Below are 72,089 nucleotides of genomic sequence, written 5' to 3' on the forward strand. Positions count from 1 at the left end.
TCTGTATTTTGGAGGAACCCCTGCCAAATTGCATGGATTTTTGGTGAAATGCTGTCAGATTACATGTATTTTGGGGGGAAACACTATGGCAGAGTTCAAAATTCCCCGGCAGACCTTTTACACCACTGCTAAGGTCATGTATATTTTGCCCCACCCATGACCACGCCCACATTCTGTTGTGTGGCCACACCCATTTTTTGGCGCGGGTTTTTGTCAGTGTACGATATCACAATATACCATATTTACTGTTGTCAATAAATTATTATATCTTAGTCTGTAAAAATATAACGTGAAAGGTGGGAAACACTGGTATGGGGGCCCCATAATCTCCTATTGCCCGGGGGCCCCATGAGTTGTCAGTCCGCCCCTGCTACAGCCTGTGCAATGCCCAAATGGCATGAATTTGCTAGTGCTACAGTATTTCTCTCCGTGCACTATCCATGTATCACTTGCCTAGGGACATTGATAGTATTGGATTTCTCAATATGCTATCGGAAGTAAAATTTTTAGAGATGAGTGAAGCTTTTAAAAAAAAAAAAAAAAAAAAAGATCTCAGATTGTAGAACTGAAACATTTAATTAGGAGTATAGTGTATATAAATAGCTGCAACAGCACTGTTTTACAAGCCAAGTGGAAGGCTGCCAAATGTGTACGTTCAACATAAATACTGAGCCTTAATATTTGTACAAGTCTGCAGGCAAAACATTAAAAATATACCGTATATAATAATCAGCAACAGTTAAGATCATAGTTTTACAAGCGTTTAAATCTGCAATACAATATTGTGACGTTAACTGGCTTAGTTTGGGTATACTCCAACAGGGCTGAATTTCTGGAAAGGCTGAAAAGGCCATGGCCTTGGGTGCTGAAAAAGCAGAAGGGCAGGATTTGGGGAGAGATAAAAGGCCACGTGTAAAAATAAGTCATCTCTCCTGCTCTGAAGAAGCCACCCTGCTTTGCTGAACACACAGCCTGAATGTCAGAGCTCTGTGCATCTTCCTTACTTCCTGGTGTGCAATGATAATTTCTGATCCGGTAAGGTTTACATTTACGAGAATATTAGATCCACTTTACAACTGAAGCTGAACAGTATAGCTAGTCAGACTATCTATACTAGTTTATGACTAGAGCCATCCATAACAGCTATTTTCTTCAAGGGTATCTAGTCATGCCACTGAAAATTCAAGGTTGCAGCTAATCAGATTCTCTGGGGGAAAAAAAAAATAAAAAAAAAGAACTGGTCCTTCTACTTCTCGGAAGGTTTGTTGTGCTCTATTGAAGGTGGCACATTTCAGTTCATCACAATCCCCTTTCTTTCTGGGCCTGGCCCAACTACCTAGAACTTGGTTCTGTCCGTTGCTGGTGCACATACCTATTCTGATGCTTTAGCCCCACACAGAATATAAATAGAAACATATAAATAATAATACTAGTTATTCAATAAATCATAATATTACTGTAAAAAAAAAGAATAAAGTGAGAGGCCACACATTAATTTTTTCCCAGGGTCTCGTTTTACCTAAAACAGTCTGTGCTGTGCTTCTGCCTACAAAGCTATGGAGGAGGAAGTGTCGAGAAGATGGAAAGCAGCATGAAGTGTATCGTAGAGAGAGACTGCAATATAGGCAACTTAGCCACGTACATGTAAAAAAGACACCTGGAAGAAAGGGCATGGGGGATTGTTGCTAGTAAAATATCAGTAAAATTACCGATATTCTACTATTTAACTCTTATAGTAAAATATTGGTAAAATTTACCGATATTTTATTATGTCTTAATCTAACCGTACTCTCACACATGCAACACTCCCTCTACTGATGCCTACCTCTAATACTTCCCTCTACCAATGCTTACCCTAAAATCTCCCTCTACCAATGCCTGACTATTTAATGTGAACCCGAGGTGAGAGTTATATAGAGGCTGCCATATTTATTTCCTTTTAAACAATACTAGTTGCCTGGCAGTCCTGCTGATCTATTTGGCTGCAGTAGTGAACTGATTTACACCAGAAACAAGCATGCAGACAATCTTGTCAGTTCTGACAATATTTGTCAGAAACCCCCGACCTGCTGCATGCTTGTTCAGGGTCTATGGTTAAAAGTATTAAAGGCAGAGGACCAGCAGGGCAGTCAGGCAACTGGTATTGCTTAAAAGGAAATAAATATGGCAGGCTCCATATTATTCTCACCTCGTTCCCTTTAAGCTCCCTCTACCGATGCCTAACTCTAAGACCTCTTTCTACCAATGCTTAACCCCAAGCGGAACAGGGAAAAAGGTAGCCGCTGGTGCTTTGGAAAAAAGGGTGTGCCATAGGCTCCCACTATAAAAGCTGCGTTTTGTGACAATAAGAGGAAATATAGGCACAGGGAGCTGCCGATAAAATAGTGAACATCGAGTCTTGCTGCAATTTGCATAGCAACAAGATTCTACTACCGCTATTTTATCGGACACCTCCCTGCGCCCAAATTCATTTTAGCAACATTCTACTAGCCGCAAGGCTTTTATAATGGGCACCTAAGGCGGCGCCCTTTTTTTCTCCAAAGGGTTCATTTGCCCTTTTTACCTGTTTCGCAGTTAGGACTCTGTCGCCCATGCACACTATTACGCAGGTTCAGGTTTCAGGGCAGGCAAAACTGAATCTCACTTTCACCTGCTTATCATTAGTAGACGTTAGCAGCACATTTTTTAATATACACCCCGTACACTAATATATTCAGACCTTTCTTTAGAGGCAGAGCAACATATCATGCAGAAGGTGAAATCTTGCTGAATGTGTATCCCATATGAGTCTTTCGTTAAGAAGAAGCGGCTGAGTATCCATTGTTCTTCAGAGAAAAGACATTCCATGAGATTGAAGCAAGGAAGAATTCTTGCTTAAGTCTGCAAACTGAAGATAGTACTGACTATTATAGTGAGGCTAAACAGCTCTGCTGTCTTTGAAAACAAAACACTGCTTCTCTTTTCACAATGCAGAACTAAAGCAAATATTGGTATCTGAGGCAAATAATGAAAGCTATGCAATGATTTAGCTTACCGTATTGCTAAAATTATTATTTCTCGTATTTAATTTAACTGTAGGTTAAATGCAATGGGGGTATATGTCATACAACTAGTTTATTGAGATGGTGATTTAATACACAGGCTTATCACAGATATAACTGCACTGTCAGACTTGCACAGAGCAGTCAGCATTAATGTTTTGCCTGCAAAGGTTTTCATTTTTTTCAGGTCAGGATAAGTCAAAAGAAAAAGAAGCGAGTTTCAGTTGGATATTTTCTGCATTTGTTTCTAGGACACATTCCGTCATTAATCCAAGCAACCGTATCCTTTCAAATGAGGTAAAGGGATAGCCAGACATTTAAAGCTATAGATTTGTAATTCACTTACTCAGGGATCAGGATCTAGCCTGAGACTCTCTATGGTGAAGTTAGTTTCTCAAATTAAATGACTGAAGATGCGAATGGTTATTAAAATGTTACTACTAGGTTGAAGGCACCGTATTTTTCGCCTTATAAGACGCACCAAAAGTGCCCCTTTTCTATGCATTTTCATGTTGCGATTGTGTAAACGTGTATGTGTATGCAATTTTTTTTGTAATAGATCCAAAGATCGCAGGGACATTTTTTTCGCCCACATTTGGGGGCAAAAAAGTGCGTCTTATTAGGCCAAAATAAGGTAAGTGATGTTGAAGGCCCCCTACCTTTGATTATGGATAATCATTGCAATTTGATGTAGATGGTCTCTTTCATGGTTCTTGACTATATGCAGATATTTGAACAGAGGCACCAAATAAGGATAAGAAAAAGTCTAAAAACTGTTCAAAAGGGGGAAGCTATGGTGGACTTAACTCCCTCATAGATCAACAGATATAAGACTGTTATTTCAATTCAAAAATAATACTTATTTGAAGCTCCACAATGCAACATGTTTTGCAGTTAAACATCCTGCTTCATCAGGCAAATAATGGAGAAAACGACTGTGAGTCTGTACTGCAGTCAAGCTTCTCAGTGATTTTCTTTTTTTTTTGCAATCGATCCAAAAATTGCAGGGACTTTTTCCCCTCACTTTTGGGGGTGAAAAAGTGCATTTTATAAGGGCGAAAAATACGGTAAGTGATGTTGAAGGCCCCCCACCTTAATCATTGCAATTTGATGTAGATGGTCTCTTTCATGGTTCTAGCGTGCTATTACATCTGTGATAACTGTGCACCTCATCTACTTGCATGGATTATCCACTAGAATTAGTAGAGCACGGTTTAAGCAGGGCAGAAATGGTTTCTGGTTGCATTCCAGGTTCTACATCATGCAGGTAGTCCAACCTTACTTATTATTTTACATAATGATCCTTTTATTGTTTTTTGGTTTGTGTCTTGTTTTTTTCATGATAAAAGGTCCACTCTAACTCAAGCTATAATATACTGGCAAGTAAACTATTTGTTTAAAGGGTATCTAAAGTAAATAAAAGATGTCAGTTTAGCTTACCTGGGACTTCTTCCAGCTCCCCGAAGTCCTCCTGGTCCCTTGCCATCATTCTGCATGGCTCTGTTCAGCAGAAGTGCCCTTCTGAAAGATGGCCAACTGACTATTCATGAGTAGTAGCTCATGGGCAGGTCAGGGCACATAACTCCTCAATCACACGTCCAATGGCTGGGATCAATCTGTGCATAAACTGACAAGCACAGGAGGGGCACCGAGCATGGTCAGGAGGTGCACAGTTTGGGGCCACACATGCAGCTGTCAAAAGGCCACTAATGCAGAGGTGTGTGGAATAATGGCAAGGACACAGAAGGACTGCAGGGTCTGGATGAAGCCACAGGTAAGTTAACTGGACACTTTTATTTCGCCTTAGGTTCCCTTTAAGTCACATGTAATTGTTAGCTGAACGAATTCTAGAAATGGTTAGTTAATGGTTAAGGGCTCTGCCTCTGACACAGGAGACCAGGGTTTGAATCTTGGCGCTGCCTGGTCAGTAAGCCAGCACCTATTCAGTAGGAGACCTCATGCTGGGTACACAGTGAGATTTTATGATCGATTTACTGTCAGATCGATTATTTACAACACATCCGACTTGCTTTTCGATCGATTTCCGAGCATTTTCTATACTAGGAAATCGATCGGAAAATGCTCGGAAATCGATCGGAAAGCAAATCGGACATGTTGAAAGTAATCGATCTGACAGTAAATCGACCATAAAATCTCATAGTGTGTACCCAGCAATTAGGCAAGACTTCCTAACACTGCTACTGCCTATAGAGCGCATCCTATGATGCTAGTGGCTGCAGCTCTTGCGCTTTGAGTAAGCCAGGAGAAAAGCGCCATATAAATGTTCTTTGCCTGTGTGTATGACTAATCACAAGTTATTTGCAACCCAGACAATAGCACAGTACATTTGAGTTCCTTGTTCAGCCAATGGCTGGCTGTATACATTAAGTTTCAAAGCGTATGACACTTTCTGAAAAATTTGCTATGTAATTTTTAGTCCTTTGAGGTAACTAATTTTCTCAAGTACATTAAGTCCCTCCTAATTAAATTATTTTTGTGTGTGAAATCAATAAGGTATTTCAGACATGAAGGTCTCATTGGTGCCTGGTGTTGACCCTTTTTTGTGAGAATATCAGTTTAATCTCAGCTTTGGTATATTAGATCAGAAGAATATTCACTTTAATTATGATTTCTGCTGGGAAAGATGTTACTGCAGAGCATGCAACTTTTAATGATTGCACTGTCAGCTAATTCCCTTTATGGACAATTTAGTTTTCCACCCACATTTAAATTATTTCCTTATTTTTGAATCTGGATTTATTCTTGAAGTCAGAATATATATATATATATATATATATATATATATATATATATATATATATATATATATATATATATATATATATATACACATATATATATATATATATATATATATACGGGGGAAGTTGAACAAAAATCATACATGATTCCAAACATTTTTTACAAATAAATAATTGCAAAGTGGGGTGTGTGTAATTATTTAGCCCCCTTTGGTTGGAGTGTTGCCCATAGACATTGCCTGATGAGTGCTAATGGCTAAATTGAGTGCACATGTGTGTAATCTAATGTCAGTATAAATACGGCTTCTCTGTGACAGCCTCAGAGGTTGTCTAAGAGAATATTGGGAGCAACAACACCATGAAGTCCAAAGAATACAATACAATAATACAATACAATAACATTTGTAAAGCACTTTTCTCCCATAGGACTCAAAGAACACACCAGACAGGTCAGGGATACAGTGATTGAGAAATTGAAAGCAGGCTTAGGCTACAAAAAGATTTCCAAAGCCTTGAACATCCCACGGAGTACTGTTCAAGCGATCATTCAGAAATGGAAGGAGTATGGCACAACTGTAAAACTACCAAGACAAGACCGTCCACCTAAACTCACAGGCCGAACAAGGAGAGCGCTGATCAGAAATGCAGTCAAGAGGCCCATGCTGACTCTGAACAAGCTGCAGAGATCTACAAGAGATAAGATAACTATTATCACTGACAACATAAAAAAAAAGGTAGTGTGGTTCCACCCCTACAATTGATACCACAATTCAATGTAAACGAACAAGCGGGTTTTTTAATGAACCACAGTTCTGTTTTATTCTTCAATATTTTCCTTCAGAAAGCAGGTGATAAGCGTAGATATGACATCAGACCTTCATTGCGCATAAAAAATGCCTGACACATGTTTCACGGCCATAAGCCGCTTCCTCAGAGGCACATCACAAAAAACATCTGTCAGTAACATATAGATAAACAAATACATACCATTAGAGACCCATGTGCAGATCAGGATAAGTAGCCAAAATGTAAATATATATTCATCTTACCCAAATCTAGGATATAAAGACACCAGCGCGATCTATAACCATAAAGACAGGCACTGGTAAGGGTAAGGCGATTACATACTAAGAAAGCCAGGCTTTCTTAGTATGTAATCGCCTTACCCTTACCAGTATATGTTTATCTACAGTATATGTTTCTGAGATTTTCTTCCAAGATTGCCCTGTATTTGGCTCCATCCATCTTCCCATCAAATCTGACCAGCTTCCCTGTCCCTGCTGAAGAGAAGCACCCCCAGAGCATGATGCTGCCACCACCATATTTGACAAAAAACATCTGTCAGAAACATATAGATAAACATATACTGGTAAGGGTAAGGCGATTACATACAAAGAAAGCCTGGCTTTCTTAGTATGTAATCGCCTTACCCTTACCAGTGCCTGTCTTTATGGTTATAGATCGCGCTGGTGTCTTTATATCCTAGATTTGGGTAAGATTAATATATATTTACATTTTGGCTACTTATCCTGATCTGCGCATGGGTCTCTAATGGTATGTATATGTTTATCTATATGTTTCTGACAGATGTTTTTTGTGATGTGCCTCTGAGGAAGCGGCTTATGGTCGTGAAACACGTGTCAGGCATGTTTTATGTGAAATGAAGGTCTGATGTCATATCTACGCTTATCACCTGCTTTCTGAAGGAAAATATTGAAGAATAAAAGAGAACTTTGGCAAGGCTTGGTGTACAGAGGCGCCAGAGTAGAATAAAAACGTTTAAAAACTGTCTAAAAAAGGGGGATGTTCAGGTGGACTTACCTCCCTCAAAAATATAAAACTCAATTGAGTCACAATATATCAATACAAAAATATTTTATTGAACTCCACTTAGTGCAACGCGTTTCGCAGGTGTGGTCCTGCTTCATCAGGCAAACAGGAGTATAACTATAAAACAAACAGAAATATATACAAACATAATGATCCATAGAAATAGCTTAAAATAAGACATGATAAAATTGTAACATTTTTGGTCGCAGTGTAGTAAAAACTCGCTTTGTCTAAAAATTGCATCTAATTGATCATAAAATATGCAAAAGAATCCAAAGTGTACACTAAAGTTAATAAATATCCATAGTTGTCAATTGATATGCTAAAGTTCATCAGCTTCTAGATTAAAGGATAGTCAGTTTAGTAAGTATAACATATAGTACTATTTTATGGCCCTAGAGCTTACTTGCAAGAATAATTACTAACAGTCTAAACTGATATAATAAAATTCAGCACCTCAGCAAGAGTGACTTACTTCAATGGGTCTAGATGCAGAAGTAAGCGCCTCTGTGTAGATGTGCGAGGGGGCTCTGCTTATATAGGGAGTGTGGTTGCACTAATTGATCCTAATGCACCAATCAAAATCTGCCATGTCAGCAAGGCGTGCCAATTTGGGTGCACCTGGAAGTGGTCATGAGGCAAGAACGCATACATGGACATCAAGGCAGCATGGTGGTATAGTGGTTAGCATTCTCGCCTTGCAAGTGCTGGGTCCCTGGTTTGAATCTCAGCCAAGTAAACATCTGCAAGGTGTTTTTATATATATTATATTAAGTCTCATTAATTATAGTAGTAGATGAAATCTGTGAATGGGCAGTATCTATGTAAGGACTAGTCACTGGTATTCGTTGTTAAAAAAATAATCATAAAAAATAAATAAATAAATAAATACAAATAAAATAAATGAATGAAAAAAGATGTCATATTGCATTATTTGTGAAACTGCTAGTAAACCAATAGATCAGAAGAGTCTATATATTGTTAACACCATTTTTTGTGGTGATCAGATAACAGTGTCACCATCTAGTGGTGAAAGTATATATGATAGCCCAGGTTATGTACAATGTTGGATAAAAATGATACTAAAAGCTCTGGATTTGATACAAGCAACATAAGAATCAAACAAAAGTTAAAATGGCAATTATAAAAATATATAAAATATTATTAAACAGATTAAATGGGAGGAGAAAAGATCATAAATTGTTTAGGTAAAAGAGAGGACCATTAAAATAGTATAAAATTGTGAGTACTAAAAATCAGGTATTTTATAGAATTAGGTGGGAGGTTGGATCAGAAGATTTTCTCAAGAACCTCATTTAACCCCATGGGTACTAAGGTCTTCAGAATTTTGATCCAGTACATCTCCCTATGCCGCAATACCTCAAAAGCATTGGTGGTATTAATGGGTAGGGCTTCTATTAGGGTGATCGTGAACAGGTGGGGGTTTTTGAGGTGATGGGTACCAAAGTGGCGAGACACGCTGTGCAGTGCATAGTTGTTGATTATATTTCTCTTGTGTTGCCCAATGCGGCTCCTTGTGGTCTGGGTAGTACGTCCGATATATTGTAACTTACACGGGCATGAAATTAAATAAATTACATTCCTTGTTTCGCATGTTATAGTCTGTTTTATTGTGTACTGGGTATTGGTTGTGAATGATTGGAAAGTGTCTGTTTGTGTAATGAAGGTGCAAGCTTGGCAACGGGGCTTTTTGCAGGTATAAGATCCTGGGCGTGAGGGATTGGTAGATTGCCCTGGGGTGTTGGAAGGAGGGTTCTTTAATCTACTTGGGGCCAGTAGGTTTCGGAGATTGGGGGCTCTCCTAAAGGTTAATGTGGGATTCTTGGGAATGGTTTTCACTAGATAAGGGTTCTGTAGCAGTATTTCCCATCTAGATTTGAGTATGGTTCTGATGGTCTTATGTTGGGAGCTGAATTTTGTAATGAATCTTGGGAAGAGGGCGGAGGAGGTGGTTGTTTGAGTAGGTTGTGATGTGGGTGGTGGGTTGGGGATGGTGGCTCTGTGTTTGGCATGTCTGATTAGTTTACGTGGATATTGGCATTCTCTGAATTTTTCTGTGAGTGTTTTTGATTGTTCATTGTAATCTTTCCTATCTGTGCAGTTGCAAAATATTCGTCTGTATTGGCTATATGTAGTGTTGGTGGTCCAGGGGCGGTGGTGATGACTGTCAAAATGAATGTAATTATTAGCGTCGACTTTCTTGAAGTGTGTTTTGGTCTTGATGATATTTGGATCGGTAAACAGGATGAGATCGAGGTATTCTATGGAAGTGTGGCTGTATTGGGAGGTGAATTGTAGTCCTGCTGGGTTTATATTTAAAAATTCTACAAACTGGGTTATGAGTGATGGATCGCCTTGCCAAATAAATATCAGGTCATCAATGTATCGACGGTAGAATATTATATTGGAGGAGAAGGGGTTGTTATGGGTGATTTTTAAATACTCTAAATATCCCATTGCTAGGTTGGCATAGGAGGGTGCGAAAGAACTTCCCATGGCTGTACCTGTTTGTTGATAATAAAATTTATCTGAAAAAGCAAAAGTATTGTGTTTCAATATGAACTCAGCACAACCTATCAAAAAAGCTTGTTGTGCAGTTTTGATACTAGATGGTGACACTGTCATCTGATCACCACAAAAAATGGTGTTAACAATATATAGACTCTTCTGATCTATTGGTTTACTAGCAGTTTCACAAATAATGCAATATGACATCTTTTTTCATTCATTTTTTTTTTTTTTTTTTTTTTATGATTATTTTTTAACAACGAATACCAGTGACTAGTCCTTACATAGATACTGCCTATTCGCAGAGTTCATCTACTACTATAATTAATGAGACTTAATATAATATATATATAAAAAAAACCTTGCAGATGTTGACTTGGCTGGGATTCAGACCAGGGACCCAGCACTTGCAAGGCGAGAGTGCTAACCACTATACCACTATGCTGCCTTGATGTCCATGTATGCGTTCCTGCCTCATGACCACTTCCAGGTGCACCCAAATTGGCACGCCTTGCTGACATGGCAGATTTTGACTGGTGCATTAGGATCAATTAGTGCAACCACACTCCCTATATAAGCAGAGCCCCCTCGCACATCTACACAGAGGCGCTCACTTCTGCATCTAGACCCATTGAGGTAAGTCACTCTTGCTGAGGTGCTGAATTTTATTATATCAGTTTAGACTGTTAGTAATTCTTCTTGCAAGTAAGCTCTAGGGCCATAAAATAGTACTATATGTTATACTTACTAAACTGACTTTCCTTTAATTTAGAAGCTGATGAACTTTAGCATATCAATTGACAACTATGGATATTTATTAACTTTAGTGTACACTTTGGATTCTTTTGCATATTTTATGATCAATTAGATGCAATTTTTAGACAAAGCAAGTTTTTACTACACTACGACCAAAAATGTTACAATTTTATCATGTCTTATTTTAAGCTATTTCTATGGATCATTATGTTTGTATATATTTCTGTTTGTTTTATAGTTATACTCCTGTTTGCCTGATGAAGCAGGACCACACCTGCGAAACGCGTTGCAGTGGAGTTCAATAAAATATTTTTGTATTGATATATTGTGACTCAATTGAGTTTTATATTTTTGAGGGAGGTAAGTCCACCTGAACATCCCCCTCTTTTAGACAGTTTTTAAACGTTTTTATTCTACTCTGGCGCCTCTGTACACCAAGCCTTGCTGAAATCTTGAGTCCACCCGCGGTGGAGGGGTGCTACCCCATTTCCTATCTACAGAGAACGACATCTTTGGTTCATTAAAAAACCCCGCTTGTTCGTTTACATTGAATTGTGGCATAAGATAACTATTAGTAACTATTATAACTATTAGTCGTGCACTGCACAAAGTTGGCCTTTATGGAAGAGTGGCAAGAAGAAAGCCATTGTTAACAGTAAAGCATAAATGGTCCCGTTTGCGGTTTGCCACAAGCCATGTGGGGGACACAGCAAACATGTGGAAGAAGGTGCTCTGGTCAGATGAGACCAAAATGGAACTTTTTGGCCAAAATGCAAAACGCTATGTGTGGCGGAAAACGAACCCTGCACATCACTCAGAACACACCATCCCCACTGTCAAATATGGTGGTGGCAGTATCATGTTCTGGGGGTACTTCTCTTCAGCAGGGACAGGGAAGCAGCTCAGATTTGATGGGAAGATGGATGGAGACAAATACAGGGCAATCTTGGAAGAAAACCTCTTGGAGTCTGCAAAAGACTTGATACCGTGGCGGAGGTTCACCTTCCAGCAGGACAGCGACCCTAAACATAAAGCCAGGGCAAAAATGGTATGGTTTAAAACAAAACACATCCATGTGTTAGAATGGCCCAGTCAAAGTCCATATCTAAATCCAATCGAGAATCTGTGGCAAGATGGGAAAACTGCTGTTCAAAAACGCTGTCCATCTAATCTGTTGGAGCTGGAGCTGTTTTGCAAAGAAGAATGGGCAAGGATTTCAGTCTCTAGATGTGCACACCTGGTAGAGACATACCCTAAAAGACTGGCAGCTGTAATTGCAGCAAAAGGTGGCTCTACAAAGTATAGACTTAGGTGGCTGAATAATTACGCACACCCCACTTTGCAGTTATTTATCTGTAAAAATTGTTTGGAATCATGTATGATTTCCGTTCCACTTCTCATATGTACACCACTTTGTATTGGTCTTTCACGTGGATTTCCAATAAAATTGATTAATGTGTGTGGCAGTAATATGACAAAATGTGGAGAACTTCAAAGGGGGCCGAATATTTTTACAAACCACTGTGTGTGTGTGTGTGTATATATATATATATATATATATATATATATATATATATATATATATATATATATATATATATATATATATTTGTGGTTCTCATAAAATCAAAACGTTAAATAATTTCAAAACACAAGTGTTGTGGCATGGTGGTTAGACACCCACCTTTTATCACCAGCCTTGTAAGTAAGCGGGCCTGAACTCTGAACTTCCTCTCTGCTGTAAAAGATACGCAACAGCATCATAACCTTTAAAGAAAAACATTTATTTATCTACAGCTGATACAAATCCTGTAATAAATCTGCAGTGTCTACTCCCTGCTTTCATGGAAGCAGATATATTTTAACATCCTGTGTTTACCAATTAGCTCTCTGCCATGGCAGGCAGCTGATACAGCAAAGTGACCAAATTACAAGTTGTGAGTGGTCACAAATGAGGGGTAATTAGACAGGCTAAATTCTCTAAATACATACAGGGTGCATTTCTCTATGTTTTCCTTCTGCCCTGTGCAAGAGTTCAGGTCCACTTTAAGAAAAGTGTCACATCTTATCCCAAGGAAAGCCCAGGCAAAATCTTCTAAGGTAATTTGGGAAATCTCACATCAAAGCTATATGGTAACAATCAATCATGAATAGGCACCCCACTCCACAGAATGTTGTTTCAGATCAGGTTTTGCATGCAAATATATTTTCTTAATCATCTCTCATTCCTTTAAGGCATCATATTGAAAATTTCATACGCTTATGCATCAAACCTATTAATATTAATTAAATCTTATTTTCTTGACTGGAAGGCAATTTGTTCAAACTGATTGGTTTTCAGAGTTATAAGAAGGGTCTATTTCCTCTATCCAATTTCCCTTAATTTAAGAGCTGCTTGTGTTTCGCGTGGTGATAAGATTTCTCGTAGAAGAAGATACATAAATTTACTCTTCCAGTAGCATAATAAATGGATCCTTAAAGTGACACTGAAGCAAAAAAACAACAACAAAAAAACTTATGATAAAGTGAATTGTATTTGTAGTATGGATAAGTCATAGAACATTAGTAGCAAAGAAAAGTGTCTCATATTTTTTATTTTCAGTTATATAGCTTTTCTTTTTATAACATTGCATCGTTTTCTAATATTTGTAGTTTACAGTTTACAATAAATGGTATACTGATTCAAGACTTCTTGCTTTTACTGATGGCTAACACGGTGCAACACTGCTACTACCTTCCTAGAATCATAAGGCTAAAGTGTTCTAAAATTCTTCAGGTGCTTTTCAGGGAAAGGGCCCCAGCTCCACCAGCCCATAGGTTTATTGGGTGCTCCAGAGATCTTAACTACTTATATTTCATGAGGTCTTGTCTACTCCAAAGCTAAGGTCTCATGGTTCAGCACTAAATAATGATTATGCCTTACCATACCTCCCAAAGTATAGACTATATTTATTAAAATACATGAATTTCACAACCTTTGGCCCCTTATGCACTTTTACTTGGGGTATTGATTAAATCCTGAAATTTGAGTGTATAAGATTCATATAAAGCCCTACCCATTCAGCAAGAGTTCACTACTGTGTTTTCTGGATTTAGATCCAAGAGCCCAGTCAGTAGGGAAAAAACTTTACATTACAGGTACCCTGGGGGGATTCAGATACTGGAACTCCTATAAATCTTTTTATTACAGGTGAAGTGCAGTGCAGCCATGAGTTTATAAGTAGAGTTACAACTTCTACACATGGTAAAAGCTTCTTGGCCAAGAATCCGCTCAATGCTGCCTTTGCCAAGAATCTAGCATTTTTACAGTGGCACAAGACCAGTACACACTTGCCAATCAGGTTGTCCACAAGAATCTCTGGAGATAATTTTGGACACCTTTCCAGGTGTACAGCTGTCCTTTGACATTTGCCAACTGCTCGTTAGTGATCAGACACGCTGGAAAGCCAGGTCACTTTCAATAAAGCTGCAGTGTTCAGGAGTTTGCTCTAGCTTATCCTCCCTTCTCTATAGAGCAGAATATGTTGAATGTTGACAGATGGCCAAACAGAAAGTTAGTACAGAGAAAGGCCATAAGAAACAATAAGGAATGATTATTTTGGACAGCCATTATGACAAGTATGTATAGAATTGTACACTACATCTTTGTTATCTACTGTGACACCAAAACTGTTATGTTGGATTTATAGGGCTGCCAATTGATTTGTATGTTGGCTGCTTCCTCTCTCAAGGACTTTCAAGGTGAGTTGTTTCTAACTCAATTTACAGTTCTGACAAAAAAAGGCTTTACCAAGCCAATTCATGATGCCACATCAGACTAATGGATTTTTTTGAGAATTTTTTGTAATATATTGGCTAATAAATAGTACAGAATTATAACAAGGGAGTGACACCGGAGGTTACAAGAGGCATATAAATCTTGGGGGAGAGTCCACCTTCTGTTTCCCACCAATAATTAATTGAACTATTTTAAGTGGAGCTGTCCTTTAAGCTTTGACGAAAGGAATTGGGCAATAAGCTGTGTATTTATTGGAAAGGAGTACTACCATTAGCTATTAGATAACACCGCTAGCAGCTCTAATGTGATATAAAGGCAAAAAGAACAATATTGCACACCAGATTTCATCAAGTGTCCTGCCAGAGATTAAAATATAGCCGTCTAATCCTAAACACATTGTTCTGCTGAGCAAACTCAGCGCAATGTCCACACAAAGTCCTCCCTTGTCATTTCATTGTACGCTTTGCCTAGATCAGTTGTGCAGAACTAAATTCACACAGGCTACTTTGCCTGCAAGCACAGAACTAGCAGAAAGCTGATCGTTGCCATGGTTACATTCCATCCCAGTGCTTTAACCCGTTACATCTCCAGCAGAACATTACATTTTGTTTAGCGTGATCCCAATCTCTTTGGTGTACAGAGTCTTTTTATGCAATTACTATCTACTGCTGTACATTCGTATAATGTAATTGCTTTTTTATCATCTCATTAAAAATAATTTTGTTGCTATCAGTAATTAGCATTGTTATAGCTGTCAAGATGATAAAGAAACCTTTCAAATGCAATACACAAAGGAATAATCCAAAGCCTTGAAATACTTTGTGCAATCGCTTGAGGTAAAACTCCACAACTATATACAGTATGTCCTCATGTTATTAAACTTTACTGACGATCCTTATCTGCTTTGTGTTCTATAGAAATACAGTAGGCCTGTAAAATGGGTTTGCTGAAGTCTTACTATGAGCGCTAGTAATATGTACTGTAGCTCTTTAGTACCTCTTTTCTTGCCGTCTTGCTTGAAATAATCTGACAATAACTCCACCCCCACCGCTACCTCACCCTGCCCCCCAAATTCAGATTTGCTGCTGTTTCATTGTAAAGCACAATGGAAGTTGAATATCTGAAGTGAGTTGTTCGTGATAAGCCAGAGCTCAGCAGCTCCACTCAGAGCTAATCTTTGACTGACTGTGAGGAAACGCGGAAAAGCCGCCGCGTGTGCCAAGAGCTAGGCGGCTGACTCCGCGTCCTACGCGGCGGTTTGCACGCGTCTGGTTGTGTGGTGGAACGCGGAAAAGCCGCCGCATGTCCTAACAGCAAAGCGGCTGTTTGCATGCAGCAGCATGTGCTTGGTGTGGCTGCGTCTGTTAGTGCACCTAGGCAGATGGAGAGCTATGCTCGCGCGGGCCTGAATTCAGGACCTTTATACCTGCAGAGGAAGTGTCAGCTGATCAGGAAGGTCAGCTGATTCCTGCAGGACTCATGATTGGCTGAATGGTTTGGGCGGGGCAGCAGAGTCCAGCAACTATATATTCTGCTGCTTATTCAGTTGCTGGTTGTCTGGCGTTGCAAACACATACGTGGGAGCACTCAGACCTGTAGTCAGATCCTTAAGTGTGCCGGGACCAGCTGGAGCTGTAATCCTACACTTAGCTAGATTCTGTTGATAGCTAAAGTACTAGTTTGATTGTGATTATTAGAGTTGGGCCGAACAGTTCGCCTGGCGAACCTCTCTGGGCCTCTTACTACTTCCGGGTCGCAATGACCCGGAGTAGTACGCCTGCGCTGCCCGGCGGAACGCGTCCTAGATCGCGCTCCCGTTGCCGGGCGCTCTCTGCGCATGAGCGTGACGTCACTCATGACGTCACGCACATGCGCAGAGAGTGCCCGGCAACGGGAGCGCGATCTAGGACGCGCTCCGCCGGGTAGCGCAGGCGTACTACTCTGGGTCATTGCGACCCGGAAGTAGTAAGAGGCCCATGAATTTAGAGATGTTCGCCGGCGAACGGTTCGGGAACCGTTCGCCACATCTCTAGTGATTATCTGTTATGACTCTTTGCCTGCCTGACTTTCCTCCTGAACTCTGATCTTGTACCATGCCATTCTGATACTCTGTTACCGAACCCCGGCTCGTCCTTAGACTCTGCTTCTGCCTCCTGATCTTGTACCTCGATATTTCTGATACCCTGTTGCCGAACCCTGCCTGTACCTAGACTCCGCCTCTGCCTTCTGATTCTGTACTTTATCTGTCCGTGTGTTACAACCTGGCTTGTCCGACCTCGAGAACCGACCTTACTATTGGAGGCGGTTCCCCGTCCTGTTAGTGACACTACCTCCTGAGTGTTACTTTCAGACTTACCTTCCTACTGTCAGCCCGACTCCTCCTGCCTTGGAGAGTTCAGGCCTTCGGAAGGAAGCCGTGCAGTACTCCTCACTGCACTGAGGCCAGTCCTCTAAGTGTTACTGTTACACCAAACACTACACTCTACTCAGGTGAACAGAGGTTAGCTGGTATATCGGATTATCGGTGATACTGCAGATCACTTATAATCTGGTATACATCTGTATTCCCAGTGATACTGCAGATCACCGGTAATCAGATCCTCTCTGTGCTTCACCGTTCGTTACACTGACATTATGAAATAGTCTGAAAACCCCTTCTCACTCGTTGACTCGTTAAACCAGCGGATAAAGGGGGTGCCATAGTCATCATGAACACCAGTGACTATATCCAGAAGGCACAAAGACAGTTGTCTAACACCATGCACTATGCCAAATTACAGGAGGACCCAACAAAAAGGTACAGGATGGCACTCAATAGGATGGTAAAAAAATTGCCCGTACACACCAGGCTTCATGTACAGACTCTTATCCCGGAAAAGCCGAGAACCACCTGCTTTTACATGCTTCCCAAAGTCCACAAAGAGGGGAACCCAGGCAGGCCCATAATCTCAGGGAATGGAACCCTCACAGAGAATATCTCAGGGTGGTTGGAAAACATTTTGAAGCCTCTAGTCTGTAAAAGACCCAGCTACATACAGGATACTACACACCTCCTGAACCAACTGGCAGCCATTGGCCCAGTGCCTGGAGGCACCATTCTTGCCATTATGGATGTAGAGTCTCTGTACACCAACATTCCCCACAATGATGGTATTGCGGCCTGTCGCAAATATCTTCAAGGTTTGGGCACACCTATAAACTCAATTACTGGACTAATGAGATTCGTTCTCACCCACAATTATTTCACTTTTGGGAAGGACCTCTATTTACAGCAAATGGGAGTGGCAATGGGCTCACGGTTTGCACCGCAGTACGCAAATCTCTTCATGGCAAAGATTGAAGAAGAATACCTGAATACTTGTCATATAAAACCCATGGCCTACTTCAGTTTTATCTACGACATCTTGATCATCTGGTCTGCAAGTGAGGAGGATCTTATCCAATTTCACAGGAACTTCAATGCCTTCCATCCCACAATCAAACTGAAATTGAGCTACTCTCACAGGGAGATTAACTTTCTTGACACCACCATATACATCAGAGAGAACAGCTTACAAACGTCCATGTACCGCAAACCGACGGATCGTCTCACATACCTCAGGTATGACAGTTTCCACCCCAAACATATAAAGAATCCCATAATTTACAGCCAGGCAATAAGATGCAATCGGATCTGTTCTGACAAGGATGACAAAGACAAACACCTGGATTACCTGAAGAAGAATTTCATAAAACAGGGATACAATCCTCTAATGGCTGAGACCCAAATCAAGAAAGCTAACAACATCCCTAGGACTCAGCTCCTGGAGTACAAGCAGAGCCAGGAAGAGAGCCATGTCCCACTGGTAGTAACCTACAACCCACGCCTGGAAATCTTAAGAAAGATTGCAAAAGAACTTCATCCTGTTCTACACAAGGATCAGAGACTGAAAAAGATATTCCCTGAACCTCCCCTCCTAGCGTTCCGACAGCCACCCAATCTTAAGCAGATGATAGTGAGGAGTGCCTTAAATAGGCAAGAACAGAATGGAACATTCCCCTGCTGAGGGAAAAAGTGTGGGACCTGTAAACACATCCATTCCACTGACAGGATACTAATACCAGGTACACAACAGGAATACAAAGTACAAGGCACCTTTTCCTGCGACTCATCTAATGTGGTATACGTGATCATGTGTGCAAAATGCCGCAAAGGAATTTATGTGGGAGAAACAAGTCAACCACTGCGTGATCGCATGACACACCACAGATCCACTATTAACAGCAGGAAAAAGGATATTGCAAAATATACTGATCTCCCAATACCAACACACTTTTGTTTACCTGGACACAGTTTAAGCGATTTTCGCGTCACTGTATTAATGGGTGGCTTCAAATCGGGAAACATGAGACTAACACAAGAAACTAAGTTTATACATTGGTTCAAAACTGTAGAAGATGGTTTAAACAAGGACTCTAACTTATTGTGCTGGTACGATGGGTTTTAAATGCCACAATTCTTTTAATTTAAATTTTTCTATCTTTTCATTCATTTTGTGCCATATGCTGTGTAAGATGGAATTCACTGTCACTATTCATTTTATTTGCTTTCAGGTGCTGGCTTTAAATGCCACAGTTAGGCTTAGAATTAATGGTGCATGTAACCAGACCAGTTACCATTTGAATTCGGAATTTACGATGTCTCTTCATCACTAGAGTCTGCTTTATGTCATGTTGAGGATTCTATTGATCTTATCAATTTAGATAGGATGCCTGGGAAAGCCTCCTCAGTAACAGTTAAGGCATCTAATTACATTTATGTTTGCTAAAGAATGTTTCTCCTCTGTATGTCAGTGTATATAAGCTGTGTTTTTCAGTTTTGGTCAGGAACCAGTCCGACGAAGGCTTTTTATAAGTCGAAAGCTCACTGTTTATCCATCTCTAAGTTAGCCAATAAATGGTATCATCCTGATTCAAAACTTCTTGCTTTTACTCATGGCTAACACGGTACAACACTTTACTGCTTCACTCGTTGACTGAAGTGATGCACAGACTGCCTGTTAGCAACTCAAACAGTCTCTCCGCTTAGAGAACATTATTTGAATTAAGAACAGAAGTACTGTGACCAAATCAATAATTAATTGATCTTGATATAAGATGCAAGCGCTTTAGCTAGTTTTGCTAATATGTTCCAGCCAGGGCAGTGCCAGGCAGAGGCAAGAGAGGCTCCAGCCTCAGGGCGCAGTGTAGAAGGGGGCGCACAACTCACTCAGCTACCATTCCCCTATTTGTGTTTGAAGCAGGGAGAAATAAGAAAAGGGGATACATGGCAGTGACTGCAAGCCAGATAACTAGATATTAAGGTGTGTGTTTGGGGGGGGGGGGGTGCGGGGGCTGGAGCACCTCTTAGTCTAATAGCAATCAGTGTGTGACAGCTGGGGTGGGAGGGATGGAGGGGCGCATCAGTGTGTGATGGCTGGAGTGGGAGGGATGCACTTTGGTGTCTCAGCCTTGGGTGCTGATGGACCTTGTCCCGCCTCTGGTTCCAGCACAAAGGCCTCTTTTAGATGAATGGCTATGCCGGACCCCAAGCATCCTTCGGTTGCAAAATAATGCAACTGAATGGGAGTGTTAGTATCCACAAGCATGTCAGCAGTCGACATGTGGTGCTGTTTCCATCTGGTAAAATACCGCAGCATGTAGCGTCCAAGGCTGGCTGACACAGGTTCGGATGCTCATGCAGTGGTCGCCACAAATGCTGGGTACTGCAAGGGCCCAACAAATGAATATGAGTGGCTGATAGATAGTTAAGTGAGCTCAGCTCCTGTCAGCTATCCATGTAAAAGAGCCCTAAAGGCATGAGAAAGTGGTATCAAACATCCATTTAAAAAGGAATTGTAGTTAAAATAACAGAATGCATTAAATAACTTATTTGTTTTACAATATTCACTTATAAATTATTTAGTCACTGTTTGCACATTGTAAAATCTTTCCTCTCCCTGATTTACATTCTGAAATTTATCACTGGTGGTGACATCTTTAGCTTTGCCAGGTGATCTGTACAGAATATGTGTTTCTAAGAGTTGTATGCACAGAGGGAGATATTGCTTGCTTGGCAGTTGGGGAAAGCCATTATTTCCCACAATGCAACAAGGTTCACAGACCGCAAACTGTCAAGACTGTAGTCATGACATCACTCTGTGGGAGGGGTTTCACCACAATATCAGTCATACAGAACTTCCTGATTTATTAAAGAAAAGGTAAACATTTCTTGTGGGAAATAGAGTATCAGCTACTGATAGGGATGAAGTTCAGTACTTGGCTAAAGCGCTGTAATAAATGTATTGTTTTCATGTGAGAAAACGCGGAAAAGCCGCCGCGTGTACTCAGAACAAGGCGGCTGATTCCGCGTTCAACGCGGCGGTTGGCACGCGTAGGTCTACATCTAGTAGTATGGCCGAACGCGGAGAAACCGCCGCATGCCTTGATAGCGGTGCGGCGGATTCCACGTCCAGCGCGGCAGGTGCTTTACAACACATGTCTGGTGTGGCTGGGACTGATAGTCCACACAGGTTCAGAAGGACGCGCGCGCACGCTGAGAGGCATAACTTTTATGACAGCCAGAAGGGAGTCAGCTGACCAAGCCGGTCAGCTGACGGTTCAACCACTTCCCATTGGTCCAGCACTTAGGGGAGGCTATATATACTGGGTGCTGGTCATTCTCTGGTTGTCTGCCGTTGCGATCACTACGTGGAAGCACTCAGACCTTATTGTCAGAATCTGTGTTATCTCTGTTATACTTCAGACTAGTCCCAGGGTGTTGATGATCAAGGACCTCACACCCAAAGATTAGGAATGTCTGTGTGTTATCATTCTGTTATACTTCAGATTAGTTCCAGGGTGTTGATGATCAAAGACCTCACACCCAAAGATTAGGAATCTGTGTTATCATCTGTGTTATACTTCAGACTAGTTCCAGGGTGTTGATGACTACGGAACTCACACCCAAGACTAGGAATTAGCTTTACCATCCTGTTATACTTCAGACTAGTTCCAGGGTGTTGATGATCAAGGAGTTCACACCTAAAGACTAGACATTGTTGATTATTTGTTATGACCTTCTGCTTTCCTGATCTCTCTTCTGATCTCTGAGTTGGTACTTCGCTATATCTGATACTCCGTTGCCAAACCTTGCTTGCCTTAGGACTCTGAATCAGTCTCTTTCCTCTGTATCTGATCTGTCTGTGTGTTGCCGACCTGGCTTGTCCGACCTCGAGAACTATCTCCTCTGTTTAGAGATAGTTCACAGATCTGTCAGTGACACTCCACCATTGGTGTCACTCACACTCTGGTCCTTCCCACTCTCAGCCTGACTCCTCCCCTTGGGGAGCCTCAGGCCATTGGAAGGAGCTTGTTCTTGGGCAGTATCTCCTACTGCCTTGCACCCTCGATACGGGTGCTCTCCTCAAAATATTACTGTTGCACCAAACACTCATATTACTCAGGTGTCCAGAGGTTAGAGATATACCTGATTAACGGTGATACTGCAGATCATCAATAATCGGGTATATATCTGGATTCTCGGTGAAGATCACCGATAATCAGATCTTCTCTGTGTTACACCGATCGTTACATTTCATATACTATACATTATTAGATATGTATCGGAGAAAAACACCTTTAGACCAGACCATTAAATGTGCAAAGAAGAAAAAAATATTTAAATATTGGTGGTCCACATACTGTATAGAATAACGGTGCTGGCACCACCCATCCACATGGAAGCCAGAAAGCAGTAATTCACTGGTTTCCAATCAAATTCCACATCAGGTGACACTGCTGTCCAATTGGACTGCAGGTTGTCACCTGGGTATGCTTCACTGTCTGGCCCACAAAGACTTCTACATCATTTTATGTATATTGCGGCCTCCCAGCAGTCTGAAGTATGTTGACCTGGCCCTTGACCCAAAACGTTTGGGGACCCCTGCATTAGAGAATGGTTTTTATGTTAGCAAAACCACCCTACTCTTGGAGAGCATCTGACAGTGACTGGAGGTCCTGAGTGGGGACAGACCAGAATTCCAAACCTGCCTAATTGATGGTTGTCTTGTGGGCTATCTGGATTTGTAAGTATCCTTCTAAGAACTTTACAATACCTTTTACCTAATTCTAGCTGCTGTCTTAGTAGTCTTGTGGCCATAGTGCCACCTAGCATTATTCTTTTGGAGATAGGATCCCTAGAACTAAGTAGCCATGTCACATGGCTACTTAGTTCTAGGGGTCCTATCTCCAAAAGAATAATGCTAGGTGGCACTAGCCCCATGTCATGGTCCTAGTTTCAAGAACAGTGATGTGCCTGAACTAGATAGTATAGACTTTGAGCTCATGTTACCTTTGAATATATTTAGATAATATTACAAATTTTATTTTAGGTTGCAGTTTTTTTTTTCTGTCATTTACATGGTAATAACATAACATTAACTGCTATTTACTAGCAATCACTACAGCCATTGCTTGTGGCATGTCAGCCTGTGGCCCTGACCGGTGAACCGTTAATATATTTAACATTGAGGGCCTGCCTGAGCCTGAGGGCACACACACAGACACATTCTTTTAAATAAATAATGTCTTTAGGAATGTAATCAAGCCCCATGTGTGTCTGTATGTGTGAAAACATGCACCCTTTATCACAGAAGCTAATGTAATTGATAGAGAAAATGTGTGCAGTGTTTCACTGCTGTCTGTTTTTATCTGAATGGGGGAGGGATGTTTGGCAGGAGGGGGCCCCATCCAAAATTTCACAGGGGCAGTATGCAGAAAAATTGTAAAATGTAAAATATGTGCAAACATAGACAAATAAGAAGTATATTTTTTTCCAGAGTAAAACGAGCCATAAATTACTTTTCTCCTATGTTGCTGCAGTAGGTAGTAGAAAGCTGACTGAAGCGACAGGTTTTGAACTAGTCCATCTCTTCATGGGGGATTCTCAGGAATTTATTTATTTTCAAAAGCACTTAGTGAATGGCAATTGCTCCGTCCAACTGACTGTGTTGTGAGCAGGGGGGCTGGCCAGCATCATTGTTTAAATCCTTTTTAGGGAATATCTTTTTAAAGAATAAAAGCCTTGCTGAGGATTCCCTATGAAATGATGAACTAGTCCAGGCATGGGCAAACTTGGCCCTCCAGCTGTTAAGGAACTACAAATCCCACAGTGCATTTGCCTTTATGAGTCATGACTGTGGCTGTCAGACTCCTGCAATGCATTGTGGGACTTGTAGTTCCTCAACAGCTGGAGGACCAAGTTTACCCATGCCTGGACCAGTCCAAAACCTAGTCCAGTCAGGACTGGGTCAGACTACAGTGTGATACTCACTGATAAGAAATTACAACTATAAAATACTTTCCTAGCAGAAAATGGCTTTTGAGAGCAGGAAAGAGATAAAAAGGATCAAAAGTGCATATATTTTAGCTCTGGCGTATTTCAATGTGTCATTGAGCAAAAACAATAAAACAGTAAAAACTTAAAAAGTAGATTTAAATATAAAATAAAACTGTGGAATATCTTAAAAAGTTATTTTAGGAGAAGGGGGATGGATACAATTGTTTATTTCATTAGTTTATTTTCACCTCGGGTGTCCTTTAATGGAAAGCTAGGGCATATTTTGAAAGTTAGTGGAAATTTGGCACACACAGACACTAAAAGCTGTACTAGGAAGCTGAAGACATATTATGGTAATACTGAGTGTAGAGGGAGGTCAGGAGTAGGGATAGTTTTAGGTCAAATGAAACCTTGGGCAGAAAGGAATGTGAGGCCTCTTACATTTTACTATTGAAAAGAAGTAAAGTTTTTGTGACCTCATTGTCTTGAGAAGCCCTAAATTCTCTCAGTTTACCCCAATGGAACTGCCAGGAGGGGAGCTGAGGCAGAGATTACAAAGATGGGCTACAGAACGGAAATGTAAATGAAATGTGGGAGTCTAGGGGCTTTTTCCTCTTATGGCACCCAGAATATTCTGATGAGAAGTACAGTGGCATAGTAACTAGCACTCTAGCCTTACAGAGCTTGCCCCTTCATTTCAGATTTCAGCCAGAACACTATCTGCACAGAGTTTGTATGTTCTCCCTGAGTCTGCGTGGGTTTCCTCCAAGCACTCTGGTTTACTCCGACATCCCAAAAACGTACAGAGAAGTTAATTGGCTTCCCCCTAAATTGGCCCTAGACTACGATACATACCCTACACGATACATACATATAATGGTAGGGATTCGATTGTGAGCCCCCTTGAGGGACAGTTCAGTGACAAGGCAATATACTCCGTACAGCACTGCGGAAGATGTCAGTACTGTATAAATACTAAATAATAATGTCAGCCCTGCCAGGTGCAATAAAATAATGAAAGCCCTCAGCTTAAAGAGACACTGAAGCGAAAAAAAAAATTGATATAGTGAATTGGTTGTGTACTATGAATAATTACTAGAAGATTAGCAGCAAAGAAAATATTCTCATATTTTTATTTTCAGGTATACAGTGTTTTTTCTAACATTGCATCATTCTCTAATATGTGCTTAAAGAGACACTGAAGCGAAAAAAAATATATGATATAATGAATTGGTTGTGTACTATGAATAATTACTAGAAGATTAGCAGCAAATAAAATATTCTCATATTTTTATTTTCAGGTATATAGCGTTTAACATAGTGTAACATTGCATCATTCTATAATATGTGCAGATTACACAACACTCAGCATTCAAAGTGATTCCTTCAGAGCAGTCTGTGAACTAATGACCTCTCCACTGGCAGAGAAAAAGTAAATAGTTCACTTACAGTTGAGATAATAAAAGTCAGATAACAGCCCTCTCCACGACTTTGAAAATCGTAGAGTTTATGGCTTTTTTGCATAGAGATAACAACTAGAGTTTCTTAACTCTTCCTGTACTGGAAACAATTAGACTGATGTATCTGATCTTAATGTTTTATTTCTTAGCTGTACTACACATACAAATCATAATATCATCATTTTTTTTCACTTCATTGTCTCTTTAAGAACAACTGCCTGACTGCAACTATTTATGAAATGCAACAAGTATAAGCAGTGTATGTTGACATTGATTATTAGGGGTCATCTGACAAATACTAGTTTTCCCTCTTTTTTTTTCCTTTCTTTCTTTTTTTCTCTTAGCTCTTTAGGGCCTGTTCAGACTATGCGCGTTCCTAGACGTTTTCAGGGAACGTGTCTGGGTACCAAAAACGCATAGAAACGGCTCCTAATGCTTTTGAATGGGCTAGTTCACATGTATGCGTATGAGACGCATACGTTTCTCATCCGCATTGCTGCACGCAGTTCTGTGCGATACGCATAGAAACGGACGCAATGAAAGTCTATGGACACGTATCAAAAACGCGTACTATTGCGTTTTTTAGCGTCCGTTTTCCTCTGCGGTTCCCATAATTCTTTTTTTTTCCCTGGGTCACGTGTGTGTGCAAAACGCAATAGAATACGCATTAGAGAAACAATGTTGGAGGCTGGCACTTCCAAAAGTAGAAAGCTCTTTTATTGAAACATTAAAATCAGTGGTAACACAGCGACAGCCCGCTGTTTCAGGTCTCAGCCTTTCTTCAAGCTGTTTCAACCACAAGTGAGATAGCACACCTATACACAATATATAGTGTCAACCCACCACATCAACCAATCAGTTTAAGTTTTTCACAGCCAATCACATTACCTGCACTATGTGGAGGACCTGAGAGGAGACTTCATCCCTAATATGTAAAACAGCCTGCAAATACAGCATAGCGGAGCGTACCGGCGCTTCACGCCGACAGAGAAACATCTCCGCATTCCCATTTGTTGCAGCCAGGTCAGGTGATGCCATGCCTGCCCACGTCACCACGCACACGCTGTCAGAGACCCTCACATAGAAGTGCGCATACTCAATGCGCATAAAGCAACCCAAATGACGACCTAGGAAGCGCCGCCCTGCAGGGCGTGCGCCAAATGACGTCACATGTAAACAAACTCGCCGTATAACACGGCAATAAAGAGTATCCCTAGCAGCGCGTCCCCAGCAACGAGGGCATATATAAAAGTAACACATGAAACACTTACCAAATCCGCTGCAACAAAACTAATATCAGGGGTACCTCCACTCAGAATCCTCCAGCACAAGCAATATGAGAGCTCTGTAATAAAGAGCAAAGTAAAAACATTAAAACATGCAGAATGTCCAAGCCATATAAATTATATACAGAACCCCAGATCATATTCTTTATTGAGCCCGCCCTCCCCAAGCACACCCAACCTTTTAATCCACCCCGCCTCCCTCTTAAGCAATTCCTTAAGCCTGCTATGTTTCCCCCTCCAAGACACAGGTACCCCATCTATAATTTGCACTTTCAACTGTGAAACACTATGATGCATAATGGCAAAGTGAGCTGATACTGCCTGTTTCATGTCCCTATTTCTAATTGCACTCTTATGGGAACAGATCCTGTCCCTAATCTTTTGGGTTGTCATGCCTATGTAACCCAAGCCACATGGGCACTTCAAATAATACACCACATAGCTTGAGTCACAGGTATACAAATCCCTGATTTTAAATTTAGTGCCTTTTGAGGGATGTGTAAACTCAGAGCCTTTAGTTATGTGTCCACAAAGGTGGCACCCCAGACAGGGAAAAGTCCCTATCCTCCTACCAGGCTCACTAGACTCTACTGTATGGTAAAATACCTTGTCTCTAATTGTAGGGGCCTTTTTAAAGGAAAGTAAAGGAGGATATCGAAATTCTGGAATATTGGGAAAGCCCCGACTCAAAAGATGCCAGTGTCGTCTGATGCTCTTCCCAATTTCATCACTACACGTGTTGAAAGTGGATACAAAGGGGAGTCGAAATTGTTTGTTTGATTTCCTCTTAGGACGTGATCTTGGCTGAATTACTTGTTGTGGATAACCCCTCTGTCTAAATTTATCTTTCATAGCCTCTTGTCGTTCCTGTAAACGGTCAGGAGCAGAGACAATTCTCTCCAATCTGGCAAGTTGTCCCTTAGGAATAGCATCCTTCACATGGGAAGGATGAAAACTATCGTAATGTAATAAGGAATTACGGTCTGTACCCTTAGTATATAGATCAGAAATAAGGGAACATCCTTCCCTAATGACAATAGTGTCTAAAAATGTCACTCGTTCTGCACTAGTATGGCATGTAAGTTTAATCTCGCTGCAGCACCGGGACAGATCCACCAAAAAGGAATCCAGGGTCGAATGTGGCCCCACCCACACACAGAAAATATCATCAATATATCTGAGCCAACACCTAGCGTGTTGTCGAAAAAGGTGATTGGAATAAACAAAGGCCTCCTCGTACAGACCCATATAGAGATTTGCGTAGCATGGAGCCACATTCGACCCCATCGCCGTGCCCCGTAGCTGCAGATAGAATTCATTCTGAAAGGAAAAGTAATTACAACGTAAAACCACATTAAGCAATTCAATGGCAAACATTCGTTGTTGTTTAGACAGATCAGATCTTGTCATCAGGAACCAGTCAATGGCCTCTACACCCCCATCATGTGGAATGGAGGTGTAGAGGCTCTCCACATCTAGTGTAACCAAAAATACATCATCCCCTTCCAACTTTAAATCTCCAATTCTCTGTAGAAACATGTTGGTGTCTCTCACATAAGATTCTAGTGTTACTACCATAGGTTGCAACAACCTATCCAGAAACTGTGCAATGGGAACAAAAATCGAACCCGTGCCGGCCACAATGGGTCTCCCCGGTGGACGGCACGGGTCCTTGTGTATCTTAGGTAGAGTATAAAATTTCGGTGTGATAGGACTCTCCTGTATCAGAAACCTGGCCACACCATCATTAATGATTCCTGCAACTTTAGCCTTTTCAATAATGCTTTTAATCCTTCTTTGTATAGCGACTACGGGGTCCTCGTCAATCTTACTATATACTTCAACCTGAGCCAACTGTCCCCTAATTTCCTCCTCATAGTAGTTACTGTCCAGTACCACAACGGCACCGCCTTTATCGGCGGGTCGTATTGTAAGTTCAGTTCTTTTTTTCAACCCATCTAGTGCCAGCCGTTCATCCTTAGAGAGATTGAACTGTATCCTCTTTGACTGTTGTTCAGCTTCCAACTTCCCCATATCCTCCATAACACGGGTACAAAAATTATCGATCACCAGATTCCCTGCTGGAGAGAATGAACTTTTATTCCTCAGCCCCAGATCGTTCAGACGGAACATAGACTCATCCTCCACATCACGGGGACCAACAAAATGTGACATAGTCCCAAAAAAATATTTAAGTTTAATCGTCCTGAAGAATCTAAACAATTCTAGATCTAATTCAAAAAAGTTAGGTAGATTGGTGGGACAGAAATTAAGTCCATAATTAAGTACTCTCTCTTCGGTCGGTGTTAAGGAATGACCAGAGATATTAACTACCAATTGTGGTGACTCAATCAGGGTCTCTTGCGTAGCTCCATCTGACTCCCTTTCGATTCTTTTCGTGCGTTTGATCCTGGCCCTGCTCCCACCCCGCCTACTGCTCCTCTTGGTGTAGGCGAGGTCTCCCTTGAGGACAAAAAATCAGAGGTAGAAGATCCCTGATTACCTCCCTGTGGGGGACGAGGACGTGGTAACTTTCCTCTTGGTTTATTTGGTTTATTAGGTTTATTAAACCTCCTCAGGGTGTTAACAGGCACCATTTTCTGCCACGAATATACATAACCCTCTGTGTAGTCGTGGGTGTCACGATGGAACTTCACACGTTTAGTTTCTTCAATGGTCTTAGTGTATGCTGCTATCTTCCCAGATAGTTGATCCACAAACGTTTGCATCTCCTCAGCTGTTAATAAAGCTGTTAGTTGGGTGATAATGGCTAGACTCTTTTGTTCCAGGATTGGGAGCTCCCGATGTATTCTCCCAATCGTGAGGATCATCGTATCAAAAGCCGCCTTATTCCAAATCCTCTCAAAAGTTGAGCAAAACTCTGGATCACCTCCAAACAACATAGGTGAAACCTGGGAACGTATTGCCCGTGGTATTTTCCTGGTACGGCAATATTCTGCAAGAGTCCTAGCATGCATGTCCATTTCCACCCATTTCTTTTTGGTGGCTTCTAAGTCTCGTTTCAGTGGTTTAACATCAGGTATCTGAAGGAAGGTAGTTGCCTCACCAGCCTTAGCCAGGACACTAGCCGCATGCTCCTCTGTATAGAAGAAGGTATCAGGTAAACCTCCAGATCCACAATCCCTGGCGGTGCTCATCCTCTACGGTGTGATCTGCTTGTAGAAACAATGGTAAAAAGAGTGGCACTCACAGGAGCAGGGATACGGGTGCCCAAGCCTCAAAGGATCCTCACACCGTTGAATCCAGATCATACAGAGAAACAATGTTGGAGGCTGGCACTTCCAAAAGTAGAAAGCTCTTTTATTGAAACATTAAAATCAGTGGTAACACAGCGACAGCCCGCTGTTTCAGGTCTCAGCCTTTCTTCAAGCTGTTTCAACCACAAGTGAGATAGCACACCTATACACAATATATAGTGTCAACCCACCACATCAACCAATCAGTTTAAGTTTTTCACAGCCAATCACATTACCTGCACTATGTGGAGGACCTGAGAGGAGACTTCATCCCTAATATGTAAAACAGCCTGCAAATACAGCATAGCGGAGCGTACCGGCGCTTCACGCCGACAGAGAAACATCTCCGCATTCCCATTTGTTGCAGCCAGGTCAGGTGATGCCATGCCTGCCCACGTCACCACGCACACGCTGTCAGAGACCCTCACATAGAAGTGCGCATACTCAATGCGCATAAAGCAACCCAAATGACGACCTAGGAAGCGCCGCCCTGCAGGGCGTGCGCCAAATGACGTCACATGTAAACAAACTCGCCGTATAACACGGCAATAAAGAGTATCCCTAGCAGCGCGTCCCCAGCAACGAGGGCATATATAAAAGTAACACATGAAACACTTACCAAATCCGCTGCAACAAAACTAATATCAGGGGTACCTCCACTCAGAATCCTCCAGCACAAGCAATATGAGAGCTCTGTAATAAAGAGCAAAGTAAAAACATTAAAACATGCAGAATGTCCAAGCCATATAAATTATATACAGAACCCCAGATCATATTCTTTATTGAGCCCGCCCTCCCCAAGCACACCCAACCTTTTAATCCACCCCGCCTCCCTCTTAAGCAATTCCTTAAGCCTGCTATGTTTCCCCCTCCAAGACACAGGTACCCCATCTATAATTTGCACTTTCAACTGTGAAACACTATGATGCATAATGGCAAAGTGAGCTGATACTGCCTGTTTCATGTCCCTATTTCTAATTGCACTCTTATGGGAACAGATCCTGTCCCTAATCTTTTGGGTTGTCATGCCTATGTAACCCAAGCCACATGGGCACTTCAAATAATACACCACATAGCTTGAGTCACAGGTATACAAATCCCTGATTTTAAATTTAGTGCCTTTTGAGGGATGTGTAAACTCAGAGCCTTTAGTTATGTGTCCACAAAGGTGGCACCCCAGACAGGGAAAAGTCCCTATCCTCCTACCAGGCTCACTAGACTCTACTGTATGGTAAAATACCTTGTCTCTAATTGTAGGGGCCTTTTTAAAGGAAAGTAAAGGAGGATATCGAAATTCTGGAATATTGGGAAAGCCCCGACTCAAAAGATGCCAGTGTCGTCTGATGCTCTTCCCAATTTCATCACTACACGTGTTGAAAGTGGATACAAAGGGGAGTCGAAATTGTTTGTTTGATTTCCTCTTAGGACGTGATCTTGGCTGAATTACTTGTTGTGGATAACCCCTCTGTCTAAATTTATCTTTCATAGCCTCTTGTCGTTCCTGTAAACGGTCAGGAGCAGAGACAATTCTCTCCAATCTGGCAAGTTGTCCCTTAGGAATAGCATCCTTCACATGGGAAGGATGAAAACTATCGTAATGTAATAAGGAATTACGGTCTGTACCCTTAGTATATAGATCAGAAATAAGGGAACATCCTTCCCTAATGACAATAGTGTCTAAAAATGTCACTCGTTCTGCACTAGTATGGCATGTAAGTTTAATCTCGCTGCAGCACCGGGACAGATCCACCAAAAAGGAATCCAGGGTCGAATGTGGCCCCACCCACACACAGAAAATATCATCAATATATCTGAGCCAACACCTAGCGTGTTGTCGAAAAAGGTGATTGGAATAAACAAAGGCCTCCTCGTACAGACCCATATAGAGATTTGCGTAGCATGGAGCCACATTCGACCCCATCGCCGTGCCCCGTAGCTGCAGATAGAATTCATTCTGAAAGGAAAAGTAATTACAACGTAAAACCACATTAAGCAATTCAATGGCAAACATTCGTTGTTGTTTAGACAGATCAGATCTTGTCATCAGGAACCAGTCAATGGCCTCTACACCCCCATCATGTGGAATGGAGGTGTAGAGGCTCTCCACATCTAGTGTAACCAAAAATACATCATCCCCTTCCAACTTTAAATCTCCAATTCTCTGTAGAAACATGTTGGTGTCTCTCACATAAGATTCTAGTGTTACTACCATAGGTTGCAACAACCTATCCAGAAACTGTGCAATGGGAACAAAAATCGAACCCGTGCCGGCCACAATGGGTCTCCCCGGTGGACGGCACGGGTCCTTGTGTATCTTAGGTAGAGTATAAAATTTCGGTGTGATAGGACTCTCCTGTATCAGAAACCTGGCCACACCATCAAGGCTGGTGAGGCAACTACCTTCCTTCAGATACCTGATGTTAAACCACTGAAACGAGACTTAGAAGCCACCAAAAAGAAATGGGTGGAAATGGACATGCATGCTAGGACTCTTGCAGAATATTGCCGTACCAGGAAAATACCACGGGCAATACGTTCCCAGGTTTCACCTATGTTGTTTGGAGGTGATCCAGAGTTTTGCTCAACTTTTGAGAGGATTTGGAATAAGGCGGCTTTTGATACGATGATCCTCACGATTGGGAGAATACATCGGGAGCTCCCAATCCTGGAACAAAAGAGTCTAGCCATTATCACCCAACTAACAGCTTTATTAACAGCTGAGGAGATGCAAACGTTTGTGGATCAACTATCTGGGAAGATAGCAGCATACACTAAGACCATTGAAGAAACTAAACGTGTGAAGTTCCATCGTGACACCCACGACTACACAGAGGGTTATGTATATTCGTGGCAGAAAATGGTGCCTGTTAACACCCTGAGGAGGTTTAATAAACCTAATAAACCAAATAAACCAAGAGGAAAGTTACCACGTCCTCGTCCCCCACAGGGAGGTAATCAGGGATCTTCTACCTCTGATTTTTTGTCCTCAAGGGAGACCTCGCCTACACCAAGAGGAGCAGTAGGCGGGGTGGGAGCAGGGCCAGGATCAAACGCACGAAAAGAATCGAAAGGGAGTCAGATGGAGCTACGCAAGAGACCCTGATTGAGTCACCACAATTGGTAGTTAATATCTCTGGTCATTCCTTAACACCGACCGAAGAGAGAGTACTTAATTATGGACTTAATTTCTGTCCCACCAATCTACCTAACTTTTTTGAATTAGATCTAGAATTGTTTAGATTCTTCAGGACGATTAAACTTAAATATTTTTTTGGGACTATGTCACATTTTGTTGGTCCCCGTGATGTGGAGGATGAGTCTATGTTCCGTCTGAACGATCTGGGGCTGAGGAATAAAAGTTCATTCTCTCCAGCAGGGAATCTGGTGATCGATAATTTTTGTACCCGTGTTATGGAGGATATGGGGAAGTTGGAAGCTGAACAACAGTCAAAGAGGATACAGTTCAATCTCTCTAAGGATGAACGGCTGGCACTAGATGGGTTGAAAAAAAGAACTGAACTTACAATACGACCCGCCGATAAAGGCGGTGCCGTTGTGGTACTGGACAGTAACTACTATGAGGAGGAAATTAGGGGACAGTTGGCTCAGGTTGAAGTATATAGTAAGATTGACGAGGACCCCGTAGTCGCTATACAAAGAAGGATTAAAAGCATTATTGAAAAGGCTAAAGTTGCAGGAATCATTAATGATGGTGTGGCCAGGTTTCTGATACAGGAGAGTCCTATCACACCGAAATTTTATACTCTACCTAAGATACACAAGGACCCGTGCCGTCCACCGGGGAGACCCATTGTGGCCGGCACGGGTTCGATTTTTGTTCCCATTGCACAGTTTCTGGATAGGTTGTTGCAACCTATGGTAGTAACACTAGAATCTTATGTGAGAGACACCAACATGTTTCTACAGAGAATTGGAGATTTAAAGTTGGAAGGGGATGATGTATTTTTGGTTACACTAGATGTGGAGAGCCTCTACACCTCCATTCCACATGATGGGGGTGTAGAGGCCATTGACTGGTTCCTGATGACAAGATCTGATCTGTCTAAACAACAACGAATGTTTGCCATTGAATTGCTTAATGTGGTTTTACGTTGTAATTACTTTTCCTTTCAGAATGAATTCTATCTGCAGCTACGGGGCACGGCGATGGGGTCGAATGTGGCTCCATGCTACGCAAATCTCTATATGGGTCTGTACGAGGAGGCCTTTGTTTATTCCAATCACCTTTTTCGACAACACGCTAGGTGTTGGCTCAGATATATTGATGATATTTTCTGTGTGTGGGTGGGGCCACATTCGACCCTGGATTCCTTTTTGGTGGATCTGTCCCGGTGCTGCAGCGAGATTAAACTTACATGCCATACTAGTGCAGAACGAGTGACATTTTTAGACACTATTGTCATTAGGGAAGGATGTTCCCTTATTTCTGATCTATATACTAAGGGTACAGACCGTAATTCCTTATTACATTACGATAGTTTTCATCCTTCCCATGTGAAGGATGCTATTCCTAAGGGACAACTTGCCAGATTGGAGAGAATTGTCTCTGCTCCTGACCGTTTACAGGAACGACAAGAGGCTATGAAAGATAAATTTAGACAGAGGGGTTATCCACAACAAGTAATTCAGCCAAGATCACGTCCTAAGAGGAAATCAAACAAACAATTTCGACTCCCCTTTGTATCCACTTTCAACACGTGTAGTGATGAAATTGGGAAGAGCATCAGACGACACTGGCATCTTTTGAGTCGGGGCTTTCCCAATATTCCAGAATTTCGATATCCTCCTTTACTTTCCTTTAAAAAGGCCCCTACAATTAGAGACAAGGTATTTTACCATACAGTAGAGTCTAGTGAGCCTGGTAGGAGGATAGGGACTTTTCCCTGTCTGGGGTGCCACCTTTGTGGACACATAACTAAAGGCTCTGAGTTTACACATCCCTCAAAAGGCACTAAATTTAAAATCAGGGATTTGTATACCTGTGACTCAAGCTATGTGGTGTATTATTTGAAGTGCCCATGTGGCTTGGGTTACATAGGCATGACAACCCAAAAGATTAGGGACAGGATCTGTTCCCATAAGAGTGCAATTAGAAATAGGGACATGAAACAGGCAGTATCAGCTCACTTTGCCATTATGCATCATAGTGTTTCACAGTTGAAAGTGCAAATTATAGATGGGGTACCTGTGTCTTGGAGGGGGAAACATAGCAGGCTTAAGGAATTGCTTAAGAGGGAGGCGGGGTGGATTAAAAGGTTGGGTGTGCTTGGGGAGGGCGGGCTCAATAAAGAATATGATCTGGGGTTCTGTATATAATTTATATGGCTTGGACATTCTGCATGTTTTAATGTTTTTACTTTGCTCTTTATTACAGAGCTCTCATATTGCTTGTGCTGGAGGATTCTGAGTGGAGGTACCCCTGATATTAGTTTTGTTGCAGCGGATTTGGTAAGTGTTTCATGTGTTACTTTTATATATGCCCTCGTTGCTGGGGACGCGCTGCTAGGGATACTCTTTATTGCCGTGTTATACGGCGAGTTTGTTTACATGTGACGTCATTTGGCGCACGCCCTGCAGGGCGGCGCTTCCTAGGTCGTCATTTGGGTTGCTTTATGCGCATTGAGTATGCGCACTTCTATGTGAGGGTCTCTGACAGCGTGTGCGTGGTGACGTGGGCAGGCATGGCATCACCTGACCTGGCTGCAACAAATGGGAATGCGGAGATGTTTCTCTGTCGGCGTGAAGCGCCGGTACGCTCCGCTATGCTGTATTTGCAGGCTGTTTTACATATTAGGGATGAAGTCTCCTCTCAGGTCCTCCACATAGTGCAGGTAATGTGATTGGCTGTGAAAAACTTAAACTGATTGGTTGATGTGGTGGGTTGACACTATATATTGTGTATAGGTGTGCTATCTCACTTGTGGTTGAAACAGCTTGAAGAAAGGCTGAGACCTGAAACAGCGGGCTGTCGCTGTGTTACCACTGATTTTAATGTTTCAATAAAAGAGCTTTCTACTTTTGGAAGTGCCAGCCTCCAACATTGTTTCTCTGTATGATCTGGATTCAACGGTGTGAGGATCCTTTGAGGCTTGGGCACCCGTATCCCTGCTCCTGTGAGTGCCACTCTTTTTACCATTGTTTCTAGAATACGCATTAGAACGCAAGAAAAACGCATGCGTTTTTCAACTTGCGTTTCTTTGATTTTAAACGCATTCTTCATACGCAGATAGTCTGAACAGGCAGTTTGCAGACCTGCTGCTTTGAGATTATTGTTGCACAAATACAACACATATATTGAAAGTAACTTTCCAGGCATGAGATAAATTGCCAAAAATATAAGTTGTGGAAAGCGAATGCATTTTATTATTAATTCCCAGGCAAAGAACCTTCCAGTTATGTGGCCATATAATTATGCCACCAGTAATGACGCATTTTGTAGTACACATCATTTATTCATACCCTCCATATACATCACCAGCTGTTTTCCCTATACTGAAATATGTTGCTAAACTTCATTTTTTTCTTTTAAGCTCATCTGTGCAGAAGCTGCTATTCCCGCTGTTAGAAATGATGCAGAATTACATTTCTAGGACAGTAGGCTGCTGGGGCTGCTTGAAACAATATTTTCTGTCACATTTACTGAGTTGGAGTACTAATAATGCAAAGCAACTAGCCAGTAAGGTGCAGAGATTGTCATGCCACCGGGTATACTGATCACCTACTGGTCCTGGTAATACACTGTGATACAGTAAAGGGGAAGAGCACAACAGCACATCCAAATGGGAATACTTGTAAGAGCTGCAGAATAGCAAATGAATTGCAGAATTACATTGTGAAATCAACCTGATAATCAAAGCCCTTTATATTGTAATTTCCCTCATTCTACACGAATAGTATAGTATTAGGCTCTTGTGTTTTTCACCCACTCATTATAGTCTAATATTTTCACGTGCTGCTATGAATGCTAATAATGCGCAATGTAACATTGCTGTTCTGCTTTACAGTTTCTGTGCCTTGAATAGAGATTAATACTAAAAAGCAAATAAGTATTTTATGGCTCTACTGAAAACTCACCATGGCTGAATTCAATAAAACAATATTAATTTATATGTCTAAAGATAATAATTATCTTCACCCGTATAATTAATTGGTAGTTAAATATTAATTTTAAATGAACCATATTTATCTTATGGCAGATGATCTGCTGATATCACAGACAATGTACAGTTATAGCATTATTGCATTAACTGTGGAATTTTTAGAGGGACTAATTAAATATTGAATATAAAGGATTTTCCAGCATATCATAAAAAAAATTTGGCCTCCTACACACACACACACACACACACACAGACACACACACACACACACACACACACACAGACACAGACACAGACACAGACACACACACACGCACGCACGCACGCACGCACGCACGCACGCACGCACGCACACACACACACACACACACACACACACACACACACACACACACACACACTGTGAATGACAAATGAACGTCTACGCTAATTTTTATATGCCAATACATTGCTTCTACGGGAGAATGAATGGATGTATTTACATAGATGCTGTCAGGAAGAATGCGAGATCTCTGTGTGAATATGATTGAACAAATAACAACATCCACACACAAATACACAAGAAATGTAATGTGCAGATATACAGTGCATTAACCTACTGAAAACAAAGATCCAGAAGATCATGAATATGGAGAATGCATTCTTTGCAAGCTGTGAACTGGGCCACACCTGGTTTGGGGTTAGAGAAACCCATGGGCAGCACGCTGGCGTAGTGGTTAGCTCTCTCGCCTTACAGCTCTGGGTGCCTGATTCAAATCTCAGGCAGGGCACTATTTACATGGAGTTTGTATGTTCTACCCATGTCTGTGTTGGTTTCCTCAGGACACTCTGGTTTCCTCCCACATCCAAAAAACAGATAAGTTAATTGGTGCAGTGTGTACTGTGGCACCCCACTTAAGCGTGTAGAATAGAGTTGCAGCTGTGCTAGGATAGAATCCTTATATCCAAGAAGTCAATATATTAGCAATGAGTCACAGCGCAGGTATATCCTTCTTCTGGTATGTAATTTTCCACTCCACCACCTGTATGCACTCGAAGTGCAAACAAAGCAGTCATGGATGCTTTTAGTGGAAAAATATCTGTTCTTTTATTTCTGTATAAAACAGGGCAATGCCGTCATCAGGGATAAACCCCTGATGATGGCAATCGCCGAAACTAGTCGGGACAAGCGCGGGCAGCACTGAACAAGGGTCGATTTCTGAGGTTTTGAGTACCACATTAAGTGAAAATTCCTGAAAGCAAAATTGCCAATCATGATCAACACTACGCACAGGCACACTACAGGACATTGAACTTTCCAGCCACCATACTTCTTAAATATTGTGGCTCGGTTGTCATCATACCAGCAGTGCAATAGAGATAGCCCGAACGGTTCGCCGGCGAAGGTTCCCGGTTCTACATCACAGTCAGTAAGCACATTGTAGCCAATTAGGCTACACTCCCTCCTGGAGCCCCACCCCCCTTTATAAAAGGCTGGCAGCGTCAGGCAGTGGACTCACTCGTGTGCCTGCAGTAATTAGTGATGGCATAGCTGCTGCAGACTCTCATAGGGAAAGCTTAGTTAAGCTCTTGTAGGCTTGTTAGCTTGCTCCTGGCTGATTGTTATTGCTGAAAAATGACCGCCGGCTATATGAGTGTCTGGGGGGGGGGGGGGGGCACCCAAGATAATAAGTTCATTGCTTCATTGTGGACAGACCAAATTTGATCAGCTGGACAGTCACTGTTCTGTCATTCAACTACCTCAGCCCGGCGACCATATGGGCTTGAAAACCGCCACGGCCTGCACTCTGGCCATGGTGCTGTCACTACACAAACAGCTGTTTGTGGTGCGTACACAGTGAGTTTGGTGTGGTGGGAAGCAGTACTCTAATTACACTCCCTGATTGATGTATACACATGCAAGATGTTTTAAAGCACTTTAGGCCTGCAATTTAGCATTCAATCCTATGAGAGGGAGGGGAGACAGGGGACAATGAGTGACACATGCAGGATGGTACTTGTCGGGCAGAGGAGCACCACAAACAATGGGATCTGTGCCACTGGGAGTGAGTACATCCGCCTGGGGGATCGTGCTTGGGTTGGGGGATACCAGCTGCAGTACACATGCCTCATTATCAGATAAGGAACCCGTTATCGCCTACCACAGCCGACTTACGTCAGACATGTGTACGGGCCTTGTGACTTGTAACCCTTCACCTGAGTAAATGTGCAGTATAGGACAATTGTTTAATTTCTTAACAAAATGCCAGGTTTATTTTAACTAATGCACATATGTACATGCCCAACATGCCCCATGCCATTATTACCACCAGTTTATTTAGTACTCTCCTTGAAAGGCCTGAATCCTCCAACAAAAAATGGAAATCTAACCTTCCCTGCACAATCTACATAAGCCAATGGAAAATAAGAACACTGATGGTGATTTATTGTCTGTATTAGAGTGTGCAACAGAGTATAAAATACAATCGTATTAAAATAAGATTAATTTAAATGCTAGAAGACAGCAGCTGTTGAAATTATGTTGTCATTTCCTGTGCATTTTATTTCCTCTTTTTATTTTTACAAAGAATTTCTTTTTTTTCTACCTATATTATGTTTGATTTTATTTTTACTAACACATTTACATTGTGTTGAGTAGTCACTTTGCTTCATATTTTTTTACTAGTCACCAAGTGGATATGACTTTTAAGTGTACTTTCCTTTTTTTTTCCTTTTGAACTCACCAGCTATGTGCTTGTGTAGCTGAATTATTGATGAGCTGTTGAACAAAACAGCTGCAGTGCTCTCACCTCCCTTTGATATTCTATGAAATAATGCATAGACTATAAGCTAACTGTACTTCCATTGTAAATAGACCTGCATGCTAGAATAATAAGCGTTTGCTATGTATACACCCAGGATGATGCTGTCTGGGGTGAAATAACATAGATAGATAGATAGATAGATAGATAGATAGATAGATAGATAGATAGATAGATAGATAGAGTGCTGCCCATAATTAATTATACCCCTGGCAAATTTTTACTTAAAGTTACTTTTATTCAAACAGCAAGTAATTTTTTGACAGGAAATGACATAGGTGGCTCCCAAAAGATAATAAGACGAATTATGGTGGAGAAAAAGAAATGTCTTTGTTTACATTTAAGCAAAAAGTTTCCCGTCCAAAATTATTCATACCCTTCTCAATAATCGTATAATAATAATAATAATAGAAAAGCCTTTATTGGCTATTACAGCAACAAACGCTTCCTATCATTGCAGACCAGCTTTTTGCATGTCTCCACAAGTATTTTTGCCCAATCATCTTTAGCAATGAGCTCCAAATCTTTCAGGTTGGAGGGTCTTCTTGCTATCACTCTGATCTTTAGCTCCCTCCACAGATTCTCAATTGGATTCAAGTCAGGACTCTGGCTGGTCCACTCCAAAACGTTAATGTTGTTGTCTGTTAACCATTTCTTCACCACTTTTGCTGTGTGTTTTGGGTCATAGTCATTCTGAAATGTCCATTGGTGGCCAAGGCCAAGTTTCTCTGCAGACTACCTGATGTTGTCGTTGAGAATCCTCATGTATTACTCTTTTTTCATGGTGCCGTTTACTGTGATTAGGTTCCCTGGTCCATTTGCTGAAAAAACAACCCCAAAGCATTAGGTTCCTACCACCATGTTTGACAGTGGGGATGGTGTTCTTTGGGTTGAAGGCTTTTTCTTTTTTTACGCCAAATGAAAGAAACATCGTTGTAACCAAACAATTCAATTTTTGTTTAACAGAAGACCAGAAGTCTTCTTCCTAGTCCATATGAGCATTTGAAAAGGTCAAGTGTGCTTTTGTGTGCCTGTATCTGGAGAAGTGGTGTCCTACTTGTTCTGCATAAGTGAAACCCAGCAGTGTGCAGTGTCCATTGGATTGTCTGTTTTGAGACATTGCCACCAGCAGAGCCCATATTCAGCAGGATGGCCTTGGTGGTGATCCTTGGATTCTTTATCACCTCTCTCACTATCCTCTAGGCCAGCACAGGTGTTACTTTTGGCTTCTGACCACGTCCTCTGAGATTTTCCACAGTGCAGACATCTTGTATTTTTGAATAATACTTTGCACTGTAGCCACTAGAACTGGAAAACATTTAGAAATGGCCTTGTAGCCCTTTCCTGACTTGTGAGCAGCCACAATGCGCAGCCATAGGTACTCACTGAGGTCCTTTGTCTTAGCCATGACTGTCCACAAACCAACTGCAGAGAGCTGCTTTTTTTATCTGTTGAACTGATTAAAACAACTGTTCCCAATTAATCAGGGTAATTAGGATGCTTTAGAAGAGCTTGGACTATTTGCAATGGTGTAGACTACTGCACATATGAGGTCCCAGCCATGTGCCTCCTCGATCGTCTTCCAATAGCCAGGAGCACTTTTCCATTTTGCAGTTACATTCCTTTACTGACTGCACTGGCACGGTCAAAGGAGTATAATCAAGTAAGAGCACAGCCAAAGCTGCGCATGCACAGTAGTCCATGACCAGTGTCGGACTGGGAGGTGAAAAAGCTGAGGAAATCCACCTGCTGGCCAAGCAGCGATAACCCTGTGTTATCACTCCCAAAAGCAACCTGCATCAAGCCTTCATTGTGAGCAGCAACACCTGATTACTGCTGCTTGGCCAGCAAGTGGATTTCCTCAGCTTTACCAGCTCCCAGTCCAGCACTGTCCGTGACTGCCAGGGCTGACAGTAGCAGAACAGAGAGGACCGGACAGACACAGAGGGAGCTGATGAACTACACATCTCCCCCCCTCTCAGGTTTACTTAAAATCTTGATCTTCACAAACCACAAACAACTTTAAAATTGCAAAAACCCGCTATTAACAGCACCTTCTGCAGAAAGTAAAGTTTCAGTGTCATAAATTCATAAGTAGACCAATATTTCTGTGTGTGGGAGAAATAGGCACCTAAATATGAAATGTGTAACCATTGAGTGAGAAAACGCGGAAGCACCGCTGCATGCACTTCTGGCAAGGCGGCGGATTCCGCGTCCAGCGCGACTACTGATGCATGTGCTCACTCGTCTTTGTGTCCGCCTGAACGCGGAGGAACCGCTGCATGCGCTGGTGGCATGGCGGCGGATTCCGCGCGCAGCGGGCATTTCACAGCAAAGTTCTGGTGTAGCTGGGAGCTGTAGTCCACATAGGTTTAGGTGGACGTGCGCGCGCTGAGAGCAAGAGCTTTATGCCAGCCAGTGGGGGATCAGCTGACCTGGCTGGTCAGCTGACGCCAGAAACGGTTTCCATTGGTCCAGCACTTGGGGGAGGCGCTGGAGAGCGCTGAACTATATATACTGGTGGCTGGGCATTTGCTGGTTGTCTGCCGTTGCGATCACTACATGGTAGTACTCAGACCTTGTCTGTATCTGTGTTATTAGACCAGTTTCCAAAGGTGTTGATGGCCAAGGATCTCACACCTTAGTCTAGGAATTCTGTTATTATCTGTATTATATTCTAGATCAGTTTCCAAGGTGTTGACGGCCAAGGAACTTACACCTTAGCTTAGACATTGTTGATTATTTGTTATGACCTTTTGCTTCTCTGACCATTCTTCTGATCTCTGATTTTGTACCTTGTCTCTCTGATACTCTGTTGCCAAAACTCGGCTAGTCTCTGGATTCTGCATCTGCCTCCTGTCTCTGTACTTGATCTGTCCGTGTGTTTACGACCTGGCTTGTCCGACCTCGAGAACTATCTCTCCTGATAGGAGATAGTTCACAGATCTGTCAGTGACATTTCTCCATTAGTGTCACTCACGTTCTGTCCTTCCCACTTGCTGTCTGACTCCTCCCAGGGGAGAGTCCAGACTACGGAAGGAACCAGTTGCCAAGCAGTATTCCTATCTGCTCTCGCAGCTGTCTTCCAGGTGCGCTCCTCAAAGTATTACTGTTGCAGCAAAACACTATTATCACTCAGGTGTCCAGAGGTTAGAGATATATCTGATTATCGGTGATACTGCAGATCATCAATAATCTGGTATATATCTGCATTCTCGGTGATACTGCAGATCACCGGTAATCAGATCCTCTCTGTGTTACACCGATCGTTACACATTGCTTATAGATATTCAAATCCTAGCTCAATCCACAAAGTCACCACTTTAGGGGACAATAATATATAATATGCCATCTGTCCCAGTGACTAACAACATCACTGGGCACTCAAGAAGCCATATAACATGCTGCAAGTAGAAGAATGGAGGTGACCAATTCCTTAATTGGGTTAGCAGTGAAGAAGTAAATAACATCAAATGAATTAAAACACCAGTTCATACTGTGGACCAAAGTAACACAATGGGGACCAATCGCATCACTGGGTAAAGGTACAGTTGTAGAGAGAGTATAGCATTGCTGCTTCTCTATCCATGGTCACTAATATGAATATCTTCAACAGCATGTTGAAGCCTATTTGGCCGTGGCTGAAAAAATAATCCGGAAATTCCATGATTAATTTCCGGATTTGAAACGGACTTCCGAATACGAATCAGATTTTTTCCGAGAATGAGGCAATCACGGAAATTCACGCCCATGATCACGGAAAATCTTTTTAGCTAATAGCAGAGCCCCCATACATGCTATAATCCCCCAAATTGCATGGATTATAAAGGTGATAAGGGGCTACAACTTCAAAAAAATGGTTGTAAACAGGGAAATACACTTTAAAGGATACCTGAAGTGACATGTGACATGATGAGATAGGCATGTGTATGTACAGTGCCTAGCACACAAACAACTATGCTGTGTTCCTTTTTTTATTTCTCTGCCTGAAATAGTTAAATATCAAGTATGTAAGTGGCTGACTCAGTCCTGATTCGGACAGGAAGTGACTACAGTGTGACCCTCACTTAGAAGAAATTCCAACTATAAAACACTTTACTAGTAGAAAATGGCTTCTGTTCTGAGAGCAAGAAAGAGCTAAAAAGGGGAATTTCTTATCAGTGAGGGTTATACTGTAGTCACTTCCTGTCAGGCAGAGAAATAAAAGTATAAAAATAAATATATAAAAAAATAAAAAAAGGAACACAGCATAGTTGTTTGTGTGTTAGGCACTGTACATACACATGCCTATCTCATCATGTCACATGTCTCTTCGGGTATCCTTTAAGCAATCACAGAGGTGATGGTGAGTCCCAATGGAACCTGGTGGTGGTGGAACCACTGGAGGAGGATGAGTGGCCGACGCCACAAAAAAACCCAGAGAGGTTTTTGTCCATTTTTTTTCCTTGCAGCGATAGAAATGACATGGCAGCAGAGTTGTCCGTGGACCCAGGAGGTGGGAACGCAGACTTCTCAGAGTCTCAGCGGCAGCAGGAGGAAGACTAAAGCGGTCAGTGCGGCTGCACAGAATGACCATGCACCTCACTGGTGGTACCACAGCATGATAATGCTGCCCAAAAAATTAGATGTATCCATGGATCCTGGTGGTGAAACTCAGCGGAAGTAGGAGGAGGACTAATGTGGACTAAAGAGGTCCGAAAATGGATGCCACCGGCATTGGCTGACTCGGTCCAGGCTGTGCTGCTGATAGACGCCTCTTTGCTGCACCCCCTACAGCTGAGCACCCTCTCCCTAGCCATGGACCAGTCCCAGAAGTGGTGGAGGCAATGGCACTCCCTCTCCTGCCAGACTCACGACCCCTGTCAGACATGTTGTATGCACAAAATTTCAAGGTGGAAAAAGTGTGCTGATTTTTACAGTCAATACCTGTGTGTGGGCCTGGAGACAGACGGACAGAATATAATAGGGGGCGTTTATTGATCTTTCAGAAAAGTAACAATATATTGAATACAGTAATAGAAAATGAAAATCAGTGGACAACGCTGTGGTCTGCCTGCACTATGCTGCCCAAAAAATTAGATGTATCCATGGACCCTGGTGGTGAAACTCAGCGAAAGCAGGAGGAGGACTAATGTGGACTAAAGAGGTCAGAAAATTGGTGCCACCGGCATTGGCTGACTCGGCCCAGGCTGTGCTGCTGATAGACGCCTCTCTGCTGCACCCCCTACAGCTAAGCACCCTCTCCCTAGCCATGGACCAGTCCCAAAAGTGGTGGAGGCAATGGCACTCCCTCTCCTGCCACACCCACGACCCGTGCCAGACATGTTGTATGCACAAAATTTCCAAAAGGTGGAAAAAGTGTTCTGATTTTTACAGTCAATACCTGCGTGTGGGCCTGGAGACAGACGGACAGAATATAACAGGGGGCGTTTATTGATCTTTCAGAAAAGAAACAAAATATTGAATACAGTAATAGAACATGAAAATCAGTGGACAGCGCTGTGGTCTGCCTGCACTATGCATACAGCAAAACAACCAGCTGCACACTAGTAGCAAAGTACAATGTCACTGACTAAACTTAGTGACTGAACAACAGTGACAGTGGCTGCAACTAACTGAAGTTGATCACTGGCTGGCTGGCTTAGCTAGCTAACAAGTATACAGTAATAGAGCAGTAGAATCAGTGTGAAGTTGCACCTGCCTACACTAAGCACAGCAAATCAGTACACTGACTACAGCTAATTTAACCCTCCTGGCGGTATAAAAAAATCTGCCAGGAGGGAGCGCAGCAGTTTTTAAAAAAAAATTTTTTCCTATATGATAGCCACTGCTCAGCGGCATCCCCCCGCCCTCTTTGATCGCCTTCGGCGATCTCCGATCAGGAAATCCCGTTCAAAGAACGGGATTTCCTGGAGGGCTTCCCCCGTCGCCATGGCGACAGGGCGGGATGACGTCACCGACATCACTGACGTCGGGACGTCATTGGGAGTCCCGGGCCACCCCTCGGCGCTGCCTGGCGCTGATTGGCCAGGCAGCGCACGGAGTCTGGGGGGGGGGGGCGTGCGGCGCGACTGATAGCGGCGATCGTGAGCGGGGCAGCGGCGATCAGTGTGCTGGCGCAGCTAGAAAAGTGCTAGCTGCGTCCAGCAAAAAAAAAAATTAAACAAATTGGCCCAGCAGGGCCTGAGCGGCACCCTCCGGCGGCTTACCCCGGGGTTACTGCCAAGGAGGTTAAGTTAATCACTCACTGGCTAGCTAAATACAAGTATACAGTCAGTGATAAAGCAGTAGAATCAGTGAATCTGCATGCACTAAGCACAGCAATCAGTACACTCTCTCACTGGCAACGACACTGACTACAACTAACTTCAGTAATCACTCACTGCTAGCTAGCTGAATACAAGTATCAGATACAGTATAAGGGCAATGTAAGGACTGAAAACGCTCTTGCTGATGCACAATATGGCCTGAAGATGATCCTCTCAGTGCCACAAAGTCGAGCAAGGATGGAGCTCTGGAAATGGCCCCCACTTTATATACAGGGGGGAGGGGAGGGCAGAGCCTCCCCTCCTATGATTGGTTGCTAGGGCCTGGCTGGGGGCCTCTGATTGGCCCAGGGATTTCATTTCTGCCCATTGCCGCCCAATCACCACCTAATCACGGATCTCCGCCGCGATCGGGACCGTGATGGCTTTCCGAATATTTGGAATCACAGAATTTCCCTGGTCGATTTCCATGATCCAGAATCAATGATGGATTCAGAAGTCGAACAGTGAAAAATTGCTAGTGAATCACGGAATTTCCATGATCACGGATATTATCTGCCCCCCACTGGGCTTGGTCAATATCAGGGAGGACTGAATTATAATGATTCAGCATCCAAAGAGGATGTGATTTTCTTGAAAATATCCAGAAGCATTTATAAAAAAGACCCACTGGTTTTCAGCATGATCCCTGTTTATTTACTGCTGGTAACTGTTACAGGACTGATCTTCTGTTCTCCCAGGAAGCAATTCTGCACAAGTCACAGAGCTTGCAATTTCTTCCCTTTTGTTAGATTTTATAAACTTAGCACACTTGATTAATTGTATTTGTTTGAACAATCTATGGAATTCATCATACACTATTCAATTTGTTTTGTACAAATCGATCAGATCAAAAATCGAACAATGCCATTGTTCTATACAGTTAATATTTATGTCAAATAAACAGGAACATTTTACTTTTTGGTTGAATTGTGTATGGCTACCTTAAAGGGACTCCGAGCTCAACTTAAAAATGAAAATTTTACTCACTCAAGGCTTTCTCCAGCCCAGTGCTGGTCGGGAGGTCCCACAACGGCATCCTGGCTCCTCTCCTAGTCCCCGCTCTGGAATGGCTGCCCGGCGGTAGCCCGGCGACACTCGGCCGAGTGTCGGGCTCCTTCTTCCGCGTATGACGCGGCTGACGTCACCACGCCGGCTGCCTCGCATCATCACGCGGCCGGCGTGAAAGTACGGCGCATGCGCGATTAAAGCACGCATGCGCCGTACTTTCATGCTGGCCGGCGTGATGACGCGAGGCGGCCGGCGTGGTGATGTCAGCCGCATCATACGCAGAAGAAGAAGCCCAACACTTGGCCGAGTGTCGCCGGGCTGCTGCAGACTCTCATAGGGAATGCTTAGTTAGGCTCTTGTAGGCTTGTTAGCTTGCTCCTGGCTGATTGTTATTGCTAAAAAAAGCACCCCTCAACAACTCTTTTGAGAGCTAATCTTGTTCTTGTGATCTATTTATTTTTTTTGCGTGTGTGTCCCACTGACACTTGTGTTGCATAGACAGCCTTGGTAATTCCTACTGTGTGTGCCACTGCCAGGCCCAGCACATTCAGTGACTACCTGTGTGTGTGACAGGTAGGGATGGTCGGAAATGCCAATTTCCGGTTTCACGGTAAACCCGCATTCCGCCATTGCCAAATACCGATTCCGCTTTCCGCTACCAATTTCCGCATTCCAATGCGAAATTTCCGCCGGAAATCGCGGAAATTCCGCCCGACTTTAACATCGATTTTCTCAAAAACTATAAGGTCTTTTTGAAAACGTTTTTTTGCATCTTGTTCAGAACATTCTGTTTAATAAACCCTGAAAATTTGGTGTTTCTAGGACGTACGGGGGCTTTGCTATTAACCGTTAAAATCGGCGGATTTTTCCTGTAATGTAAATGCAGAAAATAGGCAGAAGCAGATTTTCTGCATTTTACATTACAGTAAAAATCTGCCGACTTTAGCGGTTAATAGCAAAGCCCCCGTAAGTCTTAGAAGCACCAAATTTTCAGGGGTTATTAAACTGAATCTTGTGAACAAAATCAATGGGGTCGGGCGGAATTTCCGCGATTTCCGGCGGAAATTTCCGCGATTTCCGGCGGAAATCCACCTAACGCACTTGCATTACCGATTTCCGCATTCCGATGCGGAAATGCAATTTCCGATCGGAATTTCGGAAATTGCATTTCCGCGGAATCCGAATGAGCATCCCTAGTGACAGGTGCACATTGTAATACCCTTCACTGCATATACCTACTACCTGTTGTTCACTTCAGTCAGTGCACCCACTTACCTACGTGAGGGCATGCAGTGTCACTGTGCCTGTCCGGTACCTGTCTGTGTGTTACAGGTGCACATTGTAAAACCCATCACTGCATATACATACCTGTTGTTCACTTCAGTCAGTGCACCCACCTGCCTACGTAAGCGCACGCAGTGTCACTGTGCCTGTCCGGTACCTGTGTGTGTGTGACAGGTGCACATTGTAATACCCATCAATGTATATACCTACTACCTGTTGTTCACTTCAGTGCACTCACCTACCTACGTGAGCGCAAGCAGTGTCACTGTGCCTGTCCGGTACCTGTCTACACGGCCGTCACTACACAAACAGCTGTTTGCGGTGCACTACACAGTAAGTTTGATGTGTCAGTGTGAAGCAGTACTCTAATTACACTCCCTGATTGATGTATACACATGCAAGATGTTTTAAAACACTGGGCTTGAAAACTGCCATGGCCTGCACTCTGGCCATGGTGCGCACCAGTCCAGCACAGCCGTCACTACACAAACAGCTGTTTGCGGTGCGTTACACAGTGAGTTTGGTGTGTCAGTGTGAAGCAGTACTCTAATTGCACTCCCTGATTGATGTATACACATGCAAGATGTTTTAAAACACTGGGCTTGAAAACTGCCATGGCCTGCACTCTGGCCATGGTGCGCACCAGTCCAGCACAGCCGTCACTACACAAACAGCTGTTTGCGGTGCGTTACACAGTGAGTTTGGTGTGTCAGTGTGAAGCAGTACTCTAATTGCACTCCCTGATTGATGTATAAACATGCAAGATGTTTTAAAGCACTTTAGGCCTGCAATTTAGCATGCAATGTGATTTCTGCCCTTAAAACGCTGTTAAAGAGATAGATGGACAAACAATGTAAAGTTGAGAAATAAAAGGCTCTATGTTCGAATGCATCCTGGTCCAGACCATGAAAGTATCAAAAGCCCTCCACCACCCTTTCAAGTGGCAGAGGAACAGATGATTAGTAAAAACGAATGACTTCTCATATAAGTCCATACAAAAATTTGAATGTGACAGGGCCCTGTTCAACCCCATTGCAGTACCTTAACACTAATCAAATTCAATGATAATGCTGCACAAGGTACTAGAAAAAGTACTTGAATACAGTCCAGGCTGCAGGCAGTGTCCTCTGTATAGGCCTTCCAAACTTAGATTAGTCCAATACCGCTGCGCTTGTATTTCTCACAAATCCAGCAGGCATATGTGGGAAAGAAGAAACAGAGAGGGGAACATAGGGTGTAACGTAGGGACTACTTCACCCTCAATCTTCTTGCTAGTAAACACAATCACCGGCAGCCATTGCCATCAAACATAAGATCCTAGAGTCAGTGTAAAAGGTAGCATAGCGTAATCCCGTTTATTACAAGTTAAAACCCTGCTACAAAGTTCTGCTTACAGTGTAAATTCTTGAAACATAGCGTATCGCATTAAAATACTGCACCACAACATCAGCGCGTCCGCCGGCCGGGTGTAGTGTAGAGCCTCATTTCCTAAGCGTCTGTGCGTGCGTCCAAGCTCCGCCCTACGCGTTTCGTCACGGGGCGTGACTCATCAGGGGCTGGACGCACGCCCATTCACCTCGCACATTTATCCAACCAGCCGCCTATCACGTAGCGGCTTGTGGGTATGCGTCATTCTCATCCATATTCATAAACCCCCCTATACCTCCGGATTCCATAACGTCATCTTACACATGCATATTTATACATCCCCTCTACCTCCGGATTCTGTCGCTACCTCGATGGTCATGTACATTCATCTAGTCTGCACTATTCCAGATTCCGTAAGCATCAAACAGGTTGTACTTATTCATAAAGCCCACTGGGATCCGGAATTCCGTGCCTGCCTATCTGTTTATGCACACTCATATGATCTATACTAATCCGGATTCCGTTAGCACTGATCAGGATGCTCATACTCTCAAACCCCACTGATTATACAGAATAACATAACTGCAAAATCAGGGTGCCTGATATAACAATCCACACTGTACCATAACTTCTAAGGGCACATTCGTGTGCCACAGACAAACCCGATTATGCAATCATAGTACATCGAGCTGGTAGATCCACATAAAAATATATAACAAAACATTACAAAATAAAAACAATAAAATATGTAAACGTACAAAAATACAAAATTCAAGAATACATTAGTGTCACCACTCATAGCAATACATAGCAGTCCTTAGGACCATCTATATTCCATATACTAAAATAAGAGTTAACCCCCCCCCCCCTTATATGTATCTAAATAGCCCACACAGATAAAAATACTCATCCAGTCATGATATTAGAGCAACCAAACTGGCCCCACAATATCAGTCATTATTGATAAAACAGTTGATGTCTACCTCAATATTAAGACCCTCAGGGGTGAGTGAGCGTAAAGTATAGATCCATTTGGTTTCCATTTTACTTAACTCCCACAACCGATTAGATCCCCTCCAAGATGGCAATAATTTATCAATTGTACAGTACCGCATCAGAGTGGGGTTGCAACCATGTTCTTGCCTGAAATGGGCAGACACACTGTGGTCTTCATGACCTTTCCCAATTTTATATATATGTTCAGAAATACGGTTTTTTAGAGGTCTGGTAGTGCGTTCAATGTATTGGAATCCACAAGTGCACCAAATCAAGTACACTACGTGGTGAGATCCACATGTCATAAATGATCTAATATCGTATTTCCTTTTATCAATATAAGAAGTGAACTCAGATGTCTTCTTGGCAACCTTAAGTTCACACCCTCTGCTCTCTCCACGTGGGAAAAATCCTGGTCTTTGCCAACCTATTAGCCTTTGTGCGACCGGCGGGTCCACACAACTTGGCACCAAGTGGTCTCGCAGGTTAGGGGCCCTGCGATATATAAACTGGGGCTGTTCTGGTAGACCTCTTTTCAAGGCTGGATCTGTTAACAGAACCGGCCAATGTTTTAATATCAGTTTTTCCACCTGTTTATACTGGACTGAAAAATCTGAAATAAAAGCTGTATTTATCTCAGTACTATTTGTTCCCACCTCATCATCTATTTTATTCATCAATAACCTCTCTCTATCCATATTCTTCACATAATCAACTGTATTATTTATCTCCTCTGCCCTATACCCTTTTTGGAGAAACCTATTTTTAATGATACTGGCCTGACTGTCATAATCTGCTATTTCTGTACAGTTTGTACGTATCCTGATAAGTTGCCCTTCTGGTACTGCCTTAATCCAGGCAGGGTGATGGCAACTATTTGTCGGGATAAACCCGTTACGGTCTGTAGATTTAAAAAAACACTTAGTTTTGAGACCATTGCCTTCACGTATTATTTCTAAATCCAAGGAGTGTATGCTCTTGGTGTCACACTCTAATGTGAGGTCAATATTAGTTTTTAGGCTATTAATGTGTGATACATAGACTTTAAAAGTATCCTCATTACCCCTCCAGATGATCAGGAGGCCATCAATGTACCTTCTCCACAACAAAATATTTTGATCACCCTCCGCGATGGCCCTCTCCTCCCACCTGGCCATATATAAATTCGCTAGGGACGGTGCAAACGAGGCCCCCATTGCACATCCTGAGCGCTGTAGGAAATATTTACCCCTGTACAAGAAATAATTTCTGGAAAGAGCAGATTCTAATAATTCAAGTAGAAAGGTGACCTGATCGTGGTCTATCTCCTCTTCCAGCTCTAAATAATATCTAGCTGCTTCCATCCCCCCCTGGTGCGGTATGTTTGTGTACAGGGAACTAACGTCCGCTGTACCCAACACAGCATCAGGCGTTAAGATCACATCCCTTAGAGTCTGCTTAGTATCAAATAGTACATAAGGCAACTTTTTAACAAGAGGTTGCAAGAACACATCCAGATATTCACCCACCCTATGCGTGAGTAAGCCCACCCCACTAATGATGGGCCTGCCTGGTGGATTGACAGGATCTTTGTGGACCTTCGGGGTCTGGTAAATGACAGGAGTCCTAGGGGCCGATGGCAGTAGGTAGGCATACTCATGGTCCGTTAGGATACCCATTGTTAATTCCCTCTTAAGAATCATCGTCAGTTCTGTTTTAAAGTTCTCTACTGGGTTTTCATTTAATTCTTGATATGTACTATCATACACGATCCTATCCAATTCGTTAAAAAACTTATCTTTATCCAATACAACAACCCCTCCCCCCTTATCAGCTGGACGAATAACCAGGTAATTTTCCTTCAGTAGTTTTTGCATTTCCTTAGTATAATTCAGTAACCTTTTTGGTTTGATCTTATCAATATCCCCCAATATAAGCCTTTTAAATACCTCTATCGAATTATGACTCTGATTCTGCTGGGGGTTAAAAGTGGAATTGTTTTTGAAATTTGTATGCTTAAACATATCACAGGCAGTAGTATTGGCTTTGGAAGTTGGTCCTTCCTTATCTAGGAAGTACCTTCTCAGATACATTTTCCTAATAAATTTATGCGCATCCACATATGCACCAAACTCGCATGCGTTTTTCTTGCGTTCTAATGCGTATTCTATTGCGTTTTGCACACACACGTGACCCAGGGGAAAAAAAAGAATGGGAACCGCAGAGGAAAACGGATGCCAAAAACACAATAGTACGCGTTTTTGATACGCGTCCATAGACTTTCATTGCGTCCGTTTCTATGCGTGATGCACAGAACTGCGTGCAGCAATGCGGATGAAAAACGTATGCGTCTCATACGCATACATGTGAACTAGCCCATTCAAAAGCATTAGGAGCCCCCTCTCTGGGCAGTTGCGGGGGTAACCCCTCCCTAAAAAAATTCCCTCCCGTGTTATCTTGTATCTGCTGCAACGGGTGATATCTATCAGACACCGGCACGCGGTAGTCAGGTCTCCCATATCCATTCCTAGGGGGTGTGTACCCACCATATGCTCCTTCTGGCCTCCCTCTATTTTGGATTCTAGGATATTGTGCCGGCTGTCTAAATGGTACAGGTGGACGCCTAGGTCCATTGTGAATGGGTCTACCCCTCCCCCTCCCATTCCAGTCCCCCCTCCATAAGACGGTGAGCTTACCCCTCTACCCTGTGATGGAGCCTCTAAGTTACCTTGTGCATTCTCCACTGCCACTGGTTGTTCTGAGGGTTTGGGTACCCTCTTTTTTTGCCATCTATATGCAGATTGATTAGAGTAGGCATCCACATCCCGGATGTATTGTTCTTGTTTGTCACTAACCGTTTCTCTCTCCAATTTCTTTAAAGCTACCTGTACCTGCTCTGACTTAGCTTTATACTCCTCTGTCTCTTTTACTACATCTATTTTAGACTTAATAGAGTCCACCTCTTTGCCTATTCTATCCAAGCGACCATTCTTTCTTTTAATCAGGAGCTTAATTAATCCCTGACCACATTTCTCTATCGTTTTCTTCCCCCTCCTCCCCATCATTGGTAAACACCTCCCATCTAAATCTCTGTGGGACTATACCCTTTCTACTATATTTTTTAAGGGTAGCAACATCCCACCAAGTTTGACATTCTTTTTGCATCAAATTTTGTAACACTCTGAAATCCTGATCCAAATTAACCACCACAGAGTTGGGTTCATCAAAAATCTTGTCAATATCAATGTCTCTTCTTACACGTAGTTCAAACAGATCCTCCATGCTGCAGCAACAAGAAACAGTGTAGATCAACATTTAAATTCAATGATAATGCTGCACAAGGTACTAGAAAAAGTACTTGAATACAGTCCAGGCTGCAGGCAGTGTCCTCTGTATAGGCGTTCCGCACTTAGATTAGTCCAATACTGCTGCGCTTGTATTTCTCACAAATCCAGCAGGCATATGTGGGAAAGAAGAAACAGAGAGGGGAACATAGGGTGTAACGTAGGGACTACTTCACCCTCAGTGTAAAACCACACACTACCAAGAGCAGTGAATAAGCCCCAAACGCACCAGAACTTATTGTTTTTATTTTGTAATGTTTTGTTATATATTTTTATGTGGATCTACCAGCTCGATGTACTATGATTGCATAATGATTGCATAATCGGGTTTGTCTGTGGCACACGAATGTGCCCTTAGAAGTTATGGTACAGTGTGGATTGTTGTGATCAGTGCTAATGGAATCCGGATTAGTATAGATCATATGAGTGTGCATAAACAGATAGGCAGGCACGGAATTCCGGATCCCAGTGGGCTTTATGAATAAGTACAACCTGTTTGATGCTTACGGAATCCAGAATAGTGCAGACTAGATGAATGTACATGACCATCGAGGTAGCGACGGAATCCGGAGGTAGAGGGGATGTATAAATATACATGTGTAAGCTGATGTTACGGAATCCGGAGGTATAGTGGGGTTTATGAATATGGATGAGAATGACGCATACCCACAAGCCGCTACGTGATAGGCGGCTGGTTGGATAAATGTGCGAGGTGAATGGGCGTGCGTCCAGCCCCTGATGAGTCACGCCCCGTGACGAAACGCGTGGGGCGGAGCTTGGACGCACGCACAGACGCTTAGGAAATGAGGCTCTACACTACACCCGGCCGGCGGACGCGCTGATGTTGTGGTGCAGTATTTTAATGTGATACGCTTTGTTTCAAGAATTTACACTGTAAGCAGAACTTTGTAGCAGGGTTTTAACTTGTAACACATGGGATTACGCTATGCTACCTTTTATACTGACTCTAGGATCTGTTTGATGGCAATGGCTGCCGGTGATTGTGTAAACTAGCAAGAAGATTGAGGGTGAACAGCCAATCCATAGGGAGAGTTGGTGGCAGTTCTGGTGCGTTTGGGGCTTATTCACTGCTCTTGGTAGTGTGTGGTTTTACACTGAGGGTGAAGTAGTCCCTACGTTACACCCTATGTTCCCCTCTCTGTTTCTTCTTTCCCACATATGCCTGCTGGATTTGGGAGAAATACAAGTGCAGCAGTATTGGACTACCCCAACACTAATCGTTATTAGTATCCTCAAAAATAAATTAATTATTCCTTAAAATGATCTGCAAAAAGAAGTCCTCGTATCCTCATAGATATTAGCACATGTCTGTAAGTAACAAGTATTAGACTCCACAACTTCATCATGTGGGATGGAGGCATAAAGGGACTCAACATCGATTTTCACTGTCACAGCTTCATCAACTTTGCCTATTACCTCTAGGAACATCTGAGTGCCCCTAGGGCAAGATAGCAAAGAGATCACCAAAGGCCTTAAAATCCAATCCAAGTACTTGGCAGTGGGGAGTATATTGAATTCACCTCAGCCACAATAGGTTGGCCTGGTGGGTCAACCAAACTTTTGTGGACCTTTGGCAAGATATACATAACCACAGTCACCGGGCAGTCCTGAACTAGAAATGTGGCTAGGTCACTATCAATGAATTTGTTATTGATTGCTCCCTCTAATAAATAATCAGTCACTTTAAATCCCAAATAGGATCTCATTCTAATCTACAGTAGACATTATTGTCACTTAATTGTATCAGAATTCCCAACCAATATTTTGCAATGGCCACCCTCTTTGCCTGCAGGCTTGATGGTTAGGGAATGATTCCTATTAAACGTTGCAATGCTTCCAATTCAGGTTTACTCATGTTCCTTTGGGTAGAAGACCCAGTCCATGGTAAAGACAGGATATCCATATCCACATTTTTGAAAAAAAAAAATCTATAATCAGGTTTGGGTTGGTTATCAGAAATTGTTCTTTATTTTGTAATAGAGTGTCCTTTAATCATAATGGTCACACTGTTGAAGAGGAGAATTGAGATTTGAAAAGAGACATTACTGAAACATTTGAGCTTTAAGGTACTAGTGAATGTCCATAAATCATACTTCAATTCCTAAGAATCAATTTCAGAGAGTAGATAGATTTGTGGGTAACCTCGAACAAAACTCCATTTGTATAAAAGAGATGAGTCAAACAACTTACCGAGACAATATCCCCTTAATTTGTGTTTTCCTCCCCTTCTGGGATTCTGATTGGTAGGGATAGCAGTGGTCCTCACTCTAGACATTCTGATAGGATTCCCTTTGTCATCACTTTTTCCATTATGTCCAAACAAGTTGAATGGATTATTAAAAAACAATGGGCCTTATTGAGTCAGGGTTTTCCTACAATCAGGGAGTTTCAGGAGTTTCCTGTTATCACTTATAGATGTGCCGCTATGATTGGTGACACATTGGTGAGAGCTGATATAGGTTTGCGATGCAAGAGTCAGGTGACCGCTAGGAGAGGGACTATTTCTTGCCTGATACATCACGTGTGCAACAGCATTATAATTGGGATTTTTTTGCCATTCTTTGGCAAAAAATTCCAGACTAACAGTTATTATATGTGTGATTAATCTTACACTGTATTTTTACTTCATTCATGCAGTTAAAGTGACTCTGTAACAAAAATTACAACGTTTTTTCTACCATGCTACAAGTTCCTAAACCTATTCTAATCTGTTCTGGTTCACTGCAGCACTTTGTACTATCACCGTCTCTGTAATAAATCAATGTATTCTCCCCTGTCAGACTTGTCGGCCTGTGTCTGGAAGGCTGCCAACTCTTCCATGCTGGTCTGTTCCTCTATGCACACTCCAGTGTGTGTTTTATTTACATAAGCCAGCAGCTTCTCTGCTATCTTATCAGTGATAGAAGAGAGCTGGATGAAAATCCTCCTATGTTAGGCTGTGAAAGTAGCTGGCTGACACATACTGAGGAATTACAAACACAGGAAGAGCTGTCTGCAGGAAGCCTGTAATGTTCAGTGCATGAGAGAAGAAGGGGACAGAAGGTAAACACACAAATGATCTTTTGAGATTCAAAAGGAAAGCTGTATACAGCCTGCTTGTGTATGGATGTATTTTCTATGTGTGGACATATTGTACATCAATCTACTTCCTGTTTTGGTGGCCATTTTGTTTGTTTATAAACAAACTTTTTAAAACTGTTTTTGACTACTTTTAATGCGGCGGGGAGCGGCGAAATTGTGACAGAGGGTAATAGGAGATGTCCCCTAACACACTGGTATGTTTACTTTTGTGCGATTTTAACAATACAGATTCTCTTTAAGTGTATGTGGGAAAATAGCACAAATGCTGAAAGACAGAATCTCATCCCATAAATCAGCTATCAGGTCCGGCAGCAGCGATCAAGCTGTTGCAAGTCATTTTAATGCTCATTACCACAATGTGAGCCAGTTGAGTATGCAGGTTACAGAGGGGTGGTGACAAAGGTAAGTTACTTTAAGGGAGAGAGGTGGTCTGGGTTAGGAAGCTAGGTTCTCTTGTCCCTGGAGGTCTGAATCCTGAATGAGTTTCCCCCTGATCAGTTGCCATGTACAGCAGCAGCCAATCAGTGGTGATGGTTTGTGGTGTGTTCAGGAAGCGCCATTGTGGAATACTTTTGTGAGTATTGCACACCATGGGCTTCATTCACTAACCGGCCGGCGCAAAGCCGGTTAGTGTGCCCTAAGTGTTAGTGGGCCAAACCACGGCGTTAGGTAGTTTGTGAAAATATTACCTAGGTAAAACCTGCATCCAGAATCTGCATCTGTGTAGTGCAAATAGGCCCTAAAAGGTATTAGACAGAGGTTGAAAAGTTTTTGACTGTCACTAGACTCAAATCTACATTCCTTACCTGATTATCTGATAGTCTGAAGAGAGGGTGAGCCCTCCCTTTAAAAATCAATCACTTTCTCGATCAGAAGCAGATCGGAAATGCTGGAAATAATTTCCTGTTGATCTGATGGGAAAATTTGCAATTACTTTTTTCACCTAGGTAATATTTTCACAACTTCCAAACAAAAAACCATCCCGAGCAAAAAAAAAAAAAAATTACAGATTTGATAGTACTTTTTCACCTACTTTTCGGTACTTTTTCAATTGCAGAGTGCTGAAAAAATATTTTAAATAGAAGATGAAAAAATATATAATGTATAGTTAACTATAATATATAAAAAATACATTTGTATCAGTGATTAACCCTTTCTATAGATCATTTTGGTGTGGTAAGTAGCGATAAAGATATTGGTGAATGAATGAGAGGATCTTGATGTGAAAATTGCTCTTTTTTTAAAGGGGAACTGAAGAGAGAGGTATATGGAGGCTGTCATGTTTATTTCCTTTTAGACAATACCAGTTTCCTGGCAGCCCTGCTGATCCTCTGCCTCTAATACTATTAGCCATAGCCCCTGAACAAGCAGTTCAGGTGTTTCAGTGGTTCAGACTTATAAGTCTGATTTGACAAGACTAGCTGCATGCTTGTTTCTGGTTTTAATCAGATACTACTGCAGAGAAATAGACCAGCAGGGCCGCCAGGTAACTGGTATTGATTAAAAGGAAATATTCATGACAGCCTCCATATACCTCTCTCTTCAGTTCCCCTTTAAAGGGAAAAAAACCTGTGTTTGGGAATTGGTTAAATATCTTGCGCAAAGCTGCATAGTTCACATTAGTCAGCAGGGATTGTCTCTGAGGTGGAAATACATTTGAGATGATTTATATAGTAATTATGATACAAAATTATACTAATGATGAAAATCAAAAATGGAAATGGACTAATTAAATCTTTCACTGGGAGCATTTGAGTTTGGCTGTAGTCAGGATCCTATTGAGGCTTCCCTCTCTTCATGTAAATATCTAAGTTTGCAACCAACTTTAAACATTGCTACTGCTGAAACTGTTTTTATATAGTGTACTATTTTTAAAAGTACAAAAAAAGAAAAAAAGAAGAAGACTCAGTTTTCAGAGGAGAGTTAGCAGTGGGAATACTACATGCTCATTATAACTATATCTGTGCTCATAATCTCCTGGATAGTCACTGCGAATGTTGGCCATTGATTAAAAGAAGATTAAATAATAATAAAAAATGGCTGCTCTATGGAAGTTATAGTAAGTATACAAAAAACATGATGTAAAATATCTTCAAGTATTTAGAGAATCTGTAGAATTAAATATGTTCTTTATGTTCATGGCAGAAAATACTACAACTGGTTTATACAATACTGTAACATCAATGGTTCAACAATAGGGGATGCAGAGATTGTGACAGCACACCGAGGCCTTTGGGCAAGAGGGGCCCCCAGGGGCCTTACCTCAACCGCAGTATTAGCTGTGCTGGTAATAATAATTTCTACAGATGCTTTAAGTAGTAATAATCGTTAACAAACTGCTCCCCATCCTTTTTTTCACCTCTGATACTGTGGTTGTCCTTGACAGGTTTTGCGGTGCCGTATCAGTTGCTATGGGCAAGGGCCCATAACTCCTTAGCTATGGGCCCTTGCTCTATAGCCACACAAGGGAGCCATATTGAAAAAGGGTCATACACATAGTACATTTTTGTACTACTACTAATGTTTTCTGAGAGAGTGGGAATATTCATCCCAAGTTCAAGCCTGCTTTGAGGCAAAGCACGCGAAATGCTGAGATAAAGTAAATCTAATCAATGCAGCACTGTACACAGCGTAAGCCGATAAATATTTTAAAGGATTTCAGAAGCTAAGTGCAAAGACAATTTTGAGCAGTGCTATTTTGAATAATTATGAACTGTTCAGGAAACGTTTACCCATAAATATTTATTAGGCTTTGTATTTAACAGCCTGAACCTTATCTTCCTACATTCTCCCACTACTCAGAACTGAAGAGTTTAGAAGGGACGGAAGATGGCAAAATAGAACTACAAAAGTTAGCAGCAGGCAACAGTCTAAAAGCAAACAGCCTTATGTAGGGACTGGAGCCTCTTGGAACATGGTCCTAGTCTATGTAGATAATATTCTGTATCTGAAGCCTACAAGGGAGAGAATTGCAAATATTTTACTTGCATATTTGCATGATTAGGATCTGAGTTTCTCTCAACACTAACATTACCAAGGCAATCTAATATTGTGAATGTAATACTTGCACTCCTGGCACTTCCATTGTCAATAAGATATAGGTAGTAATACGATCAGGAATATTAGTAAAATTGAAAGTACATGTGTATTAGTTGTGCATTTGTCCAAGAGTCAATTGTACTACAAATGTATTTTTCCCTTTGTAGCTGTCACTTACAGTAGCTAGTAAAAATCTGACAGATCTTACAGGTTTTGGACTATTCCACTCCTTCATGGGGTAATCATAGTATTTTCTTTATTCTTTTCAGAAACATTCCCTGTAAAGGACCTTTACAATGGTGCTGGAAAGCCAGTGTCCTTCTGTGCGCCCTTTTCTGGCAGTTGGAATGTGCCACTCTCATCCATAAAGTGTTTTTGAAAATAAAGGAATTCATGAGAATCCATGTGAGGAGGTGGATTAGCCCGAAATCTGTCAGAAATGTCACATTTCTACCTACTGTAAGTGACAGGAAGATAGATTTTAGGGTATTTTATTCTGGGACAATCTACAACCAATACCGAGGCATTTTACATTTTACAAATGTTCACAATAGCTGTCCACTAAAGGGAACTTTAACTGAGAGGGATATGGATGTTTCCTTTAAACAATACCAGTTACTTGTCAGTCCTGCTGATCTCTTTGCCTGCAGTGGTGAATGAATCACACACCTGAAACAAGCATGCATTTAATTGCTGTTAAATCTCATTCACATAGTCAGTGCGATTTTGTATCACAATCACACCCCCCTTATCGGCTTTCTTTTAATAAAAATAGAGGTGTCACTCTTTAATCTATTTAATCTATTGTGGATTAGCCTATCTTGGCCAGACTAAGAGGGACACTAAGTCAAGATTGAATGAACACAGGAGCAATATACAGAACCCCAATAAATCTAAAAGTGGTAAGGAGGAAACCAATCAGGAGCCCCCTTTAGCACGGCACTTTAAGGAGTTCAATCATAGTGTGACTCAGCTAAGATGGTTGGTCTTGGAGGTAGTGCAGTTCCCTGAAGGAGTAGACCGTAAAATTCTTTTACTTAGACGTGCTTACTGCCACTTTACTTATAATGTCATTAACTTGTAATATTCACACTGTCTGTCCTTGTATTGTTTTTGTTTGTGTTTGATAAGAAACTGCCAAGACAAATTCCTTGTAGGTGCAAACTTACTTGGCGAAAATAAATTGATTCTGATTCTGATTCTGATTCTGAAGCCTGGTGGATGGAGAAGCTGGGGACTCAGTCACCTTATGGCCTGAATGAAGACTTCAGTCTCAGATGTTTCCTGTAAACGTGTTTGTTGCTCTCTATCCCTTTAAAGGGTATTTGTATGTTTAAGCATGTGCCCGCCCCCCAATGCTTTGGGTGTGGTGTGTTACTCTGTTTTTACATATTTCATTATGGTAGTACCAGACGATTCAAGCACTTGAGAAAGGGCGTCTGCCTGAAACGTTGCGCTGTTTTCGTGCTATATCACCGCTTATATATGGTATAAAGAATTTTTGATTCCACTTTGAAGGGTTGAGTCCTATGTGGATGGTGCGATTGACTAGTACTATTTTGAGAGGCTTGATGGACCTCTTACCACTTTGGACTCCCCGCAGCATTTACACAGCTTCCGTGGCCGGCAGATAACTCATTGCATAAAATTATTAGAGACACAGGATCAGCAGGAGAGTCAGGCAACTGGTATTATTTTAAAAGGAAAAATCCATATCCTTCTCAGTTTAGGTTCCCTTTAATACTAAGAATTGAGAGCTCTACAGTGTGACTCTGCATAACTTGAATGAGAGATGCACAGAGGATGAATTAATATGCCCTAGGAGGAATTGTGATGGTCTTTGCCATTCAGTTAGGAGTGGCCTCACGCTTTTACTTCTTACATAGTTACATAGTTATTTTGGTTGAAAAAAGACATACGTCCATCGAGTTCAACCATCGAGTTCTTAGTATTGTATGTAAATACTGCTGGACTGCGCTCTCCACCTCCTAAAAAACGACACAAAACAGCTTCACATAGCGTAACTCTGCATGGTCCAATTTATACACACTGCACCCGTGTCTTAGTGAAAAAAGTGCTCCACACGTGCTCACACGCTCTTTTCAAGATTGCGCTCACCAACTCGTAGCCACCTCAGACAACAGGTGGGTCTAACACTCAAAGTAATATCCTCAGGCACTTGGTACTGTTCTTCACCTCTTTCTTTAATTTTAAAATTTTCTTCCACATAAAAGATATATAAAAACACAATAGCGTAATATTGCTAGACACTTGATGCGCACTCACGTGAAATCCACTTGTATCATAGCATATCATGGTACACCAGCGAGGTCTGCCCAGCGTGTGGTGGATGAGCGGCGTCCCATCTCCCCAACCCTTTCCGCGGCGTTCCTCCCGCTTCAGCGTACGTTTCCTAGCTCCTCAGCTGTTCCGGTAGCTACCTTGTGACTCTCAGCAGACGCGCTGGACGTGGCTCCGCCCTACGCGTTTCGACCAATCGGTCTCATCTTCCAGATTACAGGAAAAGCCCACAATGATATGGCAAAAGTCCCTGAAGAAGTGACAGCAAAACTAGGAATGATAGCTGGAAGCAGCTGGCACTGCAAAGCAAACAAGTTTGGACTAGCTCATTAGGTAGGTGAAGAATGTTTAAAGGATACCAGAACCACACACACTTCGCGCATGGGTCAAGAGCTTCCTTTCAGACAGGACACAACAGGTCAAGCTCGGAAATTGCTCCTCCAGCGTGAGAACTACCAATACAGGGGCACCTCAAGGGTGTGTACTGTCCCCACTTCTGTTCTCCATGTACACCAATAATTGCACTTCCGCCTCGGACTGCGTCAAGGTCATCAAATTTGCTGACGACACAACAATCATCGGTCTCATCGGCGGAAACGGAGAGCAGGAATACCGCAGGGAGATAGAGAGAATATGCAAGTGGTGCGAGAACAACAACCTGGTCCTCAACGGAACAAAGACTGTTGAGCTGATTGTTGATTTCAGGAGGAACCCTCCCACTCACCCACCAGTCTACATAGGCGAGACCGAAGTCTCCAGAGTATCATCGGTCCGATTCCTTGGCACAACCTTATCCACTGATCTAAGGTGGGAACAGAACACCATCAAAATGCAGAAAAAGGCACAGCAGAGGCTATTTTTCCTGCGCCAACTGAAAAAATTTGGCATGCCTCGGGAGCTGCTGACCAGCTTCTACACCGCTACCACGGAGTCCATACTTTGCTCCTCAGTTATCGTCTGGTACGCCCGTGCAACGGCCAGCGACAGACATAAACTGCAAAGAATCACTAATGAGGCGGAAAGGATCATCGGGTCGCCCCTGCCACCTCTCGATCTCCTCCATGCGGCTAGGATGAGAAAGAGGGCCACCAGGATTTCCTGCGACCCCGCCCACCCTGGTAGCCGCTTCTTTGAGCCCCTCCCATCCGGCCGCCGCTTCCGAACTATCCCATCCAAGACAACCAGGCGCAGGAACTCTTTCTTCCCTCAGGCAGTTCTGCTGCTCAACAACACTGACCCCTGACTCTTCCGTCCTAGCCTGAAACCAGCATTCCTGCCTTAATGTTGCTCTTCTGCCTTCTCTTCTTTATAGCCGCTAATGTATTGTAAATGCTGTTAGTATGTGTAATTTGTCACCGTATATGTTAAAATGTTCAACTGTCATTATCTACTTGCCCAAGCCATGTGTACCACAAGCAATTCTGAGTACGGCAACAACCGTACTTGGCGAAATAAATCCATCTAAATCCATCTTATAACCAGGGCTGTGTCTTGGCTCCACATTAGCGTTCACTACCTCATAAAAACTGAGCATGTTAGTCAAACAGGACCTGTCTTTAGTAAATCCATGTTGATGCTGAGAAATAAGATTATTTTCTACTATGAAGTCATGTATAGTATCTCTTAGTAACCCCTCAAATAGTTTGCATACAACTGATGTTAAGCTTACAGGTCTATAATTTCCTGGATCTGACTATAACCGCTATAGAGCTGGAAACACACGGTGCAGCCAAATGAAAGAAGAAACAAGATTACCAGCGAGATCGCCTTCCTTGACTCCTCCTAAGCTGCCTGCGTCAGACATCAAGTCATTATCACGTCACCACCGCGTGATGACACCTGATGTCCTGTAGCGGTACTGCAGGCTGGTAGTGCGCATCAGCCATGGAGAAGTTGGCTTTCCGGGCTCTCTTCGCCTGTGTGTTTTCCAGTTCTCTGCTTCCTCCTGGATGAGCAGCTGGTCACTAAGTAAGTAGGCAGATCTACTTGTGACCTGTGGCTATGTGAGTGTCCCTAAAGAGTAAGGGTTCGCGAATGCACAGGGGTGGCGCGGCATGCCATTTTTACACCCTTGCCCTGGGTGCAATTTAGTATAGAAACTGTCCTGACCAGAGAAAAAACAGGGGGGGGGAGGCATTCTCCTCTGTCCCCCTCCGTTCTTGCTCAAATGCCCACCGCAGCTACTTCCTGATTGGCTGGTCAGGCATTAGTGCACAGGTGCTGGCCCGGCTCCGCGCATCCTTGATTGCGCACCCACGACTGGGAGCACTCTACATCTGACATCACAATTACATTGTGCGCATGTGCAGAGCACTCCTGGCCATGGGCGTAAGATCAGTGAGCGGTGGGTATGAGGACTGCTACATATACAAGTCTGCTCCCCCTGTTTTTACTTTTTGTTTCAGCTCTGGTATCCTTTAATTCAACAGCAAATGGGGAGAAAAGCCAGTCAACAGTGCCAAGTCTCCAGCATAGCCATTCACAACAAAATTGAGGCAGATGCCAGGGGCTTGGATATAATGTATGCAGCTTGAAAATGGACAAATCAAATCAAACCAAAGTGCCATTTGATTGGTCCATTTTCAAACTACATACATTTGCTTACAAAATGTGTATACTTTTGCATCAAATTGGAACTATTTGCATCTAAATGACCATCCCTAGTAGCAAGATTAAGGCTGATGAGGAAGAGAAGAAAGCGGGGAGAGTTGTATAGCAGCAACATTCTGCGAGATAGAGCAGAGTGCCTAAAAACAACTGAGCCTCTTCTTTCTGGACATTTCTTTTACACCTTGGTTTGTTCAGTAGTGAAACAAGGTGAATAGAATAACTTATACACTACAGTATATGCATGTTACACCCAGGGCCGGATTTGTACTTACCAGTGCCCTAGGCCTGCTGTCACAAAGCGCCCCCCCGCCACCACCACCACCAAAAAACATCCTGGCCAACTATCTGACTAGCGATCACTGGTTTGAATGGGCCCATTTCAGTTGTGCTGCTGTGCCCCTCATTGAACAAAGAATCAGTGGATGCTCTGTCCTCTCACGATGGAAATTTGCGCTCCTGCCCGAATGTGCACAGCAGCCGATAGTGTTCTGGGCATGCATACTTGAGAAATTATGGTGATGTATGATCGGTACTTGTCAAGAATGCATAACACTATACTGGCCTCGGTTGCTGTGCACATCTGGGCAGGAGCAGGAAATTACAGGGAGCTCAAGTGGCCAGAGCATGCGCTGCTTCTTTATCCTCTGTGCGACTGGCTGCAGTCAGAGTCACAAACAGGTGGCAGGGAGCGCGAGTGGCCAGAGCATGTGCTGCTTCTTTGTCCTCTGTGAGACTGGCTGCAGTCAGAGCCACAAACAGGTGGCAGGGAGTAGTGTTGGGCGAACAGTGTTCGCCACTGTTCGGGTTCTGCAGAACATCACCCTGTTCGGGTGATGTTCGAGTTCGGCCGAACACCTGATGGTGTTCGGCCTTTTAAGTTCGGGTTCGGCCCGAACTATTGAATGGCCGCCGACAGGGCCGAACAGGGCCCCTGTTCGGCCGAACAGGGCCCTGTTCGCCCGAACATGCCGCAATACGGCCCCCCTATGGGGTCGCAGGCATAAGGGGGGAGCATGCCCCGATCGCGGGGGGGGGGGTCGGAAATTCCCCCCACCCCCTCCGCTAGCGCTCCCCCCTCTGCCCGCTTCCCCATACAAAAGTTTAAGGAAAGTACCTGCGGTAGTGGATGGCCTGGCAGTGGCACTGTGGAGTGAGGAGGAGGAGTCCGGAGAGTGACGCGTTGAGGGAGGCCGGGCAGCGGGCGTGAGGTCAGAGAAAGGGCGGAAGTACCACAAGGGTACTACCGCTGAACCGCCCGCTGCCCGGCCTCCCTCAACACGTCACTCTCCGGACTCCTCCTCCTCACTCCACAGTGCCACTGCCAGGCCATCCACTACCACAGGTACTTTCCTGAAACTTTTGTATGGGGAAGCGGGCAGAGGGGGGAGCGCTAGCGGAGGGGATGGGGGGAATTTCCGACCCCCCCCCCGTGATCGGGGCATGCTCCCCCCTTATGCCTGCGACCCCATAGGGCCCCCAAAAGCGGGATGTTCGGGAAGTTCGGGGTTCGGCCCGAACATGCCGAACATCTCGGCCATGTTCGGCGAACTTTCCCGAACCCGAACATCCAGGTGTTCGCCCATCACTAGCAGGGAGCGCGAGTGGCCAGAGCATGTGCTGCTTCTTTGTCCTCTGTGCGACTGGCTGCAGTCAGAGCCACAAACAGGTGGCAGGGAGCGCGAGTGGTCAGAGCATGTGCTGCTTCTTTGTCCTCTGTGAGACTGGCTGCAGTCAGAGCCACAGACAGGTGGCAGGGCAGAGCAATGGAGAGAAGCCCATCCAAAACAGAGAACAGGTAAGTAGCAAACATCCTGTCAAGACCCTCTTTGGATGTTTGGTTGTAATTAGTGTGGACCTGAACTCAGAACTTCCTCTCTGCTCTAAAAGATACGCAACAACATAACCTTTACATTAAAACATTTTTGTTACAGCTGATACAAATCCTGCAATAAATAGACAGTGTGTCTAATTCCTACTTTCATGGAAGCAAATATTTTAACATCTTGTGCTTTAAAATAAGCTTATATGCTGTGGCAGTCAGGTGACACAGGGAAGATATCAAATTTGTGATTAGACACAGATGTGGAAGAATTTGAAAGGCTCTCTAAATACATACAGGGTGCATTTCTCTGTTTTCCTTCTGTCCTGTGCAAGAGTTCAGCTCCACTTTAAAGCATCTGAATGACATTTATTTATATTTGCTGAAAAATCTATGTATCTCTTTTGAATGCTGAATGTACATAATAACATATTGGCAGTATACAGCAACAAAGTATGAAGAAGGCTTATTAGCAGAAAGATTACTCTTTTTCTTTTAAGCCAATAAATGGTATCATCCTGATTCAAAACTCTCTGCTTTTGCTGATGGCTAAGATGGTAGAATGCTCTAATGCTACAGGAAAGCAGAAGGATGCCAAACCAAACACACTAGCATAGAGGTAGTAACAGCTCAGGTGACAGTGACAGTTTAGCAATGAAAGGGAAGCATACAGCATTTTTATTCCAGGCTGCAGCAGTTCTCATAGATGGTCGGAGCTGACGGACAGAAAATGAGTCAGGAAAGAGTTAACTTAAGCAGAGACGAGATCACTGGCTAGGAAGAAAAAAAAGCAATAAATTACGGCTAGATAAGAAAGTGTAATTTACAACTGCTGGGGTCAGTGTCACAGCTGTAAAAAAGAAGGCAAAGAAACTAGCAGAAATGTTTGTGAATGCCTGCATTAGAACTCAGCGGAACTTAGTTTTATCTGCTTTGTAATGTAAATCCCTGGTATTTCTCACATCCACTTGTACTGTATGTCGATCATAATTGGATCATCAGGTGACAGTTATGATTGATCCTGATTGTTATAACACATCAGGAAGTGAGAGGTGCAGGGATTGGGGAACTCTGGAATTCAGCTATTAGTGCAGAGCAGGGCGCTGGATGGCTGCGCTGCTGGAACAGAGGAGATGATTTACTTTGACATATGACCTCTTCTCTCTCCAAGTCCTGCCGCCCTTCTGATCTTATCTGATTTTATCGCCCCAGGCCGTGGCCTTTGCAGAAATCCGGGGCTGGTTACACCCTGTGAAGAAGTGATGACACCTAGCTCTGTGGAGGGTTCACTTGGCAGGTTCATTCTGTTTCCTCTCTTGCAGCTTTAATTGCATTTTCCTTCTCTACCTCCCAATTGTCATGCTATGCAAGTGACCTCTGCAGCCTTTACTTAGAGAAAGGGAAGTCTTGGAACAGTTTCTTATTTCCCCTTTAAAATCATTTGCCCCTTATAAAAGTTGTACAAAAACAGCTCCATTTTTCAGCAGCATCTCCAAGAACCTTGCCACTGCTCTAAAACCGGGATAATTTTTAGGAAGACCTCTCCAGGTGCCTTTTGCTTCCCTTGTAAGGTCTGGTTATATTCCGAGAGTCTTCTTCCTGACTTTTCAAGCATGTTGATGCTGCTGTCTAGATAGAGTACCAATAGCTAATTTAAAGGTATATCCCAAAATGCTGGTCCTCTATTTTTTTGTAACCAAGAAAGCTATTTCTGCTTTGGGAAGCAAAGTCATGTAAAATGACTACAGTGTATTTTTCTTTATGTGCAAACCCAGAAAGCTACAGTTTTATTTTGTTTATCATAACAAAAACCTACTGTGAAGTTCATTTCTTCTTCTAGTTTGCTATTCTTGTTACAGCTATTAAGAAAAAAAAATGTATCTCCCCTCTTCCCCATGGGGTGGCGCTGCAATACTGACACTATCCTCTGAGCCCCAATCACATGTAATATCATATGATCAGAAGCGAGGAGAGGATGCAGAGATTGCAGGGGTCGGTGCGAGTGGAGGAAGGGAAGAATCCAATTCAGCCGTCCAGTCCAGACAGGTAAATATGAAAATGCATGCATTATGCAACTGAACACTGTGAACATAGCCTTAGACTAAGTGGCGTAACTAAGGAGCTTGAGGCCCCGGTGCGAGTTTTACATGGAGCCCCAAGTACTCTATTGTTATGTAGCCCCAAAATCTATTAAAGGCAGTTGTGGTGTCAGAGTGGTGTATTTAGAGTAAGGAAACAGTTTGTTAATGATTACCATTATTCAAAGCACATAAAGAGGTGTTTATTACCAGCACAGCACCAACAAAAAGCTAATAAGATGGATGAAGGAGGGCCCCTAGTAGGCCCCTCTGGTCCAAGGGCCCTGATGCGGTGGCAACCTCTGCAACCCCTATTGCTACGTCACTGCTTAGATTGTTTTTTGTCTTTTGATGCTATTTTTGGTGCATTTGACTGCTGTAGTTGCTCTTTAGGGAGTAAAACAAACCACCACATTCTTTCCTAGTGACTTCAATAGAGTTTCAATAGAATTTTCTGATTTGTTTTGGCTGAACTGCTCTTGAACTGAATAAAGGCATATTTAACAACACTAGAAGCATGCACCCCCCCCCCCCCCCAAAAAAAAAAATCAACATAAAAGGGGAGAAATGGCCCCTGGACTAGTGTGTAGGCCAGAGTATTAAAGATCAGAGGGGCAGAGCTATAAGTGGGCACAGATTGTTAAAGGAGGGGGAATGCATAAGGGGGCACAGCGTTTTAAGGGGACAAAGCAGAGGCATAGATGAGCACCAAGTGTTAAAAGGGGAGGAGCAGATGTATGAGGGGGTGGGCACAGAGTTTTAAAGGGGCACAGAGATATAGGTATGAGGTGGGGGATATGAGTTTTAAAGTGAGAAAAAGCATAAGCGGTAGCAGAGTGTTAAAGAGGGGAAGAGACATAAGGGAGTGCAGAGTTTGAAATGAGTGGGAGAGGGATAAGGGAGTGCAAAGTTTAAGAGGGTGGAAGAGGCTTTAGGGAGTGCAAAACCTTAAACAAAACCTTAAGTGGAAAATAAATTGTCCAATTACCTACCTGTGGAATGATGGCGAGGGACCAGAAGGACTTCAGTGGCCTAGAAGATGCCCCAGGTAAGTAACTGAGCAATGTGTTTTTTACTACAGATTCCCTTTAAAGGGAGACAGAGGCATAAGGTGTCACAGAAAAGGCTCTTAGGGGAGCAGTACCAAATATGCAAACTAAAGAGGGTGGAGAGGAGGTACAGAAGAGAGCCTCAACCAAAGTTTGCAAAGAGGCCCTGTGATTTCTGGTTATGCCCCTGTTGTAGACAGTAATAATAGATACCTACTTGGGGTTGTTTTTGGTTAAAGGGGAAAGTATCAGGTAGCACTAAGGGTATACCTATTTTTTTCCACAGAAGACAGCAATATTTCTGTACATTTTTGTTGAATGAAGTCACTTTATTCATAGCATTTTTGTTTTTAGCTACATCACTTTTATATTTATATACTGTTTGAATCAACTAAATATGTGAATGTGAAGTATGACAAGTTCTGTCTTGCCTCTTAAACAGGATAACGCATACCAGTGAGAAAGGTCTGCACCGTCTAACATGTGACAAGAAAGATAAACAGCAGGTTACTATGTCTAGATAATTCCAGACATAAAGAAACAAAAAATGATCACGCACACCAGTAGAATTCCTTTTAAACTGCTGAGGGGTGTTCATAACAAGCAATAACAAGTGACAAATAAAAAGACAATGAGATATTACTAGCATTGCTAATAATACAATCTGGATTCCTAATGCTACCGGTAGATATCATAATGCCAATCGATATTAAAATATGCAACAGTCTTAAATATATTAATATGGCTATGTACTAAAAGGCAAATGGCAAAATCATACCAATCTAGAGGATTGCATAAATAGGAGGCATTAGTCCAGAATAACACTAGTATAAGAGGAACCCAGATCACAAAAAGCAGGTGTCCCATACATAAGCCAAGAAAAACACACTAAATAGGCAGTACAAATGCTCACAGTCAACTGATATTGCTAAAAGATAGAGAAACTAGTATATTCTTTTAGTCTGTGTGGGTGTTTGGTCCTTATTCCAGTGTTTATGCTGTAGTAGTTTTATACCCAAAGCACCCCCTTCCCACACTAAAGGGGTTGTTTTATCTCATCTATCCTAAATCTAAAAGTGCCCATAATTCTAGCAATGTACGGGCAGATCAACCAAGAGACAAATCTCTCTCTGATCAAATCTGATCAGAGAGAGATCTATTGGCTGCCCATACACTGCAGGCCGATTCCCAATTGATTTCAGTGTTAAATCTCTTGGGAATTGGACTCGTGATGGCTAGTGCCTGTGCCTGTGCATTGAAACCTCTCACCTGTTCAGCCGCCATGAGTCAAGCTGCTCCTTCTTCCTCACATGTGCTCCTAGATGGCTACTATTCAAAGCAAGTGGTGACATCACACATGCACCAACGTGGCAGCCAGATAATAATTATCAAATCAGATGGTCAATCGGCAACACAATCGCTAGATGTCTGGCATCTTTGGTTGCAGCATCTTGTGACCTACCATCATAAAGTGTCTTGACACTGAAGAATCCTCATACACTGACAATTCTCCCTGGATGTTCATTTGACCACACATAAAGTAATCTACATGTGTATGTAGACCATATTTGTAAAGGAAGGGAATAGAGGTTCTCCTGAAAATATGTACAGTATAACGAAGTAGCTGATATCAAAGTGTATCTCTTAAGTACTGCTCTGTGCCCATGTGAGAGAGTAAGTGAATTAGTTCAGAAGCCAACCTACAAGAAAGCTATAACAGAAAAGTGTCCCATAACAACCATAATTCAGTAAGGTGATACCAGTTAAATAATTATTGTTCATAGTAATGGATAATTACTGTTATATTTCATAGCCATGTTCTATA

This window comes from Hyperolius riggenbachi, chromosome 5, assembly GCF_040937935.1.
Source record: "Hyperolius riggenbachi isolate aHypRig1 chromosome 5, aHypRig1.pri, whole genome shotgun sequence".
Taxonomy (NCBI): domain Eukaryota; kingdom Metazoa; phylum Chordata; class Amphibia; order Anura; family Hyperoliidae; genus Hyperolius; species Hyperolius riggenbachi.